General features: G+C 45.4%; 2 protein-coding genes and 1 long non-coding RNA gene across 4 annotated transcripts; 2 read left to right on the top strand and 1 right to left on the bottom strand.

Moving 5' to 3' along the window:
• The first annotated feature begins 1334 nt into the window (after positions 1 to 1334).
• On the top strand, positions 1335 to 21280 carry Tnfrsf13b (TNF receptor superfamily member 13B). 2 transcript variants are annotated; one of them, XM_087910541.1, is made up of 5 exons: positions 1335 to 1489; positions 10609 to 10735; positions 12817 to 13062; positions 18294 to 18473; positions 18850 to 21280. In XM_087910541.1, the coding sequence occupies exons 1-5, from the start codon at positions 1487 to 1489 to the stop codon at positions 19062 to 19064; spliced, it is 771 nt and encodes a 256-aa protein (XP_087766667.1). In that variant the 5' UTR covers positions 1335 to 1486; the 3' UTR covers positions 19065 to 21280. The 2 variants fall into 2 exon arrangements, with proteins under 2 accessions (XP_087766667.1, XP_087766668.1); XM_087910542.1 differs by having other exon boundaries at positions 1433 to 1489; positions 10614 to 10735.
• A 5095-nt stretch (positions 21281 to 26375) lies between these two features.
• On the bottom strand, positions 26376 to 52088 carry Usp22 (ubiquitin specific peptidase 22). Its single transcript, XM_048448144.3, has 13 exons — positions 51760 to 52088; positions 46325 to 46457; positions 44565 to 44678; positions 39832 to 39933; positions 38885 to 39054; positions 35415 to 35562; positions 34702 to 34807; positions 33304 to 33462; positions 32863 to 32989; positions 31756 to 31847; positions 30299 to 30361; positions 29734 to 29883; positions 26376 to 29049 (listed from the first exon to the last, which is right to left on the bottom strand). Exons 1-13 carry the CDS (start codon positions 51928 to 51930, stop codon positions 29007 to 29009), a joined length of 1578 nt encoding a protein of 525 aa, XP_048304101.2. The 5' UTR covers positions 51931 to 52088; the 3' UTR covers positions 26376 to 29006.
• A 4983-nt stretch (positions 52089 to 57071) lies between these two features.
• On the top strand, positions 57072 to 65451 carry LOC146892943 (uncharacterized). Its single transcript, XR_015738857.1, has 3 exons — positions 57072 to 60249; positions 61016 to 65192; positions 65229 to 65451. It is a non-coding gene; the product is annotated as an uncharacterized LOC146892943 (long non-coding RNA).
• Positions 65452 to 71421: the final 5970 nt, after the last annotated feature.

Here is a 71421-nt window from a genome sequence, read left to right as displayed (position 1 = left end):
CTTGACCGCTGAGCCATAATGTATGACTGTAGACTTTATTTAGCCTGCTAAACAACAGAACCACAGCACTACCCAGCTGAAATGGGGACCTTCTGACCAAGCTGTCCCTGTCCTCCTGCCCTTCACCCTCCACAGCCTCTGAGGACTTGATTTTCTCTCGAGCTGTAAGAATTCTGTGCTATATTCTATACAGGAGTGAGAACATATGACTTTGTCTCTCCAGGATTGACTTTTTTCTTTCTATTTAAATGCTTTCAAGTTTTAAAGTTTTCCATGTATAGCTGTCTTGTCTACATATGTATCTGTGCATCACGTGTATCTGGGGTCCATGGAGCCCAGAAGAGGGTATTAGATCCCCTATAACTGGAGTCACAGATATTTGTGAGCTACCGTGTGGGTGCTGGGAGTTGAACCTGGCTCTTCAAAGGAGCTCTTAACCACAGGGCCTTCACTCTAGGCCATGACTTCTTCCTTTTCTTCTATTTTCTTTCTTTTTTTTTCTTTCCTTTTTTTCTTTTTTTTATCGAGGTACTATTTGTCTGCATAACCCAGGCTGTCCTGGAACTCGCTCTGTAGACCAGGCTAGCCTTGATCTTGGAGATCTGTCTGCTTCTGCCTCTCAAGTGCTGGGGTTACAGGCGTGAGTCACCACATCCAGCCTGACTTCTAATTTCAAACACAAGGGTCTCCAATTCCATTCATGTTGGGTGACACAAATGGCAGGACTTCCTTCTCTTTTGAGGATGGATAGAATCCCGCTGTTTACACACACTCCGGTTCTTATCCACTCATCCACTGATGATGTGCAGATTGACTCCATATGTGGGCTCCTATGAACAGTACTGCCATGGACTTGGAAGAGCAATTGTTGGGCTATCTTTCCCTGCAGGGTCCTGAAGACCTGGGAATGCATAGAAATAAAGTCACCACACAGGATCATCAGGGCTGTAGCATTGATTTTTCCATGTAGCTTGTTGGTGGAGTCATTGTGTGCTGAGAACTTGCTGTAAGAATAGGCACCTAATGGCCTGGGCAGTCACAGATGGCTTTCTGGTCCAGGTGTGGTGGAACACACCGACAATCCCCACAATCTCGAACCTGAGACAGGAGAAATTTGAGTTCAAGCTAGTCCTGGGCAACAAGAGCTGTTTGGGCGGCCTAGCCTGGAGAGTGGGCAGTGAACAGGAAGCAGGCCCCTGAGAGGTGGGAAAGGGACGATCCAGAAGTGCCCAAGTTCTGTCGTCTCACGGCCAGGTCAAGCTAAGCCCCCGGTGCTGAGCCAACAGGGTCGGGTCACCCACCTGTACTCCCTGAACTGAGGCGCAGGCGCAAGTCAGCAGGGTGTCATATTTACATGCCCAGGTCGAGGGGAAAACCCAGGAAGTGTGGCCTAGGCCTAACAAAATCTCAGGCTAATAATAAACGGCCTGAGTAATGAGTAGCGTGGGCCAGGACAGGCAGGAGGCTGGAGCAGCGGCACAGGAGCATGGTGAGTAGCCAGCTGTAGTGGGTGAGGGCCAAGAAGGTGTTCTGGGGGCTGGGGATCCAGCAGTATCACCCCAGGTACAAACCAGGGCTACCCAACTTTGGGACAGCCCCGGTCCTGTACACGGGAGAGGTCTCCAGGTTCAGGTCTTGCGTGCCAGGGGTTACGGGTCAGCCAGACATGTAGGGGCCTTCTTTTTGTATCCACATGCTCCAGGTTTTCTCCTTGGGTCTCTGGATGATTTCTAATCTGGTAGATATGAGATGCCTCGGGACTCAGCGCTCACAACTCTGTCCCCACTTAGCTGTCGTGAATTTCTAAGAACTCTTAGAGTGCCCAAGAGCACAGGTGTTGAGCAAGAAGCACCTATGGTGTTCTTGGTGGCTAAGTTCAGCCCAGGTCCTTTGGGGACCCACGAGAGAGACTGGGTTCTGTGTTTCAACCTCTCCCTGTCCCCATTCTGCCTTTTCCTTTTATTTGACGATTGTTGAAAGAGCAGGTCTGTTGATATGTTGCGCTGCTGGGGTCTTAAGTGGGTTCCTCTAAGATTCCCCATCAGGAAGGACTGGCTGCGCTCGGCGACTCCACCTGCCCCACACCCAGACTCGGCTCAGGCAGGCCCTTGCTAGAATTTTCGTCTCTGTCCAGCATCCATGTCCACCAAAGACGCCAAGACATACGTTTCTCAGAGAATCCCATGGGGCAGTGACCAGGGCCACCTTGACCGCAGAGGAAATGCCATTAGACCTGGGACCAGGAGTTAGGGATCAGCTAGAATGTGCTGGAACCCACAGCAACTTCTTGGTGCTGCAGTGAAGGTGGAGAGTTCAAGTTACCGCTGGTCATACACTTGCCCTTGGCCTCGGATAAGCCGTTTCTCTTCAACTACAAAATGGTTCTCAAAACCACAAACCTGTTTTCCACCTTTCAGAGCCTCTTCACAAACAAAGGCTCTGGGAAGTTAAAAAATAAATAACAGCAACAACAACAACAAAATCCTCCAACTTAAAAATATTTTAATATTTCTTATATTTGTACCACCTTGAAATAGGTATATATTCTTTCTGCTCTTAGTTTCTCTATAGCAAAAGCTAAGACCGTTACACATGAAATTAAAAATAGAAAACCACTGGCCAGGTGTAGTGATGCACTCCTTTAATCCCAGCACTCAGGAGACAGAAGCAAGTGGATCTTTGTAAATATGAGGTCAGCCTGCTCTACATAGTGAGTTTTTAGGACAGCCGGAGTTACATACATAGTAAGACCCTAGCTTGAAAAAGCCAAAATAATGACAATGTTAATAATAATAATAATAGAAAGCCATTGAAATGAAAGTAACCACCTTAATATATTTCACACAACAAACAATTTTGTTTTGCTCAAATAGAAACATGTTTTGCATGAAAACGAAATAAACCACAAGTACTTGGTTTAATACAAAAAAACTGTAGCTTGACCCTCACCGTGTTCTTAAAACTGCCGAGGCGTGTCATCCTAATGGCCGCATGGGACTGCTTGCTCATGGTGGCCTCTGACTGGTATTGAAAGACTGGAGTCTTTCCTTCCTCTTTCAAGGTATTCACAATAGCAGCCAAACATGTGTGTCCAGTTTTCAAAAGGTGGGAACTGACGATGCGAGGGTTCAAAGTTGCTTTCCTTGACGCCTGGAGTGAGGGGTGAAGAATCCCATCGGTTTGGAGCATGGGACAGAAGCGCCTGTTGCTGCCACCCCGCTTTGACAATCTTAGCGAGTGACCTCACGTTCCTCCGTTCCTCCGTAAAGGCACCTGCAGCACCACACTGCAGATACGTGAGGTCTTTCTGTGTGATACAAGCTGCTGTCTTAGGTTTCTTTAGCAGGTTTCAAACTAATCCGTCACAGCGGTCTTCTGTGGAGCAGCACCAACCGTCATGTTGGGGAGCCTTTAGGAACTGGAAGTCCTGCTGATTCTTGGGCTTCAGGGTACAAGAGAGCTTCTGTGTTGATCTGAGCCCAGTGCACAGATCTGGTTTCTGAGAGCAATTCCTCCTTCCATGCTATTCACCAACAGAGCTGTCTTCTCCAACCTCCTTGCTGCCTGGACCACCGTCATCCTTAGGGGTCTTCTGCCCATCCTAGGGGCTGGGTCGTGCTTCTGGACTTTACATAGATCTGGGTGGTGGGTGAGAAAGAAGGGTGGACACAGCTCCTTCCTAACAGCCGGCATTTGCCCTCTGTCAACCTGCGCCTCCCTGTCTGACCCAGTGGCTGTGGTGGCTCCAGACATCTAGTGGGTCATGGAGTCTCTCAAGGTGGCCTGGGCATCTAACCCGCTCTATAGGGAGATCAGTAGCTCCACTTAAAGCAAATGATTTTGTGATTTTTGTGTCACAATTGTGTAGCCACCACAATACCCCCGAAAGAAACCCTGTCGATCTTCCCTTCTCCCACCTCCAGCCTCAGACGACAACTAATCCAATCCCCATCTCTGGAGCTTTGCTTATCTGGGTTATTTCGTATCAGCAGCTGATTCTCAGTGTATGCTGTGACTTCAATTCCCTTTAGTTCATGTGTCTTTACAGGCCACCCATGGAATATCGCATTTTAGGGATAGACTGTATTTCTTATCCACCCATCAGATGACCTCATCTGGGTGGCTGCAACTCTCTGCAGACAGAGGACAATGCTTTTGTGAAAGTGAGTTTAGATTTTGGGTGGATCGACTCTTTAGGATAGTCAGCTGTCTAGATGTGGAACCGCTGGCTGGCACTGTGACTCAGGTGAACGCTTTAGCTAGCCAAGGCACTTGACAAAGTGGCCGCAACACAGTAACACCGTCAAATCCCATTTAACGCACAGGGTCCTTGCTGACTGTCCTTGTCAAGGAGATAGAGTCTCTCACTGGTTCAGTTTGCCTTTCTCCAGTGCTGAGCTGGGCATCTTTCCGAGTTTGCTGTTCATCATGTATATTTTTGGGGAAATGTCTATTCAACTCTTTAGCTCATTTTTTTTTTAAGTTTTAAAAGCATATCCTTTGGTCTTTGATCAATTTTGAGGTTTTTTTTGTGGCATTGGTTAAGTACTTAACTTCATTCTTCTAAATGTGTCTATCCAGCGTTCTCTTCAAGACCGATTGCTAGAGTGATTACAAAACACCTTAAATGTATGACATTCTAATTTGAACGACAGCCACTGTTCAATGAAAGACTGGGTTTTGCCCCATTGAATGCTCACGATAGGCCTGTGAAGAAGCCGTCTGCTCGTACTGGCAAAGGTTTGTTTGTGCTCCCCATCCGGCTCCCCTGGCCAGACCTCTGTCGCCCCTGTCCACACCGGTACTACACGGTTGGCTGTGGCAGCTCTGCGCTGTTTATAGCCAGGGAGTATGAGTCCTCTAGCTTCTCCCTTCCTTTGAAGATTATTTTGACTGCTCAGTTTCTTGACATTCCATTTAAATTTGTAGGTTAACCTTTTCTGTTTTTTAAAAGTTGTTAGGATTCTGTTGTTGACTATATGATTAGTAAATTTGTTCTGGGCCATATTGCCATCTTAAGTCGTCCAGTCTACGGACACAGGTGTCTTTTGACTTATTTAGGTAATCTCTTTCCATGGTATTCTATAGATTTTGGCATATACTTCTTTCACTTCTTGGTTAAATTTACCAAGTATTTTATTTCTTTTTGTGTTATTATTAGTTATTGTTCCTTAATTTCCTTTAGGATTGTTCTTTGCGAGTCTATGAAAATTCAGTGGTTTTTGATTATTGATTTTTTAAAAAAATCTGCTAACTATGTTTTTATCAGTTCTAACAGTTTTGTGGTCCTTTTTATTATAAGATCACATCATCTGTGGACAGAAGTAGTCTTGCCTTTCTTCATTCCAATTTTGATACCTCTATTTATTTATTATTATTATTTTGCCTAAGTGCCAGAGTTAAGGCAGCCCGTTACTCTAATTTCATCTGTAACCAGCGACCAAGTCCACAGAGACTTGGATGAGGCTTTGGCCAGAGGCCACCTTGACCCAAAAGAAAATACCACAGGACTTGGGACTGGGAGTTGGGAATGAGGCCGAATGTGTGGTTGTCCCAGTGCCATGCTGATCAGAAGAGGGCAAGGGGTACAGTTTTGCCTCATTCCTAATCTTACCTAAAAACTTTTCAGTTTTTCCCCATTGGCATGTTATTGTCTGCAAATTTTTTATCTATGGCCTTTCTTGGGCAAAAGTTTTGTTTTTTAACCCTAGTTTATTACACCTGGTATTTTCTTGTTTTGGTTTTGTTTAATCAGAAAAGGTAGTGAAGTTTGTCAGAGGCCTTTTCTGCAACCTTTGGAATGACTGTGTGGTTTCCTTCTCAATTCTTTCAATGTTGCACATGGAACTGATGGCTTTTTGTAGAACTGAATCCCTGCAGCCGTCTAGGAACAATCCCCTTTGATGGTGGTAATTAAAGCGCGGCTGTTGGGTGTGCTGACATGTTGTTGAGGAACTTGCACCTGTAGGCATGGACCTATCTGTCTGGGCTTTTTCTTTCAATGTCTCTTTGGGGCTTGCCATACGACGTATTCTGTCTGATAATAATCGTGAGTTGGTGTCTGCTCTTGGAGAACTATGTGTATAAAGTGTCTTGCTCTGTGCTTTTACTTTAGATCTTCTATGTCCTTTGATCTGAGTGCTGGGATTGGGGCGTGGCTAAGGGGGAGACTGCCTAGTGCTCTAGTCCCCGGACTCATCGGAAACACCACCACAAACAAAAACAAACCCTCTATAAATAGCATGTAGATGAATCTTGTGGGTTTGTGCAAATCTGACTGCCCATTTCCGCCTTTAAATATGAGAGTTCAGATCATTTATGTGTAGTACTTTTTCTGATAAAGATTTATTTCTGCTGTTTATATATTGCTTCCACTTTATTTATTTTGTGCATGGATGTGGGGAGGGGACTTTGGTGCCACGAACAGTGGGTGGAGGTTGGAAGACATTTTGTGGGAGCTGATTGTCTTCTACTGTATGGGGTCAGGTGATTGGGCTCAGGTTGTCAGGATTGGTAGTAGGTGCCTCTACCCACTGAGTCATGGCACTGCCCCACCCTTCTTTATGTAGATTTTTAATTTATTTTCTTAGTGATTATCTTAAAGAGTAAAATTAACAAATTGATCTTGTGATACCTTAATTTGAATATCGACTTAGTTTCATTAATATGCAAAACTCTATTCCTAAAACTCTCTGCCCTTTTCCTTTTATGTTTCTATTGTTACATATTTTCTCTTTGAATACTGAATGACTATTAACATAGGTTTTTAATAATTGTTTTATGTAGTGTCTATTAAATTATGTAGGGAAACAGGAATTTCAACTCATAACAAGCATGCAATAATTCTTTCCTTTATAAAAGTTTATCTTGACTGACCTTGTGGTGCAAGCCCATGATCCCAGGTACCAAGAAACTGAGGCAGCAAGATTGCAAGTTTAAGGCCCTCTCTTGGCTAGAGACCAGATTCAAGGGCGACCTGGGCCAATTTAACAAGGCCTTGTCTCAAAGTAAAACAAAAGAGCTGGAGATGTCACTCACTGGAAGAGTGTGCTTGGCACCTAGGAAAGCCTCGGTTCAGTCCTTAGTACCACATGCACTTGCGTGCACACACAAGCACACACACATACGTAGACACAGAGACATACAGACAGACATACAGGCAGACATACACACACACACACACACACACACACACACACATTAATTGACAACCCAGGCATAGTGGCTGGTATATTCCTTTAATCCCAGCACACAGGAGGCAGAGACAGTGAGTTTTGAGATCAACCTGGCCTACATAGAGAGTTCCAGGCCAGCTAGGACTACATAAGGAGACCTTGTCTCAAACAATAAAACAGAGCTTGGAGTTAGCAGTTAAGAACATTAGTTACTCTGCAAGAAGACTGGGGTTCAGGGCCTACATGGCAACTCACAGCTTTTGGTAATTTCAGTTGCAGGGGCTCTGCAGGCATCAGGCATCCACATAGTACATAGACATACCTGCAGGCAAAATGCCCATATACATAAAAAGAAAGCAAAATAAAAACTAATGTTTTCCTGTGCAGGGACCTTTGGTAGTGTTCCTCATCCTTTCTCGGGCTCCATGACACTGTCCAGTCTCTTCCATTACAGTCAAGATCTCTGGTGGTGCTGGTGATGCACACCCTTCATCCCAGCCCTGGGTAGGCAGAGGCAGGTGGATGAAGGACTCTTAGTAGCCTTTGGTACCAGAAATGTGTTTCCTCAGAATTTGTTTTCCTGTTTGTCTTCATTTCTCCTTCATTATTGAAAGGCAGTTTTGCTCAGGACACAACTTGGGGCTGGCAGCTCTTTTCTTCCAGTTCTTTAGATCCTTTATTCCATTCTTTCTCATCTCCATCAGTTTTCCAGAAGGTCCCTTGTACATAGCAAGTTGCCTTTCTTTTTCTTCATAATGATGATGATGTTGAGTGTGTATGGGGGGTGGGGAGAGAATGTACATACGTGTGAGGGCCCAGGTGCCAGGGTAGGCATGTGGAGGTCAAAGGACGACTTGACAGGGTCAGTTACCTTCTTTAACCCCTACAGGGGTCCCAGAGGTCAGACTGAGGTTTCCAGGCTTGGGCAGCATAGGCATCTACCTGCTGTTCCGTCTCCTGGCACACAGCTTGTGTTTGTCTCATTACTTTCACAATTCTCTTTATCCCCAGGTCCTATAATTTTAGTGTAATGTTTCATGGCCCAGGTTTGAGGGTTTTTTCTTTCCTTCCTCCCTCCCTCCATTCCTCCTTCACTCCTTTCCTTCCCTCTCATCTCTTCCTCCTCTTTTCTTCTTCCTTTGCCTTCATGTATAATGGGCAGTGCTCAAGCACTGAGCTGTATTCCAGCCTTTAAATTTTTTATTTATTTTATTCACTACTTTTAGTTTTGAGGTAGTCTTGCTAAGTTGGGGAGCCTGCCCCAGCCTCCCCAATGGCTGAATCATAGGCCTGCAGTAAGCCTGACGAGCTATGAGGCTGAGTATCTTCTCTGGTGCCTGTGGGTGATTCTGTCTTCTTTGGAGAAGTGTCTGCTAGCATCTTTTGTAAACTTTTGATAAGACCGAGGGTTCTTTGTTGAATAGTGAGCCACCTGAGTTCACCGCAGTCTGGATGCTGGCTCTCATCGGTCCTTGTTGGGCTCCAGTTTTGTAGCCAGTAGTTGGGATGGCTGTCTGCACTGACTGTGGGCGGATTCTTGGTATTTTATTCAAGAATGAAACAAAAGCTCACACAGATTGCAAAGTAGCAAGAAAACTCCATGCAAAAGCAATCAAAATGATCAAAATACACTGCAAAGGAGCAGTGGCCAACAGAGGGAAGAAGGTACTCGAGAGCCCCAGTTCAAGAGAAGGAGGAGCTTGGTTTCTAAGGGTGTAATATGAATGCGTCTCTGTTTTGATGGATAGATTAGGTGATATGGGCATTTTTTCTATTGCATATGTCTCTTCCCATAATGCAACTGATTTTAATCATATGTGTGCCCAATTATGCATATGCATAAACTGGTAAATAAGGAGTTGCTCCCTAAAAGTTCCTGGCCTGAGGACACAGTTTTGTCTTACCAGATATGCACCCCAAACCAGTTCAAGTTGGATTGGTCTTGCTGTTCTTCCTATTGGTACATTAGGAATGTGTTTGAATAGAAACTGAATTTGATGATTGTTAGGGGCAGAGCAACTTAAGTCATTCAGAGAGAGGTGTAGCTCCACACAGGTGGGGGTCTGAGGTTGGAAGGTGCCTTGTTTGAAGAAGGGTGGGTGTGTAGTATTGCAGGGGAGGGAGTTGGGCAGCCAGGAGACAAACTTGCCTAACCAAAGCCAAGTACCCTAGGACTAAATTATCCCTGTGTTTGCCTGCCTCCGTGACACCAGCACTGTGACTAGGGCTATCTTGCTCCAGTATAGTCAGGCTCCAGTGTGACTTAGTGTCGCTCGGCCCACTGTGACCTGGCATTGCTCTGCCCCACTGCGGTTGGGCATGCCCATGGTGAACCTAAACAATGGCGGGAAGCAGCCACATCCATGAATGCCAAGGCCACAGTGGGGACCAAGAAGGGGGTGTGCATGCTAGTGGTAGACAGTAGGGTCCTTCTGAGGTCGTGCTCTGAGGCCAAGAAAGGAGGAGGGTCACACGAGGCAAGTAGATTGCAGGGATGAAGGGGCCTTGGGCGGACGAGGCATCCTGTACTAGGGCTCAGTGGTTAAGAGCACCTGCTGTTTTTGCAGAGGATCCAGGTTTGGTTTCAAGTACCAATGAAAAGCAGCCCATAATCACCTATATCACCAGTTATAGGAGATGCAATGCCCTCTCCTCACCTCCACAGACACCAGGCATACTGTGGTATATATACATACATATATACACACATATAAAATTAAAATAAATAAATCTATTTTTAAAAGATACTTACTCACTCTGCATGAAGGCCTCCATGTAGACCACTAGGCAGACAATGGTTGGTACCTAGGCACACACCTCCACACATGTAGAGCAGCACACAAGCCTACAGGCAGACACACACAGACAAGCTGACAAGGGTGAAGGCTAACACCTTTACCTCTGACCTCAAAGCATATTTATAAAGATATGGCATTCTGTCAAGGACAGTTAGAGGAGAGATGACATCATTGTTTGCTTCTGGGTTCCGCAGGCATCCAATGTCAGTCATTTCGGGCTGACTCATAGACCCCTGATGTCTAACATTAGCCACCTCAGCCCAGGCTGGGCATCTAGATCAGAGCCAGGTTGTCTACACATAACCTGGTCCTTAGAGCCCTCTGTTTAGGCAGATGCCACAGATGGTGGGGAAATAAGCAGAGATCCCGGGGAGGAGGCCTAGGACACATGAAGAACAATGTGTGAACAGACAGGGTGCAACTCTATTAGTGAGGGACCCCTGGAGAAACCATTTTACGAATGGGAAACGGGGAGAAAAAAGAACCCAGCCAAGATCACAGCTGAGGTGGAAGCCAGCTTTGTCTGCCCTCGGCCTGCTGAGACAGAGAACATCTCAGAGTGTGGCAGGGGAGGCCACCTGGGTTCTGTTTGGCCATCTGCTTTCTCTCCTAATGCTTCATCTCTCCTTCCACAGGACAGGTGGCCAGGGGCGACTATGGCAAACTGCCCCAAAGAGCAGTACTGGGACTCCTTGACCAAAACCTGTGTCTCCTGCATCTCCTGCAGCCAGAGGAGCCAGCGCAGCTGTACAGATTTCTGCAGTGAGTTCCGAAGTCTGAGCCATTTCCTCACCTGCCCCAGAACCCCTCTGGCCCACCTGCAGCCAGGTGGAGGACAGGGATGGAGGGATGAGATGTGTTGTGTGGTCTCTTTCCATTCAGCCTTTCAACTGTTTGTACACTACCCTGGGAAACTGCCTACTCCCCTACCTGAAAGCATTTCCTAATCTTCTCTTCGCTTCTTTTCCCTCAGCCTTCAGTGTCTCTTAGCGATTCCTAGAGGACTTCTCTGACCACAAAGGAGGAATTAGTCCTAATCACGTAATCCTTCATCTCTATCTCCTCCTTAATTTTTTTCTTCAAGTTTATTCTTTGGTAATTCAGTCAGTAAATACAATGTTTCTCCACCTTTTCTGACAACCTCCACCTTTTCTGACAGCTCTCCTGTGTGTCTCAGGCTAGTCTTTTTTTTTTTTTTTTTTTTAGTAAATTTTATTAGATTATAAAAGTTTCCATTTCCGCCCCCCCTCCCAACACCCTCCCACTCCCCTCTCAGGCTAGTCTTGAACTTGAGATCTTCCTGCATCAGCCACTGGGATTACAGGCATGTACCCCCTCCCCAGCTCTAATGTTGCTTTGAAACATTTTATTGTGGAAATTATCAAACACATAAATATGGGGATAGGCGAGCACAGCACACCCACCTGCACATCTTCAGAAATTGTTAAAACTCTGCCTTTTCATTTCCTATCTCGTTTTTTCCACTCAAGTATTTTTCAAATATTTACTGATTATCACTCGGTCTTAAAACTTAGTTTCTCTCTCTCTCTCTCTCTGTCCTCTCTCTCTCTCTCTCTCTCTCTCTCTCTCTCTCTCTCTCTCTCTCTGTGTGTGTGTGTGTGTGTGTGTGTGTGTGTGTGTGTGTCTGTGTCTGTGTGTGTGTGTGAAGATATTTTTGGTAGTTAGTTCTCTCCTTCCACCATGTGGGTCCTGGGGACCAAATTAGGTAATCAGTCTTATTGGCAAATACCTTTATCCACTGAGCAATCTTGTCCACACTGGTGGGCAAGATATTTAAATATTTAAAATATTTAAAGAAACCTAAAACTCCATTAGTCTTAAAGGGAGAAAGCTCGTGATTTGTGGGGAGGGTCTCAATCAATGTCACTTGGCTCTTTATTTCTGGGTATGTGGTGAAGGCAGTTTATTGAGAAGCGAGTGGGTAGTATCTCCTCTTCCCGAGTGAACCTCCTCCAAGTAGGCTATGTCCTTCCTTTCTGGCTGTGCAGCTGTGAATGGATCCCCTCACCCAGAGATTAGCTTCCCATCCTCTGTTCACCAGCTGGGACCCTTGGGGCATAACTTCTGCTCAGCATCATTACCAGTGCAGGCCGTTGTTCTTCCCACATGTTGCCAATATATCACCACGGACTTTCCCAGCTCCCCTCCCCAGCTCTTCAAGGAGGGTTCTGGCATTTTCTCTTCTATTCCTTCTACTAACTTGAAGTGTGTTTCCCCTTCAGGAGATTTGAAAATGCAAATGAACAATTTATATGACAATGTAATAATCTAGATATTAATTTTAAAAGATGTGTAGAGGGGACTAGAGAGATGGAACAACAGTTAAGAGCATTTGCTAGTTTGCAGAGGACCCAGTCCTGTTCCTAGCACCCACACAGTGGCTCACAACCATCCCTAGGAGTCTCACACCCTCTTCTGAACTTCACAGACACAAGGCACACATGTGATGCAATGCATACATGCAGGCAAATCACTCAGGCACATAGCATAAATAAGTCTAAAAAATTTTAAAAATATGTAGAAAACCACCACATTTGAAAACTAAGAAGTATGAAAACCTTATAGGTCATAGAAGAAACAACAACAATAAGAAACCAGATGCATCTTCAGCTATGTACAAGAAGATACATATAAATAGAGATATAAATATCCAAATGCAAACCATATGGCTAGAGAGCACCCAGAGGGCCCAACTGACCTGGAACTGCCGTGTTCACATTGAACCATATAGGGTCGGTTTGCTTTGTTCCTTCGCTGTGACATAGTTTTTCGTCAGACCCCGAGCTCTCACACCCAGTAGCATTGTTCTTTGCATCTCCCAGAGTTCCTCAGTTGCCGCAGAGAGCAAGGCAAGTACTATGACCATCTCCTGGGGGGCTGCGTGAGCTGCGACTCCACCTGCCCACAGCACCCTCTGCAATGCGCACACTTCTGTGAGAAAAAGGCCAGAAGCCGGATGAACCTTCAGCCTGAGCTCAGGAGACCACAGGCCGGGGAAGTGGAAGCCAGGCTAGGCAACTCAGGAAGGCACCAAGGAGCAGAACATGGAGGCTTGCAGATAGATTCAGGTGAGTGGCCAGAGGTCAGCGCCTACGGTATCCGAGGATCAGGATGGGGAGGAGGCCAAGCAGCAGGCTGCAATAACGAGTGTCTTAGCTTCAAGAGGCCCAGGCTGGCAAATAGCCAGAAGCCAGGGAGGTCACTCCAGGTAGAAAAATTGAGACAAAAATTTCAGAAGTCTCTGGGACATTTTGACACACATATATGATGTATACTGCTCAAATCTGATACCCCAGACACTGAACTAAGTCTTTGTAATGAAAATATTCCAAATCTGTTCAGATTTTCCCCTTGATTCTGTGCAGTGCTGGGGCTGGACCCTGAGCCTCATGGTGCTATGGTCAAGCTGCTGAGTCATGCACACATCTCTCTAGCTTCTGAGACACCCAATACACGTGTGGCCTAACCAGCCTCCCAGGGTTGTTCCTTTCTACCTAAGCCTCTCTGAGCTTCTCATTTCATGGGATCAAACAGGGCCCAGCCCAGAACAGAGTTGAAGAGAATGATTCCGTAGGACCTGGTGTAGGCGGCAAACTTTTTTTTTTTTTTTGGTAAATGAAAGAATTAATCAGAGGGAAATGATGAAAACTCAGATCAACCTTCATGACGAAAGTTGTTGACATTCATTGGTCAGGGAGGTGGTGCCCCAAGACCCAGAGGCACAGCTTCTGAACTTGCAGAGGAATGCAAATTACGTGGTTTGGGGGATGGCACAGCTAGGGTACAGAAGGAAGAGCGGAGGGTATTGTCAGGGGCAGAGCGAGGAAGTGAACTGCTTTTCTGCATGAACTGTTTCTTGGAATGGCTGGATGAAAGATAGGTCAGTTGCTTTTCTCTGACCCTCCAGGGGATTAGCTGCTTTCTGGGAATTCCATGGTGGCAGCTCTGGGACCTTGAGCTTCTTTTAGGGCGTCGGTTCTGCGTGAGGGCAAGGGGGGACATTTCCATTAATCCCAGACCCTTTACATATGAGGGATGTGGGTGCTGTTTTCTATCTGGTGGGGGGAGCATCAGCTGGGGGCTCTCAAGTCTGGAGTGACCCTAGAAGAGGCATTGTCTTTGTCTTTACTTCATCATGTGTGATGGAGCAGAGGAAGGCAATGATGCTGTCTAGGAGAAACTGGGGAAAAAGTTGAAAAGACAGGGTAAACTCTAAGTATGAGGATGTTAAGGAGGAAGGGGCGAGAGGGGAGGGGCCAGGATGAGCAGGAGCCCACTCAGAGGAGGCTTGTTCTTGAGTTTTCTGTGTGTGGTCTTGAAGCAGTTTTGATCTGTTGGTGAAGAAGCAGCATTGTCCCTGGAGGAGCTGAAGGGTGTGGAGAGGATCTGGGTGTAGGCTGTCCGCCAGCTGCCAAGACAGGGGGATTGACTGATGTAAAGAACCCCATTTCTGCTGTCCTCCTTATAGTCCCTGGAAGAATGCCCAGAGTGACAAGAGGGATGAGTTGGAAGGCCCTCTCTGCTCTTCTTGATGTAGGTGTTGAGACAGGATTAGAGTTTCATGGGTATAAGGGGAATGGTGAGGCGGAGGCTAAGAGGACAGGTACCCGTCCAGCTACTGGGTAAGCACACAGAGACATTTGTCCTGCAGCCCCCAGAGAGCCATATTTCGCAGGGAAAACAGGGAATGGAGTCAAGAATAGTTACTCGGTGTAGCATTCCCTCTGCCGGGCACTTTGGAAGAGCGTCCCAGGGACATGGCAGTGAACGGCTGCAAGCTGACTAGGAAAGACAGGTTTATTTAATGAATTGGTTCACTTTGAGCTAGGTTTTGGTGTTGAGAGGACACTGGTAAGGTGAGGTGGGTTCTAGGAACCTACAGGCCGTGGAGGGGTCAGGTTTGAATGGGAACAGATTGTTAAGGATTTGATAGGATTTTCCTAGAGTAGGGAAGACAGGTTGTCCTCCTGTCCCCAGCAGTATTAGGAACCAGAAGAGTATTCAGACAGCTGGATAGCGGTAAATGGTGCCAGGAGGGCCATCTGTGAGGAAGTGCTTCAGACAGCCTGTGGGGCAAAGGTGGGGAGGGTGTGCTGCGCTGGAGGTTGGAGTGGTCGCAGGGAGGCGGGGTCTGCCAGCACGTAAGGGGGCCTGTGATGTCAGCTTGTTTCTGACTGGTAAGATGCCTTGAGCAGATGTTGGGGAGGAGCGAGTTTTCGAACGTCTTGCTAGAAGATGAGAGGTACAAGCCCTTTAGGAAATCCCTCCCTACTGTTCCAAGGGTCCCCCAGTATCTTTCTGGGTGAAATGGAAGCCTGTGGGTAGGGCAGGGCAAGCTTAATTAGCAGTTAGAGACCAATGAAGACACACCCAAAAGAGGGACAGAGAAGAAAACCTCTACAAGATAGAGGGGAGACTTTGGAGCCCCCAAGCCCAGTCTCTCCTCAAGAGCTAGGTTTTGATTTTTAAGTTTTTGAAGGGTCTTTTTCTCCTAATTTAGGGTCAGTCAGTTTTGTTTCTTGTTTTTGTTTTGTTTTGTGTTTTTATTTTATTTTGTGTGTTTGTTTTATTTTAAGACTACTTCTATGTAGTCCTGGCTTCCTAGACCTTGCTGTGTAGCTAGACACACATCAGACTCGCAGAGATCCACCTGCCTCTGCTTCCCGACTGCTGGGATTGAAGGTATGTGCCACCATGATCAACAAGGATTGATTAGGACAGATTTGAACAAGGACAGGGTAGCTGATTGACTTATAACCGTGGTCTCTCAATCTAGCTTTGAATGCATGTCATAGGGCCAGTCCATCAGCAGGGGGCCCCACTGAGAAAAACCATCAGGCCTTTGTTTTAAGCTGCCAGGCTTTTGCCTCAGATAAGGAAGAAGCTGGGCATCTTGGAAGTTCAGCATCCTTATTACCTCTCTCTGTCTGCCTACCAGGGGGTCTGGCTAACTCTAGTCCCTCATCCCTCCACTCTCAGAGGACCCACTAACTGCTTAGGGACTTGGAGGCACAGACTGTTCTAACTGCTTATGGGCTGGCAAAGGGGTGATGTAGAATGGACAGCATTTAGAGCCCCTCAGAGGAGGGTCCATCCAAGGGACCACAGTGTTTAACATCTGGCAAAGCTCCAGAACATCAGAGTGGTGATAGTGTGTGTCCTTGGAGTGAGCTATGTGAACAAGAGAGCAGCAGCAACACACCAAAAGTGAGATTGCTAGTGTATCATAATTCTCACTGAGAGTCTAATTAAAATAGTTGGATAGTTTTGCCCTTGTTAGAGGAAGTGGACAGACCAAAGAACACATGACAGGCTCTGTCATAAGGATCAGTGAGATTGATGATTTCTTTGTTATCACCCACTGTACGGTGTACATACATGGAGGGGACCATATTTAAGTTCAGAGGTCGGCCATTGGGTCTATTACAACTACGTGAAGAATGTTAAGAGGCAAAGTTAATGAGGAAAATGTCTCAATGAGACAGTTTCATTACTAAATGAAACATATGCCGAAGGATACAGTATCTGTACAATAAGCTGCTTGTTACATCAGACTCCAGTTTGTATAAGGAGTGAACACCTAGAAACTAGGAGAACTTGGTTAAAGTCAGCATCTAACTGACAACTTAAAGGAGAAATAGAGTCCAGACTGTCCACAATGTCTCATGGGCACTACATGGGTATCCTGAGTCATTTCCACAAACCTGCCAGTGGGAGGTACAGAATGTCCAGCACAGACTGGTCAGTCCATCGAGATAGGGCACAGATGAATGTCCCTGGGGGCCGGGTGAGGGAAGATGGGGAGGGAACACAATGGGACAGGGACAGGAAGCTTTTCATTGGAGACAGAAACAGGTCTCAAATTAGGGGGTGGAGATGGCTGTGCAACTTCATGAACGTGGTTTAAAAAAGAAGCGTACACAATTCACTCAGCGGTGAATGTGATGACTTATAGATTACATCCCGGTTTTTAAAACAAAGGTACTGACCCCCCCCCTTTATCTTCTAGCCCCAAGTCAAGGAACAGGAGAATTAAGGAAAGTCCAGTTCAAAACGCACCTGACACCCAGAATGGGCTGAGTTTCGCAGTGTTGCTATACTATGTTGGAGAAAACACTCCAAGCACTTAAGAGATTAATAAAGGGAAAACTGAATAATAGTGTGTGACTGATTCTGGCTAAAGGACAAAAGGGAACCGGCCCTGAACAGAAATCCCCCTCAGCTTATCCGGACTCATGGCCCCAAGTCACACTTTGAGCAGTTATCTATTGTTCTACAGAGACAGAATTCCAAGGTTTGATTGTTTGTACAGATGGGAAGATTTACAGTGTAAAGTATTGTCATAGTTATCTGAGACAGACCAGCCCTGCTTTTCCTAGGCAGCTGGGGTCCTCCTGCCTGCAGGCAGAATTCTGCTGGGCCTGCTTAGAGGCACAGGGATGAATTAGCCTTGTCCCGTACACACACACACACACACACACACACACACACACACACCGCCTGCCCTCTAAACTGCCTGGCAGATGTTCTGTTGTTTAACTTTACTTTTGTGGACTTAATGTTTTCTGAGCAAGTTTATTGATAAACTCTTTATAAGTTTATTACTTCCACTTCCTCCTTCGAGGGAGTGCCCCCCCCACACACTCTTCACTAGCACAGAGTATGTATGCCCTAGCTGACTGCATTACAGGACCCAGGGGATAGTTTGGGAGGAGTAATGTCAGCAGCAGAGAGCTTTGGCCTGGGACAAAGTCTTAGTCCCTCATTCAAAGCCCGAGGTTCAAGTCTTGCACTGTAAAGTGTCCCACGCCCCCCACCCCCACCACACCTATGCCCGGACTCCTTAGTCATCTCCCTGGTCCTGATTTCAAGTCCAAGCTCACTGTGATGCTAGAACTCATCCTCCTTGGACTGCCATCGTCGCAAACAAGCATGTGCGCATCCATCCCTGGGTCTGTCTACCTCCAAAGCACGTGGAGAAAACAGAATGGGCCAGGTCCAGAGAGGTCCAGCTTTAAAGTCTTGGAAAATTGTGCTATCAGTTTGGGGTAGGAGGGGCCAATTCTCTCAATACTCAGCATAGCAGTGATATCTTGGGGCCAGGAAAGGAATCCTATGTCCTCACCAGCAATAAAGGCCTGGGGATGGCCATGTGGATTGTTGGGCCTAATGAGATTAAAAGAAAGCCCATGGTAGGAGAGCACTCAGTCCTGGAATGAGGGAGGGTATCCAGTAGCTATAGACCTAAGGGAAAACTGGGGAGTGGGCGCACCCCTTGAACTCATGCTCTCTCTTGAAGCATCCACAGGACTGAGGGTGAGCAGCGACCAGTTGGCCCTTGTCTACTGTACACTGGGGCTTTGCCTCTGTGCCATCTTCTGCTGTTTCTTGGTGGCATTGGCCTGCTTCCTCCGGCGTAGAGAGCCGCTTCCTAAGCAGTGTTCTGGGCCATGTGTGTCCCAGGCAAAGTCTCCCCACCGTAAGTACAGAAAGCCAGGCCTCCTTCCCGGGCAATCCCCAGCATAACTCTCCCCTTCCCTACCCACCACTACCCTCCCTTCCGGGTGGGCAGGTTCTGAGTCCACGGGAGAGGCCTGGGCATCCTGAAGCATCTCAGCAAAGTCAGGTTCAAGCCGCAGGGCCAGGAGAAAGGGTGGGTGTCAGGTTGCTAGCTTCTCCTTTGACAGGCGATCCAGAAAGGGGGGCATCCAGGGGAGGAGGCTAGATGGTTTCTGGGTTCAGGGAGAAGTGAGCCTAGCCTTGAAGTCCTGGGGTGGCTGTAGAAATGCTGGGCTGCTGGACCAGGCAGTGTGGCACAGCCCTCGGTGCCCACAACACCCTCTCTGTCCCCTCAGGCCCCGCAACAGAGGCTTGCAGTGAGGTGGTCTTGCCACCCCAGCCTGTCGAGACATGTAGCTTCTGCTTCCCGGAGCGCAGGCCGCCCACACAGGAGAGCACACGCACACTCGGGACTCTCGGCTTAGCGGGAACCGCTGCCCCGCAGCCCTGTGCACGTGCATCGTTTGACACCGTGCGTGTGCCCATCGGAGATACTGGTCCAGGAGCTTGACAGCCAGTGAAGAAGGAGACAATGAAGTGGATGGAGTGCAAGAGGAGGGAAGGGATGAAGAAGAGACAGGAGGAAGACACGAGAGAGAGCCTGCACCCACCCACAATGAAGCAACCACCCACAGTGCCCACATCCCAGCACCACCTGTGTCACGGTTTCCCAGACTTTAGGCAGAGCAGTCACCTGTGCGCTCCTCTTTAGTGGAGAACGATGGAGAACAGCAGGCACCTGGAACATCGCCCTCACAGTTCTTACGAAGAAGCGCCCTTCCCTAGGGCCTTAGGCAGATAACTGAGTGCAGTGTGTATGTTTGTGAATAAAATAATTTGTACGAGTGTGTGCAGATGCTGGGCCGTGTCATGTGCACGTGTATGTGAATTGTGTGTGTGTGTGTGTGTGTGTGTCATGTATATATGCATGCACATGCATGTGTGTGAATTTGGTGCATGCAGTATGTGTGTCCACATGTGCATGTGACCAATGTGATGTAGCCAGGAAGGCAAGAGACTCCAGGTGAAGGCCAAATGTCTAAAAGGATGATGGGTGTTTCCTGGACCTCACCATGAGTATGTTCAATTGCATCCATTCTGAATGAGCACCTATACACTTATCCTTCTAGTTGCATTTAAACCTCCAGGTGCATAAAGCGTTTTCCCAGCAAACTTAAGTGTGAAACCATACACAGTGAAATTTCACCCTCCCTACCCTGGTACTTGGCAGACCTACCCACAAGTGCACTCCTGCCCTCACCATCCACAGCTAGCAGGCTGTACAGGGAGAAGGGCGCCCTTCACAATATAACACTGATGCCAGCTCTGGTAACACAAGGTGGCTGCCGCAGAGTTTGGAAACCTGCAGTCAAGAGGTCTGCAGCATTGGCTCTTCCTGAGGCTGCACACACCTGAGGCTGTACATGCCCAAGGCTGCACATACCTGAGGCTGCACACACCTGAGGCTGCACACGTCTGAGGCTGTACATGCCCAAGGCTGCACATACCTGAGGCTGCACACGCCTGAGGCTGCACACGTCTGAGCTGCATATGCAAGGTTTGTCTTTGGTTTCTCCTTACCACTCTACACTCTGCCTTCTCTCTCTCTCTCTCTCTCTCTCTCTCTCTCTCTTTCTCTCTCTCTCTTATTCTCCATCTTTCTCTTATACTCTCTTCCTCTCTCTCTCTCTTTCTCTCTCTCTCTCTCTTATTCTCTCTCTCTTATTCTCCATCTCTCTCTTATACTCTCTTCCTCTCCCTCTCTCTCTCTTTCTCTCTCTCTCTCTCTCTCTCTCTCTCTCTCTCTCTCTCTCTCTCTCTCCTTTCTCTGTTCATTCTCCCTTTTAGATCTCATGTTATGATCCACCTAATGGCTTCATTTTGACTTCTCTGTCAAAACTCCAAATGAGGCCACATTCAAAGCACTAAGGGTTGGGATTTCAACATAATGAGTTTTTGGGGACAAATTCAACCCACGATGGAGGCCCTGTAAGACCACCACTGCTTTATTTTTGTTGACAAATTGGCATCTAACAAGTTTTTGTCTGAGGCGTGTCTCACCAAGTATTGAGCCAGTCTACATCAATACCACGCCCACCATGACCAGCTTCCTACAACAGGGTTGCTGGGAAGCCCCAGGCCCCTGCTACAGACATGTGCTGACTGTGGACTGAGGAACACATAGCACATGCTCAGAGACAGACTCCAGCGCTCAGCTTGTCTGGGAGATGAACCTATTTCTAGTCTTTAGGATCTGTGGTTTTAAAACTTTGCTCATCCAAACCCAAGGGGCTGTGAGTGCCAGATATTTCTGAGACTGAGGGTGAGAGGTGCCAGGACACAGGGTGCTGAGAGCCCAGCCTTGGTCTCGGTTGAAGACAATCTTGAGAGTGTTTGGCCTGCTTTTCAGTGGATCCTGTGTGTAATTTTTTCCTTCTCTTTGTAAAGAAAGGGCTCTTTTGCCAACTTTATCTGTTGTGTTGGCTCAGCCTGCAGAATATAGCCTGATTCCACTCACATGGTCCCCTTACAAACTTTTATTAGTATATATTAACTGAATAAAGCCAGTTTTGCTGCAGCTTTCACAAGTCTGTATACAATGTGCTTTTGTAGTCTTCCCCACCCCATAATCCTCTCATCTCCTTCCACTGGTCTTTCCTCTACATAAATCAGTACTCACCTCATTTCATGTCTTTAAAATGTCTAGATTCCATAAATGTGAGAAAACCTAGTGTTTGTCTTTCTTAATCGTATTCTCAACACGATTTCTCATTGCAGTCATTTTCTTGAAGATGATAAAGTTTTATGAACGATGATAAAATTTTATTCTTCATTTACAGCCTCTTCATTTCTCGATATTTTTGTTTTGCTTTGTTTTGTTTTTTGAGACAGGGTTTCTCTGTAGCTTTGGAACCTGTCCTGGAACTCACTTTGCAGACCATGCTGGCCTCGAACTCACAGAGATTTGCCTGCCTCTCCCTCCCAAGTGCTGGGATTAAAGGTGTGCACCACCACACCCGGCTTCATTTCTCTATTTTCTTACCTGGATTTCTGGACCAGCCTCACTCAGCCTCTTTGATGATACCTTTCTCCCCATCATGGATGAGGTTCCTGCATAGAACCAGGTGTGGCCAGACAGGGGCGTACCATGTGGTCTTCCTGTGGCTGCACTGTAGGGCAGAAAGGGCCAGAGAAAGAACATCCTGACCCTGAGAACAGAGCCAAGGAAACACACCCTGTCCCTAACCAACTCAGGACTTGGAATCCAACCAATCCCTGAGAATGAAATCCAACCAATCTCTGTACTTGTCCCAAGTTCAGGACTTGAGGTCCTACCAATCCCCACCCTATATAAGCCTTGTGCCTGTTCAGCTTGGGGCCGCCCTTTTTCACCCTGGCAGAAGCAGCCACTCTCCTGGATTCCTCCCTTTCAATAATTCTCGAGCGAGGTTTGTTATGCCCTGTGACTTGGTGGTATACCCTGGCTCCCAACTCCAGGGGAGTCCAACAGAGATGTTTCAACAACCTCACTGGGAAAACCCTCCCCTGCAGGAGCAGAGTCCTTACGGAAACCGTTCCTGGAGCAAGGGCCTGTGACACTCTGCTGGGGAGCAGTCCCTGCTGGAACAAAGCTGCGCCACTTGCGCTGGGCTACCTTTCCCTTCAGGGCTGTAGGTTTCCCTGGCTTCCTACAGACAGGGTACCTGCCTACCGGAGCTGTAACACTCAGCACGTGCAGCCCCTCCGGCTGCAGATTCCTGGCCTTGCTCCACTATAATACATTTCTTTCTTTGTCTTATTTTCCCCCCAGGAGTCTGAATGTGATGTTTAATGTTTCCTTGTATTGGTTAATTTGTTTATTCTGCTTTGGCCTCTTTTATGATTTTTTTGGGGTGGGAGGAGGGGTGACATTTTTCTTCTCTCCTACATCTTCAAGTGCTGAGGCCCTGTTGTCTTTGCGGTTTTCTTTGTATCATTCCCACCACACCTCAGGTTTTCTGTTGCCTTCGTCACCAGCTGAGTCTTCTCTTCAGGGCGTTTAGAGCAGACGCTTTTCTTACCATAGATGCTGCTGCTGCTGTTTCTTCCTGACTTTTCCTGATAGCCTTCATCTCCCTGCTGCAACCCCACCTCCTCACACATGCTGTCCACCCATCTGCTCTGTCCAGTAGTCTGTCTCTAGGCAGTGGGTCTGTCATTTGGTATTGTGCCACTTTTGACTGAATGCCAGACGCATGCAGAAGAGAAGACTGGAGAAGCAATTAGACCTTCATTTCTGCCCATCCACCAGTGAGAGGTGGAGCTAACCTAGTTGTGAATTAGGTGGGTTGGGGTTGCTGCCTTTTTTAACCTCAGGGTCCCACTGGCTTCATATTCCCTTAGCCATGCTGGGCTCTGGATGGCAACTGAGTTCAGTACGCTCCTGTTCTACCGCAGCTTTACGCTTTTCTCCTGGGTTCTGCCACATGGAGGGTCGTCTCCTGTTTCTGAACCTCCCTAGGTTTCAGGTAATGACGATTGTCATCGGAATGGGACAAGGAGTGTCTACGGTGAGTATCTACTGCATTGCCGTCCTCTCAGGCTGAGACAGTCCAGGTGCTCTCAGACCCTGGACAGAGAAATCTTCACTAACACCTTGACACCTCTCCCCCAACAGGGGTAGCCCTGTCATGCCTTGGGACAGCCTCTGCCACTCAGCCACAGCAGAGGACACTTCTTTCCTCTTCCTCCAACCCCAGTGGTTCTTGGCCTGTACCCCAAGGCCAGCTTTGCTGCCTTTTACCCAGCAGCTCCTGGAGTCTGGGGAGCTTTGTACATTTTCTACCACGGTGGCCGCTCTCCCTGACCTAAGGCCTGTTGCTGAGGGCCTCTGGTCTCTGTGCCCAACACGTGAAGGGTGCTATTTGGAGAACCTGTGCTGGGAGTGGGTTCCCTTTGTGTTGAGGTGCTTGGATGAGGTTGCCCCTCCCTACAAGACTTTAGTGACCAGAGGGGCACCACGAGGATGGAAATCTGGCTAGTGTACAGAAGGGCCTTTGGGAGGTGATGTCATTTAGGTATGCCAGGGTAGAGCTTAGTGACCGAATCCTGGTGGCTCCCCACTCCCCAAGAGGGTTTCTCTGTGTAACAACAGTCTTGGCTGTCTTGGAACTGACTCTGTAGACCAGGCTGGCCTTGAACTCAGAGTACTGTCTCCCGAGTACTGGAATTGAAGGTGTGTGCTACCAACGCCCGGCTCTGGCGGCTTTGTAAGAGGGACCAGGAGAGGTATGTGCTCCACCTCTGGTGACACACTGCTCCATTCTGCCTCGGCACTCTGGAACCTCTTTTCTCTATGGCAACCCTGTTAGCGGTACTATTGGCAGCTGGGAATGGATCAGTGCACCTTGTTCGTGGCCCCCACTCAGCTGACCCACATGCAACTATGCCCTTGGACTTTCTAGCCTCCAGAACCATGAGGCAGTAAGTTTCCTGCAGATGTGGAATTATAGCAACAGAAATGCATCAATACTTTGCTGGCTCCGGACATCTAATCTGCTCATGGCTACTGCACCTCCATTGGAAGTAGGCTTTAGAGCTGAGGAGGCTTTCCAGCCATCCCAGCACCTGCCTCTTCATTTTACAGATGAAGGACTAGAGGTCATAGGACACTGCCAAGGCTACTGCAGACTGGTCTCCTAATAAATGCTTTCTGTGGGAGACAAAAATGGGGAATGCATTACATGGGGCTTTAATCAACATTGGCCCTCACACTTAGTGCAGAGGACCACGGTGGAGCAGTGAGTTAACATTTCAGGTGGGTGGAAAAGGCTGCTTGTCATCCCCTTGCCCCCAACACCCTGCAGGGGAACATGTGAACTCAGGAGGGAGCAGGGTCCTTCCTGTAGACTGGTCTAGGCTGGTGCTTCAAGCTTAATATGGTTAAAATGGATCCCCACACCTTCCTGTTTCATGATCTTTTACGCGTGAACTAACTCAAGGACCTGGAATTAAAGGACTGAAGGCGTGTTCCCTTGCTGCAGGACTGCCTGTTTAAGCTCACAGTTGAGCCTCCCAGGAGCTGCCTTTAGGCCGAGCCTGCTTTCTGGGGACACCCTTCACCTAGGGCTGGGCCAGGTCAGGGAGTGCAGTCCCGGTTCTATGGATTATGCAGTATGAGCCTGCAGAGCATCCTGTTCCAGAGCCCAAGAAGCTGGGTACAGTCTGCCTACTACCTGGGACTCAGCGGGACTGGAGACCTAATGATGGGTGGGTGTCAGATGCCAGGTGAACCAGTCGGCAATTCCCGCAATCAAACAAGCATCCTGAGCACTCAGCCCTAAGGTTACCAAAACCTTTCACAGTCATCCACTATCTCAGACACAGCCTTAAGACATGCGCTCTGGTCCATCCAGAAGACGGGGGAAGCTGCTCAAGTAGGTGGTATCTGTTCCACATTAGCACTGCTCTCCTTGAGTGATCGGATGCCTTGAGACCAGATGGGTCTCCACGAGATGCTGCTGGGAATGAGTGGCATCAGCCCCACCATTCCCATCGTTTTGTCTGGTGGAATCTGTGACCGCAGTTTTCAAGACTAGGTATTGGGGCTCTAAAGTAAATCAAACAGCACTCTGCAATAGAAGCTGCACCCTCACATACCATTCTGCCAACTCTGCACCAGCCTGCCAGAGGACAGTGCAATCGCTTCTGCTCCCATCTCCTCACTGGCCAGCCTGACTCAGGGAGAACTGGTAAGAGGAAGTGATGGGATGTCTACGGCAGGCTTCAAGCTCTAACTAGAAACCATTACATAATGCTGGTGCCTCACAAGCCAGTGCATCAGGTCGAGAACTCAGGTGATTAAATGGGCTTTAAAAATGCATTTGCTCTTTGTGGTTTTTATATCATACATCTTGATCCCATGCACCTCCCCGTCCCTTTATATCTACCCTTTAAATGGGCTTTAAACAAATATATTTTTATGTTCATTGGTGTTTTGTTTGCATGTATGTCTGTGTGAGGGTGTCAGAAGTCCTGAAATTGGGAGTCAGGTGTGAGTCACCATATATATGCTGGGAACTGAACCTAGGTAATCTGGAATGGCAGCTAGTACTCTTAACTGCTGAGCCATCTCTCCAGCCCCCTTCCTTTTTGGGGGGTTAGGACTGGGGATTGAACCCACAATGTTATGCATACCAATGTACTTGCTCTACCACTTTGAGTGTTAATCTGAGTCTTAGCCCCTGAGGGTAGAGAAATTTTCCACCCGTGGTACCTAGCAGCTGTCCCATTTAATCTGTTGAAACTGTCACACAGTGAGGTCAAGGGCCAACTCTGGACTCTAAGGGGCATGTTTCTCTGGACCATTTTGGTAAAAGAGCATCCAAACGAGGAGGGCCAGAATTTCAGATCTCACTGGTTTCTGAGACAAGAGTCTGATCCAACCAGGTGAGCTCTGACCACTTGAGGCTGGGATGGGGAAGAGGCATCAGCACCCACCACACACCTCTGCTGGGGAGTGTTCCCGTCTCACTAATCCTCCTGCCCAGAGAAGACGGCAGGGTTTGTGTTTTGAGCTAGGGTCTCACTGTGTAACTCTGGCTAACCTGAACTCACTATGCAGATCAGGCAGAGATCTGTCTGCCTCTGCCTCTCAAGTGCAGGGATTAAAGTGTGGTCCTATGCCTGGCAGGTAGGAGGATTAAGCAGGTGATCCATTACAGAACAGGTGGAGTGCATGGTCTCTCTACCCACAGGCAACCCATGGCTAGCCCTCCCTACCATCTTGGCTGCTACTACCCACCTGTGGCTGCCTGTGTTAGTAACAGGGACAGCAGTCAAGTTTCAGAATAAAATGCAGCTTTATTATGATATAGGAAAGACTAAGTCACTAGGGAGGAGACAGTCAAACCCCTCAAAATGACGGGGAGAAAGTGACATGTCTTGGTAATAAAATTTCTAACGACAATACAATCATTGGATTTTTCCCCTCACATTTTATTTCAAAGCTATAATAAATGAAACAAGCCACTTGTCAAAAAGAACAATGATTTTTACACAAGGAAAAGCATACATACCAAGCCAAACACAAGAGCACTCAGGTTCACATGGTGTAGGTCGCTCAGGCCAGAGCCCAGCTTGAGGGGGACTCCTGGGACAAAGAGAGGAACTACAGATCCCACCCCATCTCCTGAATTGAAGACATCTGAAGAGTGCTAGTTTGGTCTCCTGTGAGGCTGGTACCAGCGGTCACTGAAGAGATCTGTTCACTGCTCTAGACTGGGGCTGTGGTGAGACACACTTCCTGACCATCTGGGCACCTATACTGGATGGTCCTTGGACGGGAAACCCTTTTCCTGCCCTGCTATCCAAAGGGGTAGCTGAAAGAACTTCCCAAGCCCACTGCTCCAATCTGCTCCTCAGTCGTCCACACATGCCAATCTGGCTGAGACAGCATGCTGAAGGTCCCAAGACACAGAGGTAGGGCCAGACAGACGTGTGGCAGTCAAGGAGTTGGTTGGCCTCCTTGCCGCAGGCACAAAGCAAAGTGCTTACAATGTTAAGCCCACGGTAAAGAAGGGGAATGCATTTGGATATAAAGGGTTAAAGTTACTCTGACAGAAAACAGGTTTTGTCCTCCTCAGTGCCCCAAATTCAGGTAGAGATGGGCTGTGTGCTGTGGGGACAGAGGAAGCAGGCCTGGCCAGCACACCTGCTCATTTCCTCTGTCTCTGGATGCCCCATCCACCAGAGGTCAAAGAGGCAGACCTTCAGGAAGAGGTTTGGGCTCTGGTTCCTCTAAGCCAACCACAGTGAAGTCTTTCCTATGGGGGTTCACAAACAGAATAAGAAGATTCCCCAAGGGTACCTCCATAGCTGAGTCCCACAAACACAGGTCCATGTCTGAGAATCTGGGTTCACCCATATTTCTCAAAAGGGGCTTCTTCTAAAACATGCTTCAAGTTTGTTCTTTGCTTTAAATGCAGAAATAGGAACACGGGTACACTGCACAGGAGGCTTTAGCTGCCCCTGACTTTTGGTGATCTTTACACTGACTGAACAGCAGCCACTTAGTTCTGCCACAGCTACCTCATCCCGTCACAACTAGCTAAGGAGCTGGGCTGGAACCTGCCCTGCTTTTTTGTAGCCTGTCGGTAAAGAAAAGTCTTATTGTCAAATAGTTAAAAAAAATTCTGTACACATGATAAGTATATGGAATTCAAATTTAAGGTGTGTAACTAAAGAACAATGAGAATACAGCTGTACTTGCTATGCACGAATGATGCATATGATACCTGCTGTAGACTACAGCTCAGAGCCTGGTGGGCCCTGAAACTCCTAGGGTGACACGCCACAGGCCCCGGGCAAGCACCACTGAAAAGGCGGTGCTATATAGAGAAAACACTAAGACCTTAGATTTTAACTTCTTAGAAATATTCAACCTAAGCCTTGTCCAAAGACACATGCAAAATATCTTACAAGAAATTTCATGATTGACTCTGTCAGCAGAACTGGTCACCAAGCCTTTTCATTCTGGCCGTTACTGAGAGTACAGCGAACACGGCAGACGTAAGCGGGCGACACAAAGCAATGCGGCCTCCACCTGGACCACTCCGCTTCAAATCTCACACCTCCACTAAACCACCTGACAGGCAAAAGGACCGAAGACCAAGATAACAGAGACCCTGTTCTCCATGCCTGGCTACCAGCTAACTGTGTGGGGAGGAAGGCGGGGTACAGGGTGAGAAAACAGCACTGATCAAAAAGAAAGACATTCTGCTCTCAGGAAAGGTCACCTAGCTTTCCATATAAGCTTGATAATCATTCACTTCACTGCTATCATGTTTATGAAATTCACTAGCGTGGAAGAAGAGCGAAGGGTAGAGGTAAGACGATGCCTATTTCTAGAAAACAAAGGGAACATCTGGGCTGATGTTTCCACATGCAGTTAGTTGGTACAAAGTTATCTGGAGACCAGATGCTTTTAGCCTGTGGGTGGCCTCAGCCTGGGCCCAGGGCTATTTTACAACTTTAGAAAGGACACACCCCCTGCCCTTAATGCCACCCAACACAGAAGGCTGCCACAAGCACTCTGCCCTCTGGCATCATCTCTGCTACTCTATCTATAGCTTTCATGGGCTCATTTTGAACAGCGCAGTGCTTTTTAAACCCGTGTGGGGTGACAGGGTGAAGCAGCAGGCAAAGGCTCATCTGCTCTGAGGACATCCGTCCTCAGCATACCACAAGGTTGAGAAGAAGTTGCCCCTCGGCTCCTGTCCACGAAGGGCACACTCCACTCAAGTCTTACAGCTCATGCCCACCCTAACATCTCCTGGTGCAGAGGGGCCATGTGTGAAGCACATCTGCACAGGAGGGATACCACGGTGTTCTGATAGGGGTAGACCAGGGATCATGTCGGGAAGCTTGTCAACTTTGTTCTTTTTCTTTTCTTCCTGGCCAGCAGGGCAGGAGGCTACTCATATTCCAGGAACTGCTTGTGGTAGAAGAGTAGGTACCTGAGGAGGCAAAGGGGAAAGTGGGCTTAGTCCTAACTTCCAAAGTAGCTACGCCAGTCAAGAACGGTTCACTACAGTCAGTTCAAGCCTGACTTCTGAACGGACACTACAGCATCTCAAGTCCTCAAGAAAGAGACACACTACCGGCCTCCCATCACCCAGCCTGACCTGGCGACCTCCTACAGTCACTACCTCTCCTGCTCACAGCGGGGCTACCCTCACACAGGGTCCACGTCTCCTTCAAACCCAACCCCTGCCCAGTAAGTAGCACACTTTCTCCATGAGATCTTTCTGGAGGCTACCAGAGCCCAGAGCCTCACACCCACCACCTCCATCTGTGGTAGGTGGTCTGTCTTGACCCCGGGGGCTGGGAATTCTAAGGACCCGAGGAGGCTCAGGGTGAATGACGACACACCATGGGCAACAAAAGCAGCAGAGAAGCTGATCAGAACCGCTGCACAGCATGGGCAGGACAAATGCTGACCACAATGTTCTCTGATCTGGGGCACGCACAGACAGTAACTCTGTTCTACAACACTCCCACCCTGCAAACATAACCTAAGTGACATCTGATCCAAGGAGCCACTGTCCACTGTGGCAGCGTCAGTCTAGCCTGTGGCTCTGGTCAGACACAAGGGATGGACAAGCAGCAGCACAGGTCCTCCAACCCCACCCCACACGTACCCTTCACTGTCTAGCACATCCTTGATGCTGGCCTTGGTGATGATGGCATCGTCACACTTGAACCACTGGTCTTTGTGCTGCCGTATGAAGCTGGTGTAGTGGCCACTCTCCAAGGTCCCTTGATGGTTAACAACAGCAAACAGGGAGTACCTGGCGTGGAAGGAGAGAGCATCTCAATCACGGTCTGTTGAACAGCCTACAGCAGAGCTTGCTGGCTGCACAGCTGGGAGAGCCAGGTCCGCACCGCCCAGCTCTGGCCCAGCAAAGAGAACTCCTAGAACTGCACTGAACAGAAGTGGCAGCAATGGCAGTAACTGCTTTCCTTGTGCCATCTGCCTGTGCTACCAACAGCAAGAGGAATGGTACCAGAAGGAGAAAGCTCATTATATGCTGCACTCCAAGGCAAACCCTCACACCAGAAGTCTCTTAAAAATAAGGGGGGGGGGGGAGAGATTGCCACAAGGAGGGAGACTGTCTAGAGGGGAGACTGTAAGAAGGGAAGGAAGGGTCAGCTATCTGAGAAATGCCCTCTCACCCAGCCCCCAGGCCCTGCAACCCCACATACTTGTTGTCATTGTTGAGACTGTCCAGGGGCTGCTGGTACTGCCCATTCATCCGGCTCTCTTTGCTGTAAGGCAGCAATAAGACTTAATTACTAACCCACGAGAGGGACAGGCTCCAGCGACAACATTAACCGACGCCAAGACGTATACTTCATACACACGAGTTTTCCTAGCCACAGGAGTGAGAAATCCAGCCTGGACTGGAGCTCACAGACCTCCGACTGCTTCTGTGCAGCCACCCTCACATCCCGGGGACCCTGAGGCCACTTCCTCCTTCAGGAGCTCTGATCCTGGCTGTGTGACGTTTGCTTGTAATACACCAAATAAAGAAAGAATTCCTTCCAAGGGCTGTAAGTTCGCCCCACACTACATTCTTGAAGAGCACAAGGGCCATCAAGAAGTGTCTCACTAGCAGCTGGCTGGACAGAATGGAAGGGAGGAGCTGTGCACGAAGTCCTAGGTTTCAAACTAATTTATTTACTTAATGCCAAAGTAAGCAGAAGGCAGCAAGACCCGTGAGACCTTGGTATTGGCAACAATGTCACCCTATCCCTGGACATGTTAGTACCTCATTTTCCAAAGAAAATTCTCATGGTCTCTGACATCACTTCAGTCAGTGACCTGTGAACCCAGGAACACAGCCCACAAGGAAGGGCATCAATGACTAATAACAGGAAGCCTGCTGAAGACAGTACAGCGGGCTGAGGTGTGGCTTCTGAAAATGCCCGCACCCTGACCCCCGAAACTGTGAGTGTAACCTATTTCTAAAACCTGTGCAGATGTGAGGACAGATGTTGAAACGAGGCTTTCTAGTCAAGCTCTATCCCTAACCACCAGTACCCAGGCCAACAGATGAGACAGTCTGACTCTGCAAGGGCCTTGGGCCCAGGACAGTAACAGCCAGAGAAGGACCCAGAAGCTCCAGGAGCAGGTGACATGAGGGAACCCTGTCAGGACCCTTCTCACCAAGTTTCCTATTTCTGGCTTCTATTACATTGAGAATAAATTTCTACTGTTTTAAGCTACCACAGTTATAGATGCCAGTCACAGACAGCAAACACATTAGCAAGCTCTGCAGTTTTTTGAGGGTTAAATTTTATGTGGTCTATGATACACAGGATTTGATCTCAAAAAAGAGAATCCACTGGTCCAATTGAATCCTGTTTATCTGTATTTCAAAATCTGTCTCTATCAACCAAAACATGTCATGTGGTCTGCCTGTGACTTTAACTTGATGAGCTGTCAATTCTGAAAGTTGATAAATGATCATTGAAGGAGTCACAGTAGGAGTCACAGAAGGAGGCAACCAAGGTAAAAGCAGGACAAGGACTGAGGCCGGGGGGGGGGGGGGTGAGGCCTACACAGCTGTAACACAGCTGGTCTAAGCCCTGGCACTGATCACCCATCAGACAACTCGCCTCCCCACCGGGACGCACACAGCGGCACCAGACATTTCTACCTGGAGGCCATAAAGGGAGTCATGTCCAGTTCCAGGGGAAAAGACACGTATGTGGTAATCTTCCGCCGAAGTTTGGCTGAGTGTTCAAATCGCTGCAGAGATGAAGGGAGAAGGGAACAAATGAGCAGACAGAGCAACAGCTGGGCTGCCCAGACTGGAGGCTCCAGCAAAGGCCCTTGACCAGCTTCTACTTTACTCACTCATTTCCTGAAATAGTCCTGCTCGGGTTGACACAGAATCAGGGCCCTCCTGACTCAGCCTCCCGAATGCTGGGATTATAGCTGCATACTACCAACATCAGACTGATCTTTTTCAGTTTGAGTCTCAGCACCCACATAGCAGCTCATAGCAGCCCATAACTCCAGTTCTAGAGGATCCAACACCCTCTTCTGGTTTCTGTGGGCACCAGGAATGCACATGGTGCACAGATATACATGCTGGCAAAACAGCCATACATGTAACAACAACAAAAAGACTCAAATTCCTACTATTTGGCTTTTCTCACAGAGTCTGCTGGCCTAGACCATAATGCTCAGGTCCTTGTTTTCTGGATCTTTTCTTCCCACAGTTCTGGGTGGAACTTAGAACCTTGTTCATTTTAGGTAAGAGTTCTACCACTGACTCACACCCCTAGCTTGGGTCTTTGTTTTTTAGTGAAATAAAGTTAAAAGAGGAGCTGAAGATGGCTCAGCAGTTACGAGAGCTTGAGGACCTGAGTTCAAATCCCTAAACCCACCTAAAATGCCAGCAGTTGGACATACGCACCTGTTAACTCCAAGTAGGACCACTGGGCTTGCCAACCTCAAGCCTAAGTCCAGGTTCAGTGAGAGACCCTGTCTCCACGCAGTAAGGTGGACTATGACAGAGCAGGACATCTGACACCCCCTTTGGCCTACACTCAGAGACGGAAGTAGTAAAATCTAATCCCACTTCCTACAGCAGTTCCTTCCTGTCTTCACAGGACACAGAAAGGTGCAGGAGGCAGTCTTACTTCCTGGTTCTTGGGCCTAGCACACACCGAGGGGCTCTAACCTGAGCTGGTGAGTTTGAGGCTGTGCTGCAGGCTAATGCTGGGCTGCCCTGTGGCTAGTTTTCTGGGAAACTCACTTTGAGATGGAAGCAGGCCACAATGGGCAGCTTCTTCATGGTGAGCTGCTTTGTAGACTCTTGGTAGCTATGGCAACCGCTACACTTGATCTTGGCACTGCTTCCTAAGTGCTCTGGTCTGGTAAATCTATAAGGCATTTAGAAAAAAGGAGAAAGGTAGAAGACAGGGATAAAGGGGGAACAGGTTATTTTACCACCCGAGGTGCACAGCAACCGTTACAGGTGTTGTATTTCACAACACAAAGAACTTGTCTTTATCTTTTCCTGCTTATTCTTTCTATCTACCCACCTATCTCCTACCTATATTCACACATATTCTCTCTCTCTCTCTCTCTCTAATTTTTTGGTCATTTTTTTCTGTTACTTTTTAAAGATTGAATCAAGCAATAAAATGGAAGGAAGAAGCAGCATTCTGAAGCAACACTGCAGAATGTGTCTCACCTTCGCAGGCAGTCTGTGAGAGTGGTGGTGCCCGATGCATGGCTCTCCCCGTTAACCACACTGCCCTCACTCCCTGGGCTCAAGGGCCAGAATGGGGTGGAAGAGCCGGGCAGGTCTAAACTGATGTCCCAGAAGGGGTCTATGGTGGTGGAGACCCCGCTGCAAGAAAAGATGGAAACACATGAGGGCACGTGAGGACTGGTGACAACTGTGGCCCGAGGCAGTCCCTAGAGACAGGCTAAACACGCTGCCTTCTCTGCCCACCTGTCCATCAGACGCCTCAGGAAATAGGAATGTCCACAGTAATGACTTTATTTGGGAAGCCTGGCAGAGTATAAAGTCCTGAGCTACAGGCAGAGCCCTGGTTGCTGGGATCCAGCTTACAACACTTAGGAAGTGCAGCCAACACTGTTCAGAAACCAGGTGCTCCGCACAGACAAATACACCGAGAAACCCCCACCCAGAGTGCACAGGCCACACTTGGCAGTTCTGCAAACAATACTGCATTTAACAAGGCTGGCTCCTGTTAGAAGACTTACATTACAATATTAAAAAGGGGAAACTCAGAATAAGAAATTGGGTTCAGCTATGGACCAAAATTCGAGGCTATCTCTTGCTAACAGCATGTAGTCATTATAGGTCAGGGATAGAGGAATTTTACATTGATTAAAGACAAGGCTCAAAGGAGCTCTGCTCCTAGAAAATCATAGGAGCACCCCCAGATCCTGCACCCTGGTCTTGAACCCTGATAAGAGTACAGGTGGGCACCGGGGGATGGTGACCAGGGTTTTCAAACCCAGGTGTGGAGTATGCCGGGGTACTTCTCTAGTCACCGTCAAAGGAACCTTTCTGCTTCTGGAGGTGAAAGCGCTCAGCAACTGCTACACCTGGAAACAACCTTGGCTTTATGTGAGCTAATGCAAAGGAGCCAACTCACATTAGGAGCAAGGACATCAATGATCTCCCATTTGAAGGGGTTATTTGCTTTGGATCTTAGTTTTGAAGACTTTAAGAAAAGCAGAGAAATATGTATGAAGTTGCCAAGGATGTCCTGCTAACTGCTAGTACAGCAAAACTCTACAGGCTCCCAAGGAAGAGCTCTCAGCCTGCAGATTCAGGCAATCTGTTGATTCCTCGTATCTTCTCTACTGGAGGCATTTTACGTCAAATGGCCAAGCATTGCTGTTTAAGTAAAACTATCCCTCACCTGACACTAGTGCAGGTGCTCCACTATGAACACCACAGAGCTCAGGGAGCCTTCTCTAAGGTGGTGCTGAGCTTTAGGGCTGAAGTTCACAGAAGACTTTCCCTTGCAGACTGGGAAATGCAACAGGATATGGTACAGCTATGGCAGATTAAAACACTCGTGGTGACTGTCCAGCTGATGGGAGCACTTACTGGCAGACTTGACATGTGACATCAGACTGGAGCCCACCCGTAAAGATTTGGTCGATGATGCAATTGCAGTGGTTAGGGTTGTTGGCTTTCTTCCCATTGTCATCACCTGAGGACAGAGATGTGTGACTACCATTAGCAATGTCACCAAGACAGCACAAAGCAGCCAGTAAGTCCACATCCACCCAGCAGGCAGGAGGATACCAGGAAGACCAACACTCTATGAAGTATGTGAAGGCATTTATTTCAACAAGAGATCTATCTGATGGCAGGGGTGGGGTGGGGTGTGTCATCCTTCCTTCCTTTCCTGAGTCAGGGTAAGGTAGCTCTGGCTGGCCTTGAACTTGTGTCAGAATTATAGGTGTGCCAGCATGCTCACCCTGGGACCACTATTATTGTACAGAGGTTCATACCTGTAATCCCAGCACTCAGGAGGCTGAGACAAGGGGACCTGTGCTTTAGGCCAGTTTGAGCTACAGTGAGATGCTGCCTCCAAAAATACCCAAATTCAACTGACATTAACAAAACAACTGTGAAGATCTCCTTAGAAGCAACCATGCGATTTTTCTTAGTGGAAACAGAACCTAACTACATTGTCTATAAGACAAATCAAGCATTATCTACAGTTGCTGGGGGAGCACCAGCCTTGCTCTGCTCCATTTTTAAGGAAAGTCCCCACCTGCCCCAGCCCAGCAGGGAGATGGTGGCAGGCCCACCTTTGCAGTGCCGATGGAGGACATCCAGGGCTGCAATGAGGAATTCATGTGCGTCCTGCTGCTCATAACCTGCCAGGTGCCGGGCGTGTGTCCACACCAGGTGCAGCAGCTTGTACGGAATGTGTGGGGAGCGGTGCCCCGAGTAGAACTGTTTAGAGAAGGAAAAAGGACAACTAGAACACCTGCCAGTCTTCATCATGCAGCCTGGGTAGGTGGTCTGCTCAAACAGACTTGTTTTTCTTTCTTTCATCCAAGACAGGGTTTCTTTGTATAATAGCCTGGCTGTCCTGGAACTTGCTCTGTAGACCAGGCTGGCCCTGAACTCACAGAGACCTTCCTGCCTCTGCCTCTCAAGTGTTGGGATTAAAAGTGTGTGCTACCACCACCCGGCAATTGCTTGTTTTTCTTTTCACAAATTGTATTTAAAAAAAAAGATTTAAAATTATTTATTTATGTATAAAGGTGTTTTACCTGTATGTATATTTGTACACCAGAAGTGGGCATCTGATCCCATGGGACTACAGTTACAGATGGCTGTGAGCCACCGTATGGGTGCTGGGAATTGAATTCAGGACCTCTGGAAGAGCAGCCAGCGTTCTTACTGATGAACCATTCCTCCACCCCACCAATTGTAATTTTATTTGGACTCACTATATTCGAATCTCACTTTTCTCCACTTTACTTCTGCTGGTAGCCTACACAATGAAGAGCAAAATCAAGTGATTCATTCTATACAATGTTTGCTTCACAAAGCACCTACCACCCCTTCTTCCAGAGTGCACTTCCCAAACTCATCCCAGGGCTTCTAACACTTTTTCATTTGTCACCTCTTTGCCTGAGAAGTCACTTTGTGGAAATTCAAGTACACAATGACACTAAGTATATTTAAGGCCATTTCAGAAACTGGGAAATTGTTTTAATTCCAAGCCTTTTTATAACAACAAAAATGAAACTTGAGCCAGCAAACAGTAATTTTTAAAATCAGACATTCAACACCACAATCTAAAGCTATATGAAGATATAATTTTCCATGCTGAGAAATGACGGTAGGAAATACTCAATGTCTTTGTTTTCTATAATAACACCATTACATTTCTGTAAGAGCAGAAGACTTTGCAGATACATTAGAATCACACAACAGTCTTGGGGCAGCACTTACTGGCTCTGGCACAGATGGAACAGTGTGTTGTGTGTTCAAAACCAAGGCTGTGAAGTCACACAACACAACCCTGGCAAGCCCTGCCAAAAATACCTCAGAATCGGTATCTACTTGAAGTTCTGACTGTTGTGCTTTCAGATTTGTGTGTGTGTGTGTGTGTGACCTCCAGCTCTGTCGTGACCCATAAGGCTGTGTATTAAACTAATTCAGAGCTGCAAACTATCTGCTTTCATGTTTTAGCTATAAAACAACAGTGTGTAGTAAAAATCCAACAAAAGCTGATGTCAATCTTTTACCCAGTTCTGTATGCATGTGGTAAGTGAAGAAGAAAGAAGCCTCAGCCTATTCCGTGGAGCGGGTGGGACCAGAGTGTCTAGGGTTGTAGAGTGTTTGCAAATGAGGCATCCTGCAGATGGCCCAATTCTAGACGCAAAACTCAACATAAAGAAAGAAGGTATTTATGAAGGGTGTGCGCTAAACTATCCTGGGACAGGTGTGAAATTCATCACACGAGTGACCAAAAAGTCTTGGAATTTGGAACATTATGAGTTTTGCTGATCAGATGAGTAATGCTAAACTTCTATTAGCAATGACCAGCTAGAGACAACTGAGAACTAGATTTACATAGCATCAAAGCCATGAAGTACTTAGAGCAGTAAACTGTTTAAGACTGTGTACTAAAAACCAAGGGCAGCAATGAAAGTAACAACTTAAACCAAAAAAGGTGCTGGAAAACACTTCACATGAAACCCTGTACATACTAGCACACTTACATTCTCTAACTGTAAAAACTGGAAACCACTCAAAAGTGTCTGAACCAGGCAGCCTCCAACTGCACTGTGGCCACTGCACAACAGAGCCTTCTTTGGCAGGAGAGCGCTGATGAAAGTGTCACACATGGACCTTGATGCTCCACACCAGTAAGACACAGACAAACCTAGCAAGGATGGTAGAGCATTGCACATACACAACACCTGCACCTGCCACACATCCATCCATATCATGTACACAGGGGATAGAAACCTGTGTCACCAGGAACCGGGGGCTTGGCTTCAGAAAGATATGATGTTGGAGGTGTTAAGCATCTGTCAACTATATACTAGAAGTTTTACTGAATATGCCTTACTAAGCCTGAGTTTGAAAATGATCCAAGAGAGATACATTAGTTATAAAGTAATAGTTAAAACCAGTGACCCCCAGTACTCACTTCTCACCATGTTTTCTCTTTCCTCGTGACCTTCAACAATTTTCCCTGTCTGTCACATAGTCTCAGTCACCAGTAACTGCAGGTGTTAGTAATGGCTGGACTAGGACAGGAATTGGCAAACTTGTTCTGGAAAGGTCAGCTGAATCATTTCAGTTACAAAGTCACTGCTTAACTCTGTACACTCCTCAATCCTGGGCTGTGGCCTAAGGCAGCCCCGACAACACATGAGGAAAGAAGCCTGGATGCACACTGGGAAAAGATCACTGAAAGAAATGAGACCAGCTTGCTGGCTTCTGTGCAGGGCAGAGCAACCCATTTCTAAGATGGACAAAGAATTATTTCAGCTCTGATACCTGGTCTGAGGCCACTAAGTCAGTAAGTGCCGAGACCAAGCCTGAACAAGGGGACATCACTTTGCTTAGGGATAAACACTGATAGGCACAACACAAGTTTAGCTGTCAGGAGGTCAAGGGCAGCCTAGTAAGCACTGGCTCTCTGCTGCCAGTCTGCGGAGCAGAGGACTTTGACAAAGCATACTTGAGAAGGGTTATCCACTGCCACTGAGAATGAAGCAGAAAAAGGGGCCAGCACACATCTGCAGGAATTTCCTGAATGCAGGGATCAGACAATAGCTTCCAAAAATTAATTAATTAATTTATATATTATGTGCATTAGTGTTTTGCCTGTATGTACATGTATGAAGGCATCAGATTCCCTGGAACCAGAGTTACAGTCAGTTGTTAGCTGCAATATGGGTGCTGGGAATTGAACTGGGTCCTCTGGAAGAGCAGCCAGTGCTCTTAATCAATGAGCTAACTCTCCAGCGCCCAGACAACAGCATTTACATATGAAACTTCCAGGATTCCTGGAGATGAATGCCATCCTTAAGTTGTTGACTGCCTACTTTGAGGGCTCTTCTCTTTGGTGAACAATGTGTCTCCAAAAAACCAAACCAACAACCTATCTCTAGCAAACCCTTTGTAAAAAGCTATGTCTTCCATCGTACAGTCACATATTGAAAATATTTAGGTAAGGTTATCATCAACTGCTTCACTTCTTTAGAAGCAGGGACAGAGGCAGCTGTACAGCTGTTCTTGCACTCACCTCCTGGAAGAGAGAGGACATCTCACAGACCAGGCAGGAGCTAGGGCTCTGCATCTCACAGCGATGCCTGTCTGACAGGAAGAAATCTCTCAGAAGTGGTGTGTGGGTCAGCGCCTGCACGATGCAATTCATGAAGCATGTGTTCCCCAGGTTGATCAGTCCACGCAGACCTGGATGGGGAGCCATCGAGAGCAGCGTCACCCGTGCACTGAGTGCACACCCCGGACGCCAGATCCCAGCCGATGCTTCCTCTACACCCCATGACCAGACACTTTCTTCAACTCATTCAAGCAGCGTGAGAAGAATAGGAAAGTGCAGTGTTCTCTAATTTTCGTATGGACAGCAGAACCGCCCCCTCCACTTTGTTCTTTATGTTTCCACAGTATTACCCAAATGTATTTACTATGAAAACAGGCACATCAGTCAGAAAAGAGCCTTTGTAACCAGTCAAAACACTTTTCAAATAAGCTCTAGAATATACTTCCTCCCTTTTAGAAGAAGTGGTTATCAGCTGGGGTGGTGATGCACATCTTTAATCCCAGCACTAGGGAGCCAGAAACAGTTGGATCTCTGAGTTGGAGGTTAACCTGGTCTATAGGCTGAGTTCTAGAATTGCCAGGGCTACACAGAGAAACCATTTCTCAAAAAACAAAAACAAAAACAAAAAAGAACACCCTCACTCACTGACATTATTAACTCTCCATGAAGAGCAGCTCTGACCAGAACACATGCGCGTCCCTTCAAACAAGCAAATGCCAAGGAACTGGGAGGGATCATCTCCACTCATTCCTCTGCATCCCACATCTACAAGACCCCTGAAGACTAGGCGCTTAAGAGCTGGGTGCTGAACAAATCCAGGAAGGCCACTACGGCATGGCCCAGAAAGAATGCTGTACTAACAGAAAGGCAAGGCTTTCTACCTGACACCCTGCACGCCCCTCACCCACCTATGGTACAGTTGGAGGTGATCTTCCGCCTCTTTGGGTTGTGCTTCAGCAGTTCCAGTTCCCGCTTGGTTGGTTCCCAAGTTGAAAACTTCTCTCCAACACCTAAGCAGATGGAAAACAGTCGCAGGCACTGTTATTTAAGTTCTCTTGTAAATAACAGTTGTAAGGCCTTGACACACATGGGGCTGCATTTCAGAGAAGTGACCCTTCTTCTAACACCCCACTGTGTTGAGAGGTGCCAGATCACCACACAAGTCTCCCTCAGCGAGTGTCTATGAATACAGCATGTCATTGAGTCAAGGAAAGAAACACAATCCATCAAACCGCCAGACACTAATGTTTCTCAAATGCCTTGGATCCAGAGATGGTACATCAGCTATAATGGGGCAACTAGTAACTCACGAAGGATCTTTCTGAAAATGAGACTAACAGAGAATACGTATTTTGAGTCTGGGGTGCAGCTTAGTGGAAGAGCATTTACCTACCAATGTGTGGCCCATATTTGATCCCCAGAATTGCCTAAGAAAAATAAAGTGCATTTTCTTTTTTTTGTTTTGTCGGCTGAGTTATGTAGCCTTGGTTGGCCTGGAACCTGCTATGTAGACTGGGCTGGTCTCAAACTCAGATCAGTCTGCTCATCTCACAAGTGCCAGAAATCATACACCACAGCCTGCTGAAAATGCACTCTGATCTACTTGCTGATAATGATAGTACAGAGACTGCAACCCACGACAACGGTACCCGAAAGGTAATGCAGAGCACACTTGGCTCACATCCCACTAGAGGGACTTGTCCTACACTACTTTCAATTTCTAACTCAGTAACCACAGATTGCCCAGACGGCCGGGGCATATGAATATCAACTAACAGTTCAAGTGTCCTGCACAAAGAAATAATATATCCCCACATAATGGTGATATGTACTGTTTTGAGGGGACAGAAACAACTAGCTAAAAACCACAAAACCCTGGACTCCTGAGAGCACCTGTTTCTACCTTCTGGAAACTTTATCAACTTGACAGAGCTAAGATCATCTGGGAGGAAAGGGCCTCAACTGAAGAGCTGCTTCCATCAAACTGGCCTGCAGGGAGCGCCACCCCTGGGCAGGTGGTCCTGGGGTACATAAGGAAGATAGCTGTGTGAACCATGGGGACCACGGCAGTACACAGCTTTCCTGCCCGGACTTCCCTCAGTGAAGGACTGTGACCTGACAGGGTAAAATGTCCTGGGTCAGTGTCTTTATTGACAGCAATAGAAGGCAAACGGGGAAGTCTTCAAGAAAAAACAGTCATGTCAGAGTTGTGGTCTACTTCCCCAGCACACAGCAATGATGCTGACATACAAGACACGTTGTTTACTGGTCAAGAGGGACGCAGACCCAGCAATGTTAATGTAGACAACTGTGAGTTTCTCTGGGACCTGGGGGAAATCAGGTGTGCCGAGAGTCTTATGTCAACTGGACACACAAACTAGAGTTACCTGAGAGGAGGGGGCCTTCTATTCAGAAAAGGCCTCCATGAGATTTGGCTGTCAGGTATTTTCTTAATTAGTGATTGGTGCCATTCCTGGGCTGGTGGCCCAGGGTTCTGTAAGAAAGGCTAAGCAAACCATGTGGAGCAAGCCAGTAAGAAGCACTCCTCCATGGCCTGCACAGCTCCTGCCTCCAGGATCCTCCCATGAGTTCCTGTCCTGACTTCCTTTGCAGATGAACAACAACTCTGAAGTATAAGTCAAACAAACCCTTTTCTCTCCAGTGCTTTTTGGTCATGGTGTTTTGTCACAGAAAAAGAAACTCTAAGACAACAGGTAAACCCAGAAATACTAAAGAGCAAAACTGCATAGCACTGCTGCACCCGTGACAAAGTGTGTGACACAGAACACATGGAAGGACACACAGAAACATGAAACTGGTGCCACCAGAGCCACCGCTCCACTCTCCACCCACAATCAGGGAAACGGTGCCTCTCCTACAAGGAATTGTTATGTTACTTCTGATATTATTTCAGACAGAACATCTTTCAGAATACTTTAGGGCTGAGAGTAAATCATTGATCAGGGATCTTCGCAGGCAGAATCATTCGGTCTGGATGAGGTAGGCGAAGATACTGATTTGGTAAAGGCTGGACTAATCAGGTTCCCAAATGTGCCCTCAGAGTGAGTTTTGCCTTCTTTCTGACCAGGCAGCGTCCCTTAGGAGTCACAACCACAGGGGCATTGGGGTACATGGCTAGACTGACGCCAGCGAGGAAGGAGCTGCTGGAGACCAGATGTCTACTGGACAAACGCAGCACTGCCGGGCTCTCCTTTGCTCCTCGTGTCTCACTGTCTCACCAACTTCTACTCACTGTGACTGACCTCCTGGGTTATAGAGAAAAAATGTACAAGGCCTCTAATCGTATTATTAAAAGCCATTTCACTGGGCTGGGGAGACGACTTAGTGGCTAAAGTGCTTGTTATGTAAGCATGACATCCCAAATTAGGATTCCCAGCACCCATGTGAAAGCCAGAAGAACAGCATGCACCTGTAACGCCAGCGCTGGGGGAGAGGGGCAGAGTCAGTCCAATCCTAGGGGCTTACTGATTAAATGGTCTCTTTGAAATGATGAGTTCCCGGTTCAGTAAGAGATCCTGTCTCTAAACATAAGCTGGAGATCAGCAGACACCTGATGGTGACATGAGGGCACGCACACCACTACACACTGGCACCAGCACAAACACGATTTAAACTCCTTTCCTTACATATTTTCACTAGGGGTTTCTTTTACAGGAGTACTGTGTATACAGTTGTTAACTATAAGATTTTATTAAGGCTGCAGTGCATATAAAAATCATGGAGGTAGCCGGACGGTGGTGGCACACACCTTTAATCCCAGCACTCGGGAGACAGACGCAGGTGAATCTTTCTGAGATTGAGGCCCACCTCGTCTACAAATCAAGTTCTGGGAAAGCCAGGGCTCCTATACAAAAAAAACTTGTCTCAAAAAACCAAGGGGGGGGCGGTGATGGAGATAGTATCTGCTAAAGATCTTTGTGTAATACTTATACTTATTATAATGTAAGACTTCTTTTTCATGAAGGGCTAATAGAAGACGCCAACCTCTGCAAATAGAAATATTTAGGAACTGGGCAGCTTCTCTATAGGTAACAAACCCAAGGATTATCTTACTATACTAAACTTTACCAAGAAGAGACATAATATCTTACATTTAAGGAGTAATTATTACCATATGTTTTTGTTGAGCACTTAAAAGTTTCAATGCTAAAATGTAAACTTAGGAAATAAATGCTACAAGATTGACACCACGTGTTAGGGGGACTTTTACATGGTTTCTGGGCTTTGCTTACCTAGAATACACACATTTTGTGAATGCTCAGACAGGCTGCTTTTGATGTGTGTATGTGTGTGTGTAAATCTTAAATAGAGAACAAAATTTCTAACGGTATTGTCTCTAAGATGCATCTAACTCCACTGTAAAAGAGGCTCTTATCATTGTACCACTTAGGCACAGGCACTGTAGTGTTTTGAAAGAAAATGGCCCCCAAAGGGAATGGTACTATCAGAAGGTGTGGCCTTGTTAGAGTAGGCGTGGTCTTGTTGGAGGAAGCCTGGAGGTGGGTTTTGAGGGCCCATATATACTCAAGCAACGCCCAGACAGACAGACCACTTCCTGTTGCCCACGCAAAATGTAGTATTCTCCTCAGTTACCTCTCCAGTACATCTGCCTGACACAGCCACGTCCTGCCATGATGATAATGGACTACAATTAAATGTTTTCCTCCTTTTCACAGCAATAGAAATCCTAACTAAGAAAGACAAATTTCAACAGTTTTAGCTCCCCCCCCTTTTTTTTTGTAATGCTGGGGTTAAAACCCTAGGCCTTGCATATGCCGGGAAATGGCTCTACCACTGAGCCAGACACCGGGCCCAATAGTTAAGGAATTCCCACACCAGTCCAGCAAGAGGCAATGCAACATCCCAATCTGCCAGGGTTGAGAATAGAGTAAGAAAAGGGAGGGATTATAATGTCTAACACACCTGTGGGGAGGATGGACACAGGCTGGGCTACTGTGGTGGAAGACTCATCTATCCTCTCCTAAGGCCCAATAACCCATCTCAGCTCATCCATCCTCTCCTAAGGCCCAATAACCCACCTCAGCTCATCCATCCTCTCCTAAGGCCCAATAACCCATCTCAGCTCATCCATCCTCTCCTAAGGCCCAATAACCCATCTCAGCTCATCCATCCTCTCCTAAGGCCCAATAACCCATCTCAGCTCATCCATCCTCTCCTAAGGCCCAATAACCCATCTCAGCTCATTCATCTTATCCCTAGGACCAATAACCCATCTCAGCTCATCCATCCTATCCCTAGGACCAATAACCCATCTCAGCTCATCCATCCTATCCCTAGGACCAATAACCCATCTCAGCTCATCCATCCTCTCCTAAGGCCCAATAACCCATCTCAGCTCATCCATCCTCTCCTAAGGCCCAATAACCCATCTCAGCTCATCCATCCTATCCCTAGGACCAATAATCCATCTCAGCTCATCCATCCTCTCCTAAGGACCAACAACCCATCTCATGGTTCCTGCATTAGTTTCATCACTTCTGTGAGCTTAGTGGCTGCCACAGGAAAAGTAAGACTTGTTTTTTTCTCTCCTACCTAGCCCAAGCCAGCTTCCTTGACCATTTTTTGGTCACCTAACATTCTCTAAGCACCATGAACGCACCTTGCATCTTCCAAGCCTTGCGCTGCTCCTCTTTGGCAATGATTTCTATGTCCTTGTCATAGATGTAGTCCTGACACAAGAAGCAGTATATACCTCCATACATCAGGTCAATAGCTGCAGAAAGAAAGGAGGGAAGAGAACAAAATTAAATCTAGTTCGGCAAGGTAGTGCTGCAGGCAGCTGAACACTAGCTGCCCAGAGCATCTTTCTTTGTGAGCTGCAGGAGTTCCAACTGGAAGGATTTATCCAGGGTGAATGAAGTATGTCTGCTATCCAGAGGGCCGAGCGGGAATGGGAGGCACATACCCGTGCCCTGTAAAGTACTGATTCAAGGATCAGGATATTTTGCTTCAGCTGTGCAAGCACAAAATTCAAAACAAGGGCAAAAGTTCAGTATGTGTATTTTAGGTCCACAAGGGTTCTCAGCGACCTGTCTGGGGGATGAGACTTTGCTACATTCTCACCTCAATGCTGGCTGGCAATCTTGTTGTTTGCTTTTTTTGTTTTTTCGAGACAAGGTTTCTCTGTAGCTTTGGTGCCTGTTCTGAAACTGTCTTGTAGAACAGACTGGCCTTGAACTCACAGAGATCCACCTGCCTCTGCCTCCTGAGTGCTCGGATTAAAAGCATGCGCCACCACCGCCTGGCTGGCTGGTTGGCTGGCAATCTTGTAAGGGTGACTAAGAGCTATTTGCTGTTGTCCCCTATCTATGAGCCGTTTTTCTCCAGGGACAGGTGAAACAGGTTCCACTCAAAAAACCTTGACTTCATAGCACAGATACCAAACTTAATAAGGTATCTGTCCCAACTGCTACTTTAAACTAGAAACCATCTTTTTTTTCATTTTTATTTTATGTGCATTGGTGTTTTGCTATGACTGTCGGGTCCTCTGGAAGAGCAGTCAGTGCTCTTAACCCCTGAGCCATCTCTCCAGTTCTAGAATCTATTTCAAGAGAAATGAAAATAAAAGCCCATAGAGTGTGGTGGTGTACACCCTTAGTCCCAGCACTCAGGAGATAAAGGTGGGTGGATCATTTTGAGTTCAAGGCCAGCCTGGTCTAAAAGCAAGTTCCGGCTTGAGACAGAGAAACCCTATCTCAAGAAGAAAAAAAGAAAGAAAAGAAAGACCTATCACACCAAAACTTAGGGACTTGGGGAAGGGGGAGGACACAGGGCTAAGATGGAAACTGAAGGCTGTATGTGCTTACGTCACCCACCACCAAGCCTAGAACCCTAGTACACTGAAGACTAACAAAAGAGGGTCCCACGTCTGAGGCCATCTTGGACTATGTAATAAGACTGTTTAAAAGAACAAAGCAAATGCTGGGCATGGTAGACATAACCTGCAGTGCCAGCACTGGGGAGGTGGAAGCAGGAGAATCAGAAGTGCAATTCAAGGTTATCTTTGGCCGCACGGCAATTTCACAGCATGAGACTGCCAACAGTAACACACACACACACACACATACACACACACACACACACACGCACGCACAACTACTTCACATACACAAGCATAATTACTTCATATACTTGATGTCATATAATGCTCAGCTAGCCTTTCATGAACCTGCATTACTGGAAACCAAGAAAACCCATTGTTAAACTATAACACCAGTTTAAAAGGTCTCAAATAAATGCCAATGTCCACTTGAAAGCTCAGTTTCACAAGGACTCTTCATCACAGTGGGCTTTTTGGAAAGATAACATGCTACCAGAGCCAATGCCTGCTCCAGCTCCCGCTGCAGGAGAGCGCCTTACCCAGGTTGTGCCGCTTGGACTTTGCATGGTCATGAATGTGTTTCTTGGTGAAACAGCCAAAGAAGACACAGTAGAGGCAAGAGTGCAGCCGGTTCAGGTGGATGCCGCAGACATGGCAGACGCAGGACTTTGCCTGAAATTCAGAGAAGGAGTTATGAGCAGTATGAATGCAATAGGAGTTCAAGGGGAAACGTGGAGTCCAAGTCAGAGGATCACGATTTGAACACTGGTGGGAGGAAGTACAGGAGCTTTCTACTGAGTCTTTACACTTTAACACAGCATTCCATTCTTTGTTTTCCCAAAGCACTTAGTTTAGCTCAAAAACAAATCAACAAGAGAACAGCTATGGTGAGGACATCATTTTCTCATACCCAGCACTGAACAGTGCCCCAGGCAAGTTCACCTGCACTCCAGCCAGAAGCTCATACCCAGCCATCCTTAGCCCAGGTTATCATTTTGAGGCTTAAGAATCAAGGTTCTAAAAACGATGTACAATTTAAAAGAAAAAACTATAAAACAACCCAAGAACTACAGAAAAGAGACACAAATCAAAGCGATACACACAGGAAAAGAAGAAAAATTCACTAAGAATCAGGCCACAGAAACCCAGCAATGCAATCACAGCAAGTATGAATGCAGCAGTAGACAAGTCTACATACTCACACCACCAAGAATGTGCCAGTCTGCAGCACTGCAGGCTGGGTATGGAGGAGGAAGGGCCAGAGTTAATATGCTCACTGGGCAATCAAGGCACGATCTGACATATATATCAACAATAAGAATGAACTACTTAAACCTGATAAAGAACAGAAGGCATCCAAATCCATACTAAAATTACTACTATACAAGCACACATACTAGCTCTCCCTAAGTCTTCTTCCTAGTAGAGTTCCATATAACTCGTGGGAAAGAAGAAACAAAGCCCATTTTCTATAACCATCGCAGTAACAACTGACTTAAACAGAATCATTCATGGACACTAGAATCACCAGAAAAACTATCAATAGTATTCAAAAATTGCAAAATAGGCTAAATACCTACCAAGTCAATGAACAGATAAAGAGTGCTACCACCCTGTACCAAAGACATATCGATATGGGCATGACCATATGCTATGGGCTATAACACACACAGTACAAGTCAACTGTGCAGACTGGGGAGACAGGGAGCAGATACAATACACCAATATAATACTCCACCTCTGGTGGAGGTGGGCAGACTGCATAGTACTGAATACTCCAACTCATACTCTGCTGTTCCTTCAATGACGGAAACTGGCATACTCTGGGTGGTGTGGCTGTACAGAGTTGTTCAACTGCTCTGAATGTGCTGGGTTTGGACTACTGAGTTTCTGGTTTTGCTAAACTTGTGCTTAGGTTTGGATCCAGAGTGCACAGCACATCTACCTGTTGAACATCTGGTCCCAGTCACTTCTCACTGTAGGTTAGCTCAGGGAGTTGTGGTAACTGAAGGCAATGCAAGTCAGTACTTAAATATAGACTATGCATGAGATGAGATAGTTATAGTCTCATGTTATTCATGAACAGTTCACTATTATGTCATAAGACTACATTCTCATTCTTATGGAGGTCGATGGCAATACTACCCAGAAGCCATCAACTGATTTCCTGACAATTTGAAGAAAACATGCAAAAATGGAGCTAAAAATAGCTTGATAGTTAAAAGTACTGGTTGCTCTTGCAGAGGACCAAGTTCAATTCCCAATACCCATGTAGCAACTCACACCTTTCTAGAACTCCATTTCTAGAGGACCTGATGCCCTCTTATGGCCCGTCTTGAAAAACCAAATAAATAAATAATCACCATCGAAATGTAGACATCTTCTACAAATGGTTTGAAAAGCAGAATACAAAATAAATAACACAAAAAGGACCTACATAGGCAAATTAATAGGTGAGATGTCGCAATAATTTAAAGGGTCGCCAAAGCTCACTGGAAAAGCATGGGGGAAGGGGGTCAGAAAAGAGTAAACAGAGTTTAAACTGTAGAATACACATGTGTCTCATAGGGATAGGATTCCAGCACATGAAATAAGCAGTGTCTCTGGGTGAGTATGAGAGCAAGAGAAAGTTCTCAGGAAGACCTGCCTCTTCTCTTCACCTGGTGCCTTCACACAGAGGAGCACAGTAAAATTAAGGCAGAACTACAGGTTTGCCACTTGCTGTGGAAGACACTAGATTAAAAAAAACAAAAAACAAAAAACAAAAACAGGGCAGATTCATGAACACAGAAAACAGCAAGTGGTCTTTGACACAGTCACAAATCCCTCACTTTTAACAAAACACAGTGGCACATGCCTGTAGTCCCAGCACTTTGAAAGCTGAGGCAGAATGATTGCTGAGTTTAAGGACAGTATGAACTACATAGGGAAATGCTTCCTTAAAAAAATAAACAAACAAATATTAATAATAACCTTCCCTGACATATTTTATATGTTCATTGTGGTAGATCACAGCAACATGCTGAGCTCAGGCTACTGGTATATGTAGCAAAACCAGATTTTTAATCTTTATTTAAAATGGCATGTATGGTCAGTGGCCACTGGATGGTGCGGCAGCTTAGGACCCTAAAGTGGGTGCTATTTACCCATACAGCTTATTTGTGGTATGTGTTCTGGCTTCATTTATCCTACAAGTGAAGGGTTTTAATTTAGATAAGGCTTTAATTCGTAGAGCTGAAAAAACCCTCAAAACCCCAGAGTAGTTCATTAAACACATTCAGTTTAAAATCATGATGCTTAAACAAAGGCAGGTATTTACCCCACAAACTGTGAGGCTATCTTATTTAGAAAAGGCGTTATAGTCTGGGTTAGCACTAAATGCTGGCACAAGCATCCTCCCTCCTAAGTGAAGACCAGAAGCTAAGCCCATGTGAATGACAAGATGGACACGGGAGACCGTGGCGTGGGTCTTGGAAGAGGGAGGCCAGGATGAATTCTTCTGACATTTCACTCCCTATGGTGGGAAGCTTTACAAGTGTCATTTGTCTCAGCGGCCCTAGAACGGTGACACAGGATTCCTATCAGCTATTACCCTAGCTATTACCCTACGAATACCACTAAGTGTGAAGATGAATTTCCAGTCATTCTCAAGGTTGATTTTAAAAACCCAATTTATGCACCAGCAATGAAGTGGCCAGGGAGAGACACAGCGGGGTGCACAGGGTGCTGAGGGGGGACCTGAGGGGGGACCTGAGGAACAGCACAGCTGTGTCTTCTAGAACCACTGCTAGCGGGGTTGCTTCCCACCTACAAAGAGCGGCTATTGTGGTGACCTCTTAGAGGAATGTGGCTCTGAGCCGGCAGCAGCCTGCCTCGGGTCAGCCTGCCCATCAGCCAGTACCCAAAGCTAGCTCTGTGGATGGTGGAAACTGGAATGGGCTTTGCAGGGAGCCTTTTCCACAACATTTACATAAAGGTACTCTCTCCTAAGTCATAACCCACAGGCTGCAAACAAACCTGACAAGACACCTAACAATGCTTCTTCCTTTATTTTTTAATTATCATATAGTAGTTTCATTATGACATCCTAGTACATATTTATCACTGTACCTTGTCCAAACTCACCACCAACACTATCCCTCTTCCCCCCCCCCAACTTTTGGGATTCCCCCCCCCCAAGAAGTCCGCCTACATCACTGTCCTGTGTTTAGAGTCCTCTGGGTCTATACTAAGGACTGGAGTGGTTCAGAGACATGGTAGTCTAGCGCCAGTTCTTTGCAGGGTCTCCACTGGTTTACTTAAAGCTGTAGACGATTACAACCCCACCAGCAGTGTATATAAGGGCTCCCCTTTCTCCCATATCCTGTTTGCTGTCATTTTTCTTGGGGATAGTCACTGCTCTGATGGCTGAAGAGCAATACTTTTCCGCACCATTATGCATGGTCAAATCTTTTTAAAAAAAGAGTAACTGGCTTGTGAAATGAGAACATTCTGAGGCCGAGGGAACTTCAGAAGTGGAGTTCCGCACACAAGCTAAAGTTTCAGGCACCTTCAAGAGCACAACTAGCTGCCTTCATTTCCTACTTCACTGCAGTTCAACAAAACATGGTTTGTGAGTGTTGCACAGGTGTCCGAATTCTGGGCTGTGAACATCACTTAATAAAGAACTTCTAGCATGGTGGAAATTTAAATATTGAGCTGAGCAGTTCTAATTAAAAAGGAAATTTTTCATTTCCTTGTGTGATGCTACACGAAACTAGAGCCAGGGAAGATGGAGGGGAAGCAAAAAATAGAAAGAGAAAGGGGAGGATTCCTCTATCACTCCCATGTAAAAATGAGTTTACAACACATCTCAATCCAGGAGGCAACGGAATGGATCGGTGACAAAATTATGACCATGGAACACTGGTGTCAATCTGGCATTTCTGTGCCATGATGGTTCACCTGTGCAATCTCAGTCCTAACAAAGCTTTGAAAGGAGGTTAGGTGTTTAAGACCAGCCTTTCTTCATAGGAAGCCTCCTGTCTCAAAATACAATAAATTTCTGACCCTCACAGGCTGTTACAGAATATAAACTTTTAGTCACACTAAAAGATGTTATTGCGGTGTCTTCCACCATGATTGATAAAAAAGAAAATTAGGTTGGGTGTGGTGGTGCTCTCCTTTAATCCCAGCAAGCATTCAGGAGGCAGAAGCAGGTGGGTCTCTGTGAATTCAAGGGCAGCCTGGTCTACAAACAGAGTTCCAGGACAGCCAGGGCTACACAGAGAAACCCTGTCTCAAAAACTAAAGAGAGAATTTCATACTTAACATGACTTAGAACCCGTTTTGTTAGTTTTCCCATTAAGAAACGCTACTCAAAACAGAAACAAACAATAAAATTCCCAATTCCAGTTTTCACCTCAAAATCAAATTTAATAATGAAGTCTAAGATTAAAGAACGTTTTCCGACTTTCAAATCACTAACAATATACTCATAGCTGCTGGGATTACAGGACCAGTAAACAACAAAACAGCCACTACCTCGATGGCTGCGGACGTCAATCACCTCCTATAATCTAAAACCTCGCTTCCCAGCTCGAGTGTGCAGAGGCCCTGCCAGCCTCATCTGTGTGCTGCGGGTCTCAGCCCCGGACGCCATCCGCAGAACCACCTCGCAGACCCCGACCGTGATTCACGGAAGAGGGCTACTCGGGCCCCGACGGTCTAGGCCGATCGCCAAGGCGGGGTCTTCCTCTTCAGACACTCCCCTCCCCGCACCTAGAGGCTTCCTTTCGCCAAACCCCTTACCTCCTCCCAGCACCGCGAGGCTTTGCCTCGTCCCTTCTTCTGCCTCGCCCCTTCCTCTGCCCCTCCCCTCTTCCTCCCTGCACCGCGAGGCTTCCCCTCACCCCCTCCCCTCACTGCCAGGCTTCTCTCCTACCCTCCCCTCCCCGTGTCCCAGGCAGGAGAGCGGGGCAGGCCTCGGACGCACCTTGCGCTTGCGGGCCTCGGCCGTCCCGCTCCACACGAAGCACTGGTAGATGGCCCGCAGGTTTTGCTTCCAGTTGTCCACCTTGAAGCTGCCCAGATGCGAGCAGCCCGGCGGCGCCACGGCCAGCTCAGCATCCATGGCCTCGACCTCAGGCTCGGGCCGGGTGACCATGGCGGGCAGGGCCCGAGCGCGCGGGGCGGGCGGAGACGGGGGCGAGGACGACGCCAGCGCGGCGAGAACAAAGCGGCGGACAAAGACCGCGCGGAGAACCGAGGCACGGGACTGCAGCCCCGACGGCTCACGCAGCACTCTCGGGCTTCGAGGAGGGCGGGGCGGGGCGGGGCGGGGCTCTTCTCGGGAGAGGATAACGTCACCCAGGCCGGCGGCCGCAGTGCGCAGGCTCCGCCACTCTAGACCCCGCACCACAGCCCACTCGAGTCCGCTAGCTCCCGCGAGACACCGGACCCGAGGAGGTGGGGCCAACGGAATCCCGCCCTCGCGTCACGCCATTGGTTGTCTGCCTGTCTGCGGCACGGCCGGCGGTTATCATAGGCTGGAGGGCTGGTCCGGTTTGCTTTGGAGCCGCCTTCCGAGACGCGGGCGACACGACGCTTCGAGTCTCCACTTGGAAGGCGGGGCTTGCTAAGGATTGGGTAAAACGCGTGTCCGTCAGCCCACTGAACCGGTTTGCACCGGCCTGAGCTCTACCGCAAAGAGGCGGGGCGCCGGACGGGGTGGGGCGGGGCCGGCGTCTGCGCTTTCTCCAGGGTGTATTTTCCAGGTTCTGGTTGTTGGTCGCTGGAGTTTTCTTGTGTGGGCGTTTCTGCAGACTGCCATCTTGGCAACTGTATTGGGTACCGCAGTGCCACAGCAGGAGCTGGGCGCGGCAAGAACACAGATTGAGATTCCTTCCCTAGGGTCTAATCCTTTCCTGTTGAACTGGAACGCCATACGAGTATTTTTTAGTGGCTACAAAGCAACAAGAAGCAGGTAAAAGTAATCCAGTAAAGACAATATCATGTCGACGTGTGATACTGTAAAATTGTTAGTGAAGTATTCTAAAAATTTTGCATTGGCTTTGGAATCTCATATTTTACACATTCGGTACAGCATATTCAATTTGTACTAATCACATTACACACTCTAGGTCCTATTATGTGGGGACAGTACAGACCTATAATGCATTCAGCTCTCCTATCTGGGGGTTGCACAAATGAGCCAACTCGGTCTTCCTTCCCTACAAATTGATATCTTCTGAATAATTAGCCCCTCCCCCACCTTTATTCCTTAAACAGTACAGCAGCTAGGTGTCAAACTCTGGTGACAGGTACCTATGATGTGGAGCAATGGAATAATTCACCAAGACAGAAAATGGCGAAGTAGAGAATTCACCAAATGCACTGCGGTGAAAGCAGCTAGCAGGCTAGAGAAATGCCAAATGCCAATAGGCATTCTGAAAACTGCTCTTACGGGCGGGGGCGGGGGGCGGGGAGCGTCCTATGGGAATAGACAGCCTTTCGATGTCACAAGTTCCAGGAGCAACTGCAGTTAAGGCTTGTTAGCTAGCAGCAGCCTGGCCTTGAAGCAATGATGGTCTTACCCAAACTTAGACAGAGAAACCCTGTCTCAAAAAAACAAAAACAAAACTTCCGTGTTGCGGACAAATTAGCGGACACCCAGAGCCTCTGCCTAAAATGCCCACGGTATATATTCCCTAAGCTCCCAGGCTTCCTCAGAAACTTCCTTTACAGTTTGATCTTCCACTGCCACACTGTTGCAAATGACAGTCACCTTCCCACCCCACCCCCTCTTCCTGCTTTATTTTACTTGAAAGAATGTATCACTTTTATCTGACAGTGTACAGTTACTTGTTTAGTTGACTTTCTCTTTGGTGTGTATGTGTTGTAGAATACTTTGGTTTATTCTGTGGAACATTTATTTAATGATGTAAAGATGTGTTGTTTTGTTTATATTGCATTTATTTAACTCTTTGAAACTGTGTTAGTTTGCCTGTCTAAAATACCTGATGGTCTAATAAAGAACGGAACAGCCAGTCACTAGGCAGGAGAAAGTTAGGTGGGACTGGCAGGCAGAGAGTATAAATAGAAGGGGAAATCTGGATGAGGAAAGAAGCAACAAAGGAGCAAGGAGAGAAGGACATGGAGGGAGGCAGTCACCCAGCCAGCCACGGAATAACTGTGAAAGTAAGATAAGCAGAAGAAAAAGAAAAAGCCGAGGGGCAAAAGGTAATTGGGATAATTTAAGAAAAGCTGCAAAGAAACAAGCCAAGCTAAGACTGGGAATTCATACGAAAAATAATAAGCTTCCATGTATATTTATTTGGGAGCTGGGTGGCAAGCCCCCGAAAGAGCTAAGAGTAAAAAGAGTTTTAAAAAGCGGGCTAGAGTTAAAAAAAAAAAAAATTTAACTCTGTGTGTGTGTGTGTGTGTGTGTGTGTGTGTGTGTACAGCTTAGGCATGGTCTCATATTGCCATGTTGACCTCAAACTCATTATGTAGCTGAGGATGCTCCAACTCCTGTACCCACCCTCTGAGTACTGAGATTATAGTTAAACACTATCCTGCCCAGTGTCTAAGGTTCTAAGGACCAAACCAGGGTTTCATGCATGCTAGACAAATACTCTAACACCCGAGCCACATTCCCAGCCCCTAGTTTTTGTTTTTGTTTTTTTTTTACTCCCAATGAAAAATTGATGAGGATGTAATTTTTGTGTTTTATTTCCTACTCTCCAATGCTTACAAAGATATTTGAGTATTCAAAATTTATAACTTGTATCTTAGTTATGATTACTATTGCCGTGATGAAACACTAAGACCAAAGGCAACTTGGGGAGGAAAGGGTTATTTCACTCATAGTTCCATATAACAGTTCATCATCAGAAGCAGTGAGGGTAGGAACTCAAGGCAGGAACCTAGAGGCAAGAGCTGGTGCAGAGGCCATGGTGGGGTGCTTTTTACTGGCTTACTCTCTATGACTTGCTCAGCCTGCTTCTTTATAGAACCTAGAACCACCAATCCAGAATTGTATTGTCCACAGTGAGTTGGACCTTCCCCTATCAATCACAAATAAGAAAATGACTTACAGGCTTGCCTAAAGTCCTATCTTATGAAGACATTTTCTCAGTTGAGGTTCCCTCCTCTCTGATGACTCTAGCTTGTGTCAAGCTGACATAAAACTAGCAACTAACATAAAACCAAGCATGTTCATAGGAGAACCACAAAACACACACATACGACTTCACAGAATAAAAACACTTCACAGGTGAAAGAAGAGGTATGCTTGAGAAAAGAATATCGGCCTACAAAAAAGTCAACCATGAACTTTAAATTCTAAGCAGACAATGGCTTACCTAGCATGTTTCAGGCCTTGAGTTTGACCCCCAGGACTTCAGAGAAGTTGTATGTGATTAAGTCCCATAAATATTGTAAGTCTGGGCATGGTGCTTCATGTCTATTTTTCCAGCACCTAGGAGGCTAAGGCAAGAGGATCACAAGTTCAAGGTCAGCCTAGTGTAACATACATTGTGATGGCTAAGGGAAATTCTGTTTTGTACTAGGCACCCATTTTAAATTCCTAAAGATAATCTCCTAGCAACTCTGACTCTTTGCCCCCTTCCTCCCCAAACTGGTAAAATTGTTATGAAATGATTAACCACTTGCTCTGGTTTCTTTTTTTAATTTTTATTGAGCTATATATTTTTCTCTGCTCCCCTCTCCCCTTCTATCCTTTGCCATGAACCCTATGCTCCCAATTTACTTAAGAGATCTTGTCTTTTTCTGCTTCCCATGTAGATTAGATCCATGTATTTCTCTCTCTTAGGGTCCTCTTTGTTGTCTAGGTTCCCTGGGAATTGTAAGCTGATTTTTCTTTGTTTTATGTTTAAAAGCCACTTATGGGTGAGTACATATTATACTTCTCTTTCTGGGTCTGGGTTACCTCAGACCATCCTTTTGGGTTTACCTGGATTCATCCATTTGCCTGCAAATTTCAAGATGTCATTTTCTTCTGCTGTGTAGTACTCTATTGTGTAAATGCACCACATTTTCCTTATCCATCCTTAGGTCGAGGGGCATTTAGGTTGTTTTCAGGCTCTGGCTGTGACAAACAATGCTGTTATGAACATAGCTGAGCACATGTCCTTGGTATGTATAGTATGATTGTTGCTCTGATTTCTTAAACTCTGCTTCTGAGTGTGCCGGTTCCTCTCTTCGCTATAAATTTCAGAGGGATGAAGTAATTGTGACCTGCCTTTAAAAGCACCCCTCACCCCAAGCTGGGCCTTAAGTCCAAATCCAAACCAAAGAAACTTAGGACACCTGCAGCTTAAAATAAAAATTTGACTAACTATAATTTAAATTAAGTCTGTGCTGTCTCTGTGTTTGTCATGTGTTGTTTAAGTTTGCTGCAAATTGACTCCGAGATAAAGAAGGTCCTCCCTTGCCTCAGACTTAAACATGTTTATGTTAAGTGTCCTCTAAACCCTATTCTGATCAAGTTGTCTCCCTGACTGTGTAACGGGAAGAGGAAAAAACAGCAAGAAGATAATAGTATTGAGAACATTGTGTCCTCAGGTTGAAGTAATCTATTCTTTTAATCCCAGTACTCAACAAGCAGAGGCAGGCAGATCTGTGTGAGCTTGAGGGCAGCCTGGTCTACATAGAGTGTTCCAGGATAGCCAGGGCTACATCCTGAGACCCTATCTCAAAAATACAAACAAATAAGCAAACAAATAAAAAACTAAAACAAAACCAAACCTACCTGTATTCTTGAGAAGAGCTAAAAGGATAACCATCTCAAACAGTACTATTGTTTTTCCCATGGGATAAAAAATGTCTGCAGAGGGACTAGAAAGCCAAAAAACTCAATGATACTCTTAACTAGGAATGACAGCGTCACTACTTCTCTCCCAGTGGATTTCTGCTGAGTGTCAGAAACTCCAATTTCATGATGCCATCTTCACTTTCTCAATTTGCCCATCCGATTGGTTGTCTCTGCTAGATGTTACAGGCACCTGCTTTGATGATGTTCAACTGCCTGCTTCATTAATCAACTTGCTATTTCCAATTTGTGCTAACTTTTGCTACATACACAAACTAACTCATTAGAACTGAAAGTGAAGCTATCATGGTTCATTCTCCAAATGGTACAGAATACCTAGGAAGGAAAACTATTGTGTCTGAGGAATGTGTGGATTCTTTTGTTTGATGAGTATGATTTTAATTCGAGCATGTTTACAGGGCATTCAAACCCTAATTTTGAATACTGAAAAATACACATCAGTACCTGTTTTTTAATCATTACTGTCATGTAGTTACAGAATTTCTGTGCTCTCTTCTTACATTAATAAATAATGATTTAAAATTCTGGGCAGGTAGGATGGCTTAGCTCTTGCTCTGTGTGCTGACTTATCTTATGTCATCTTGACACAAACTAGTTATCTGAAGGACCTTCAGTTGAGAAAATGCCTCCATAAAATCCAGCTATAAGGCATTTTTGTTTTGTTTTGTTTTGGCTTTGGGGTTCATTTCCAAACATATTTTTATTGATTACTTGGGAATTCCCCATCATGTGCTCAGATAACACTCACTTCTCAGTCTTCCCAGGTCCGCTCCCCCTCCAAAAAGAAAAAAGAGGAAGAAGAGGAGGAGGAAGAAGAGGAGGAGAAGGAGAAAGAGAAGGAGGAGGAGGAGGCAGAGGAGGAAGAGGAGCATGGTCAAGCTTCCAGTGACAAATGAGTCCCTCCCAACGTGCACCCCTACCAGACACCATCCGTTGTGGAGAGATATACTTCAGCATCTTTATCACAATTTTTAAGAGTTTTCTTTGATGGCCTCCTGTCTAGGCTGTTACTTTTTGAGGGGTGGTGGCAGGCTAGGAGTTGTCACATAAGCCTTCCATGTCCCTCTTTCACAACCATGAAATCACACCATCATCAATATCATTGCAAAAGTAGCTTCCTTGCTCTTTACAGATAGTGGGAGAAACACAAAAACTTCTTGGGAGATGCGAGAAGGCGAGCTGGTATAGGAGGCTCTTCTGTCCATGTGTTGCTTTCATTGGTTAATGAATAAAGAAACTGCTTTGGGCCTGATAGGGCAGAACTTAGGTAGGTGGCGAAGACAGAACTGAATGCTGGGAAGAAGGACAGAGTGAGAGACGCCATGGGATCCGCAGCCAGAGGTAGATGTGCTGAAACTTTTCTGGTAGGCCACTACCTTGTGGTGATACACAGATTGATAGAAATAGGTTAAACTAATATGTAAGAGGTAGCCAATAAGAAGTTAGAGCTAATGGCCAAGCAGTGTTTTAATGAATACAGTTTCTGTGTGGTTATTGCGGGTGTAAGCTAGCCAGGTGGCCGGGACAAAAGGTCCGCTCTCCATGCAACAGCCAGCTAGGTGAGCTGCTTGCTATTCAGCCTCTCTGGGGAGCAGGAGTTCTACTCAACCTTTAAAAATTGAGTTCTTTCAAGGGCCAGAAATTTAGATTGTAGCTTTGAAATAGTTGGTGCTTGAAGGAACAGAATTTCCTCAGGCTGTGGCTCTTGCAGCCTAACTGCTGCTGGTAGAGGTGGAGTTGCAATTGCTGACTAGCTTAAAAGACATAAAAGACATAGCTTAAAAAGCAGCAACAATTAAAAAAAGAGGACAGTAATTGATGCTCAACATGGGGCTGTATTTCCATGTGAGGCACCTCAAAACGTCAAAATAGTAAAAATCCAACAACATATGGCATGCCAACGTGGGCCTGTATTTCCACATAGAGCCAGAGAAAGCTGAAAAAAAAAAGTATATGGCTCCTGTAAGAGGTGCTGCTGTTCAATCAGCAGTGCTAAATAGAAAGTAGAGACTCACAAGCTAAGTGAAAATCGCTTGAGGCAGTACAAGTGCTGGTGTCCATAACTAGAAAGGTTTAAAGCAGTTACTGGTAAAGCACCTCTGACTTTGCCAGCCAACAGGCTTTGGGCTTGGCTTTCAGGACCTGACCTAAGAGTGGGCAGAGTCGCCTGCTAGAGTATACAGAGGACCCAGGTGTAGCTTAATAGTTTAAAGTTGTCTCATGCTGTCAAAAATGACTAAAAGATGCAGTAAAAGAAGTCCAAATGGAAAAAGAAATCTTTAAACAAGTTCCAATGTGTTTTACTATGTGTATAGGCTTAGGAAAGAAAGAAAATGGGCATAGGCAGTTATAGAAAGTTAAAAAAAATAAAAACATCTTTAAAGGGACAGTAAAAGTAATAGAAAAAAGCCATGTAAAGATGGAAAATACTCAGGGGGTCTGGATCCTATATGCTATTGTGTTGATGTTGAATTTTTTGATTTCTGAAAAGCAAGGGACAACTACTAAGAGACCTGAAATTGAAAGAGGGATTGTTGAAATAAGCCAGCCTAGATATTTTAAGACTGTCTTAACTTTAAAAAAAAAGCCAAAATGTGTATTTGTCAAATCAAAATCAAAAAAATGCTTTGGAGAAGTGGTTTTGCTTTTGTTTCCACAGGAAACAAGAGGCTGTGAATTTGTTCCAGGTTTATATGGATCTGGGTTGATCAAGGTAGACCTCCTGAACCTTGACAGGTGATATCTATCAACAAAGGATATACCAATGGTAAGTACCTAAAAGTTTTCTCAGTGACCCTAAAAATGCCTTTGCCCACATTCAGCAGAGAGCAATCTAGAGAACCCAACATCCACATTCCCAAGAGTTGGGTAGTGGGAGGCTTTTGGTTATATTGTGGGTCATGGATGTTTGTCATATTTAGGAGAATATAGGAATATACTAATATAAGATAAAAAGATATTTTGCATTGGCTTTTGATTTTGGTATATTGATACAAATTAAAAGTCAATTTTGTTACTCTGTACATAAGTTTTTATTCTTATTTAAAGGATCTGTGTATATGGATAAAATTTAAAGTAATTTTTCTTATAACACACTCTGTATATGTTTCTACTCTAAAGGATTTTTGTATATTGATACCAATTTAAGGGTATTTTTGTTACAACATATTGTATGTATGTTTCTGCTCTAGTTTAAGGTATTGTACACAGGTGTTTCATTTAAAAATGTAATGTAAATTCTAGTTTTTAAAAGCTCTTATTATGAACTATTTAGGGTAATCAAGAAGCACAGATCAGTAGTTAGTCATCTCTAACAGTCAAATCTGTAGATGTGCTAGGTATGCTTTCCAGATCATATAGAGATATATTTTAGATAGACAGATGCTCTTCAAACTTTTCAAAGACCTACATAATATGGCATTTAAAATGTTTTGTTAATCTAATGTTTTTCATGACAATGAGACACATCTGCTCCTAGAAGCACCAATTTACTTTAGAGATAATGGTCATCAAAGAAACTCCTTATGGAATTGCTTTCAGTGTGGCAAGGCTAGCCATTTGGGCAAGAAACTTCTATTGCCTGGACTGCTTGACAGTATGTCGTATAAACTGGACATGCAGGATCCATAGGTAAGTAACCACTGAACTTTACCAAAACAAGGCAGGATGGTCTTTCAGGGTTCCTACTTCACAGAAAAAACTGCCAGACATTTTGCAAGACATAGGAAAATGACTGACAAACTGATAATATAGGCAGAATAGTCTTTCAAATTTCATGCTTCATTGAAAAGTCTGCCAGATACTCTAGGCCTGTAGGCTGAAGATGGATACCCCAATGATGCAGAGGAACTTTGGGTGACTGTGTCCAAGCAGTCAGATGTCTCTTTCTAAAGTTTTTGAAAGTCGTTTGCAATGTACTTTTTGTTTACTTAAATAATATTATATCCTTCTGGTGCCTTGGATGGAGTTGAAGACTAGATAGTTATAGTTGCAGATTTCTTTAGATATGGTAGAAAGTAAGATTGGACGGTGGTGGTGCATGCCTTTAATCCCAGCGCTTGGGAGGCAGAGGCAGATGGTTTCTGTGAGTTGAAAGCCAACCTGGTCTACAAAGTGAGATCTAAGACAGCCTGGACTATTACTCAGAAAAACCCTGTCTCAAAAAAAAAACAAAACAACAAACAAACAAACAAACAAAAAACCCAAAACAGAATAAAAGAACATAAGTTAGGTATAAAACTTTGGATTCACTAACATAGGACAGATAATGCATTATTTTCTCTGAATATGCTAATTACAAATGGACAGAATATTATAAATGTAATTATTGCTTGATAACTATTTTTGTTGGGTATAGTTTTACTATGTTAAAGTTAAAACCTTTCTTTTTATTTAGACAAAAGGGGAAAATATAAGCAGAAATGAAGATGGAAAAAGTCAATATTACAACTAGAAAATTCAGGGAAAGTCTTTCACGTGGAATGAATCAAACAGAGGTTAAAAATAATCATTACTCAAAGATAAAGTAAAGGATCCAGACAAAATGTGGGGAAAGTTTAAAGCTTAGGAAAGGAACATGTAGGAAATCTGGGACACCATCAAAAGACCAAATCTTTGAATTATAGGCATGGATGAGGGAGAAGATGCACAGACCAGATATTTAATAGGATTATAGAAACAAACTTTTCCAGACTAAAGGAGAAGGCTCGTTCGTTTCCCCCATCGCCTGGCTGCCCAGACTTTTGAAATAACCACACAGAAACTGTATTAATTAAATCACTGCTTGGCCCATTAGCTCTAGCTTAACAACCACCATGACCAAGTAGGCTTCATCCAGAGAGGCAGGGATGGTTCAACATACAAAAATCTGTCAATGTAATCCATCATATAAATAAACTGAAAGGAAAAAAAAATCACATGATCATTTCATTAGATCCTGAAAGAGCCTTCAACAAAAGTCAACACCCCTTCATGATTCATGATTCAGGTCTTGGAGAGAGCAGGGATACAAGGAACATTCCTAAACATAATAAAGGCAATATGCAGTAAGCCAACAGCCAACATCAAACTACGAGAAACTCAAAGCAATCCCAATGAAATCAAGAACAAGGCAAGGCTGTTCACTCTCTCCATATCTATTCAACATAGTACTTGAAGTTCTAACAAGAGCAATAAGAAAACAAAAGGTGAAAAAGGTGACACAAATTGGAAAGGAAGAAGTCAAACTTTCATTATTTGCTGATGATACAATAGTATTTATAAGTGACCCCAAAAACTTTACCAGAAAACTCCTACAGCTGATAAACACCTAATAAATGGGACCTCCTAAAACAGAGAAGCTTCTGTAAAACAAAGAACATGGTCAACAAGACAGAAAGGCAGCCTACAGAATGAGGAAAGATCTTCACCAACCCCACATCTGACAGAGGACTGATCTCTAAAATATACAAAGAGCTCAAGAAACTAGAATTTGAAAGAGCAAATGACCCAATAAAAAATGGGGGTACCGACCTAAACAAAGAACTTTCAACAGAAGAATAGCAAGTGGTCAAAAGACACTTAAAGAAATGTTCAGCTTCCTTAGCTATCGGAGAAATGCAAATCAAAACAACTCTGAGATTCCATCTTATACCTGCCAGAATAGCCAAGATCAAAAACATGGATGACAACTTGTGCTGGAGAGAATATGGAATAAGGAGAACACTTCTTCATTGCTGGTGGGAGCGAAAGCTTGTACAGCTGCTGTGGAAATCAGTATGGCGGTTTCTCAGAAAATTAAGAATCAGTCTACCTCAAGACCCAGCAATACTACTTTTGGGCATAAACCCAAAGGATGCTCAATCATACCACAAAGACATTTGCCCAACTATGTTCATAGCAGCATTATTAGTAATAGCCAGAACCTGGAATCAACCTAGATGCCCCTCAGCCAAAGAATGGATAAAGAAAATGTGGAACATCTACACAATGGAGTACTACTCAGTGGTAAAAAAAAAATGACATTTTGAAATTTGCATGCAAATGAATAGAACTAGGAAAAAACCCAGACCCAGAAAGACAAATACTACCGTATGTATTCACTCATAAGTGGATATTAGACTTAAAACAAAGGATAACCAGCCTACAGCCCATGACTCCAGAGAACCTAGACAACAAAGAGGACCCTAAGAGTGACATACATTGATCCACCTAGGAAGGAGAAAAAGACAAAATCTCCTGAGTATATTGGAAGTATGGGGGGGGCAGGAGGGAAGGTGGAGGGAGTAAGGAAGGGGAGTGAGAAAAATGTATAGCTCAACAAAAACAATAAAAAGACAAACATCAAATAAATAAACAAACAAAATACAAATAAATGACTTAATGATACAACTCAAGAATTTGGAAAAACAAGAATAAACCAATTTGAATTCACTAGATTGCAAGAAATAATGAAAATCAAAGTAGAAATTAATGAAATAGAAACAAAGTAATATGAAGGATCAATAGATCTAAGATCTGGCTCTTTGGGAAGATAAACAAGATTGACTGACCCTTGCCCAACTAACCAAGAGGAAGAAAGAAACGGATGGCTCAAACTAACAGAATCAGAAATGAACAGGGAAGATTACAACACAAGCATTACAATAGACATCAAAGAAATACAGAATATTATAAGGAAATGCCCTAAAAATCTGTACTCTATAAAGCTTGTGAAATCTAAAAGAAATGGATTAATTCCTTGATTCATCTAAACTACCAAAGTTAAACCAAGGTGAGATCAACAACAAATAATGAGATTGAAACAGTAATAAAAAGCTAAAGTAGTGTAATCACCTTAAAAAACAAAAACCCAACATGATCATCTCAATAAATGAAGACAAAAATGATCAATTGCTCAGCCCCTGCAACCTACAAGTCCTATTCTGCCCCCAAACCTACCCGTCCCCCGCGACCTCAGAGGATCTCTGATGTACAGACTGCAACTGTACAGAGTGGACCAAGAGGTGAGTGACAAGCTCCCCAGCGGGACAGACCAGTCTCTAGGGTTTGGGGCAAAAGCCCTCCCCCTCCCCCACCTGCCTCAGCTTCACTAGTAGGCCAGTAGACAAGCCTCCTGCAGGTAGGTTGCTCCAACCCTCCCCCACACATGGATCAGACCCTGTAATCAACAAGTCCCACTCCGCCCCCAAATTCATTGATTTCCCCCCAACCCCCCAGCCCCCATCCTCCCTCACCCCACTCCCGGTACCTCAGAGGATCTCTGACGCACAGACTGACTGCACAGAGTGGACCAAGAGGTAAATGGCCAGCTCCCCAGCTAGACAACCTAGTCTTCAGGCCCTAGGCCCTGGGGCAAAACCCCTCCCCATCACTTCAGCTTCACTAGCTGCTAGCAGGCAAGCCTCTGACAGGAAGGCTGCTCCAAGACTCCCCACCCCCACCCCCGCCACCCCTCATCTTTCAGACCCTGTAATTGACAAGTTCCACTCGGCCCCCAAACACACCCCTCCCCATGACCTCAGAGGATCTCTGATGCACAGATTGTGACTGCACAGAGCCAACCAAGAGGTGAGTGGCCAGCACCCCAGATGGATAGTCCAGTCTCTAGGCCCTCAACCCTGGGTCAAAGCCCCGGGTCCCTTCCCCACCTGCCTTAGCTTCATTAGCCAGCAGGCAAGTCACCTACAGGCTGTTCCAACACCCCCCTCCCATCCATCCAACAGACCTGTAATCCACAAGTCTCACTCCATACCAAACTCACCCATCCCTGGAGACCACAGCAGCTTTCTGAAAACAGACAGTGACTGCACAGAGTACCAAGAGTTGCTCCATAAGACACAGACAACAACTGCAACATCAGTCCAAGACACAGACACTGACTGCAAGGATTGTACCAAGTGGCAAAGATATAGTCTGCACCAATTGGAGGAAGAGATGAGTAGACACCAATGTAAGAATACATTCAACAACATAAAGAGAAACATGGCAACATCAGAACCCAGTAGTCATACAACAGGAAAACCTGAACATTCTAACCCAGAAGAAGCAGAAGAAAAAACCTTAAATAGAACTTTATGAAGATGATAGAGACTCTTAAAGAGGAAATGAAAAATTCCTTTAAAGAGATGGAGGAAAAGACAAAAAATTAGAAGAAATCAATAAATCTCTTAAACCCATGAAAACCAAGGGAGGGGGACAATCAAACAGGTGAAGCAAACAGTTCAAACAGTTCAAGACTTGAAAACTGAAATAGAGGCAATAATGAAAACACAAACAGAGGAAATTCTGGAAATGGAAAATCTGGGCAAATGAACAGGAACTACAGGTGCAAGCATAGCCAACAGAATACAAGAGATGGAAGAAAGACTCTCAGATGTTGAAGATGGGGTAGAAGAAATAGATTTATCAGTCAAAGAAAATGCTAAATCCAATAAATTTTTAACACAAAACATCTAGGAAATCTTGAAAAGGGAAAATACCACCCTGGACAACCCCCTCCTCGGTGGTGGTATTCAGATGGGTCTCCAGCTAGGAAGGCAGGAAGAGATAAGGAAAACAGGAAGCTCCTGGACAACCCCCTCCTTGGTATTTAGGTGAAGCTCCTGGACAACCCCCTCCTTGGTATTTAGGTAAAAGGTCAAGAATTTGCCACTGAGCGCGCACTCGTAGCCTTATTTGAATTGACCAATGGAATGAATCCCCATAACCACGCTTTTCGCTTCTGTTCCCGCGCTTTTGCTCTCCTATAAAAACCCCTCACCCCAGCCTGACGGGCGCGCAAGTCTTCCGAGAGACCTTGTCGCCCCAGGTACCTGTGTATTCGAATAAACCTCTTGCTGTTTGCATCCGTAAGTGTGGTTTCGTTTGATTCGTGGGTACGGGGGCCTCTCTCGAAAGGAAGACATCCCTCGGGGGTCTTTCAATCTGGGATACCAAGAAAAGAGCAAACCTAAGAACAATAGGGATAGAATAATTCCAGTTCAAACGCACAGAAAATTTTGTTAAAAATATAATGCTGGCATGCCCCGGCAGACTCGCAGAGCAGCCGCTAGTCCGACAAGAACAGCTGTGGGTCCCTGCAAGATCCCCAGGGTGGCAGGCTGGTCCTGCCATGCGGCCCGGAGAGCAGGTGGGTGGGTGCAGTGGATAAAAGACTTACAGGACATAGTAAATAGGCGTAAGGCTAAACATAAAGGTAAACATTTATTACTTAAAGAAGAGGGAGACAGAGAGACATGGAGACAGACATAGAGGTGACACAGAGAAGACACTTGCACATGCTGAGAGAGGGGGAGAGAAGAGAAAGGTTAAGATGGCGACCAGGGGGTCAGAAGTTGCTGGGAGTGGGCGTGGCTTGCCCTTAAAGGGACCAAACCAAAAGAATAACAGAAATATATTCAACAAAATCGTAGAAAAAAACTTTTCCAACCTAAAGAAGGATATGACTATGAAGGTACAAGAAGCTTACAAAACACCAGATTGACTGAACTAAAAAAAAAAGTCCCCTCACCACATAATCAAAACACTAATCATACAGAATAAAAAAAGAATACTAAGAGTTGCAAAGAAAAAAGGCCAAGTAACATAGAAAGGCAGGCCTAGCAGAATTACATCTGACTTCCCAATGGAAACTTTGAAAGTCAGCCCTGGACAGATATGCTGTAGACACTAAGAGGCCATGTAAGCAAGCCTAGACTACTATACCCAGCAAAGCTTTTATTCACCATAGACAGAGAAAACAAGATATTCCATGACAAAACCAAAAGTACTAGACAGAAAGTACTAGAAGGAAAGCTCCAACCCAAGGAAGTTAGCTGCACCCATGAAAATACAGGCAACAGATAACCTCATACCAGCAAACTCCAAAGAAGGGAAAACCACAAACACTACCAATGAAAAATAACAGGAATTAACAATCACTGGTCATTAATTTCTCTTAATAACAATGGACTCAATTCACCTATAAAAAGACTCAGGCTAACAGAACGGATATGAAAACAGGATCCACAAGAAATATACCTCAAATACATCCCAACCTCAAAAACAAGACATTATGATAAAGTAGAGAGTTGGGGAAAGATTTACCAATCAAATGGACCTAAGAAACAAGCGGATGTAGCTATTCTAATATCTAAAAAAATAGACTTCAACCTAAAAATAAAAAGAGATGGAGAAGGACATTTCATACTTCATCAGGATGAAGTCTCAATCCTGAACATCTATGCCCCAAATACAAAAGCACCCATATATGTACAAGAAACGTTACTAAAACTTAAGTCATACATCAAGTCCCACAGTAAGAGACTTTCAACACCCCACTCTCACCAATGGACAGATCAGCCAGACAGAAACTTAACAGAAACTAACAGATGTCATGATTCAAATGGACTCAACAGACGTCGTCTATAGACCATTTTATCCAAACACAAAAAAATACACCTTCTCAACACCTCATGGAACTGTCTCTAAAACTGACCACATACTCGGTAACAAAGCAAACCTCAACAGATACAAAAATAACCCCCTGTATCTTACCATGGTTTAAAGTTAGAATTCAATAATACAAATTGCAAAAAAACCCACAAACTCATGGAAATTGAACAGTGCTCAGATGAATCACCTCTGGGTCAAGGAAGAAATAAAGACTTCCTAGAATTCAATGAAAATGAATGCACAACATATCCAAACCTATGAGACACCATGAAAACAGAGCTAAGAGAAAAGTTCATAGCACTAAGTGCCTACATAAAGACAGTAGAGAAATCTCACAGTAGTGACTTAACAGCACACTGCAGACTCACTCAGTAGGAGTAAACGACAAGAAATAATCAAATTGAAGACTGAAATCAACAAAATAGAAACAAAACAATACAAAGAATCAATGAAGCAAAGAGCTGGTTCTTTGAGAAAATCAACAAGATAGACAAACCCTTATCTAATCAAAAGTCAGAAGACTTCCAAATTAACAAAATCAGAAATGAAAAGGGGGATATAACAGACCTTGAGGAAATCCAGAGAATCATTAGGTCATACTTTGAAAACTTATACCACAAAATTGGAAAATCTAAATGAAATTAACAATTTTTGGATAGGTCCCACATACCAAAATTAAACCAAGACTAGATGAACAATTTAAATAGACCTATTACCCCTAAGAAAATAGAAGCAGTCATCAAAAGTCTCCCAATTAAAAAAAGAAGAAGAAGAAGAAGCCAGGGCCCAATGGGTTCAGCACAGAATTCTTCCAGAACTTAAAAGAAGAGCTAATACCTATGCTCATCAAATTGTTCCACACAATAGAAATAAAAGTAATATTGCCAAATTCTTCTGAATATGAGGCCATGGTTACCCTGATACCCAAACCACACAAAGACACAACTAAGAAAGGGAATTACAGACCAATCTTCTTCATGAACATTGATGTAAAAATACTCAATAAAATTGATTTGGCAAACTGAATCCAAGAACACATCAAAAATATCATCTGCCATAATAAAGTTGGCTTCATCCCAGAGATACAGCGACATTTTCACATATGAAAATCTATCAATGTAATCCACCATATAAATAGACTGAAAGAAAAAGACAATATGACCATCTCATTAGATGCTGAAAATGCATTCAACAAAAACTAATACCCTTCATGATAAAGGTCTTGGAGAGATCAGGGATACAAGGAATATATCTAAACATAATAAAAAAAATATATACAGCAAGCTAACAGCCAACATCAAATTAAATGGAGATAAGCTCAAAGTGATCCCACCGAAATCAGAAACAAGACAATGCTATTCACTCTATATTTATTCAACATAGTTCTTGAAGTTCTAGCTAGAGCAATAAGTCAACAAAAGGAGACCAAGGGGATACAAATTAGAATTGAAGAAGTCAAACTTTTGCTATTTGCAGATGGTATGATAATATATATATGAGACCCACCCCAAAAGTTCTATGAGGGAACTCCTACAGCTGATAAACACCTTCAGTAATGTGGCAGGATCAAGATAAACTAAAAAAAAAAATTAGTAGCCCTCCTATATACAAATGATAAAGGGATTAAGAAAGAAATCATAGAAACATCACCATTTACAATAGACACAAGTAACTTAAAATATCTTGGGTAACTAATCAAAGAAGTGAAAGACTTGTATGACAAGAACTTTATGTCTTTGAAGAAAGAAACTGAAGAGGCTATCAGAAAATAGAAAGATCTCCCATGCTCTTGGATAGGTAGGATCAACATAATAAAAATGGCAGTCCTGCCAAAAGCAATTACAGATTCAGTGCAATTCCCATCAAAATCCCAATACAATTCTTCACAGACTTCAAAAGAATAATATTCAACTTCATATGGAAAATCAAAAAACCCAGGATAGCCAAAACAATCCTGTACAATAAAGGAACTCTTGGAAGCATCACAATCCCTGACTTCAAACTCTACTATAGAACTACAGTAATGAAAACAGTTTGTTTTTGTCATATAAACAGACAGGAGGACCAATGGAATTGAATCAAAGACCCAGATATCAATCCACACACCTATGAACACCGGAGTTTTGACAAAGAAGCTAAAATTACACAATGGAAAAAAAGAAAGCATCTTCAACAAATGATGCTGGCATAACTGAATGTCAACTTGTAGAAGAATGCAAATAGATCCATATCTATCACCATGCACACAACTCAAGTCCAAATGGATCAAAGATCTCAATATAAATACAGCCACAATAAACCTCATAGAAGAGAAAGTGGGAAGTAGCCTTGAATGCATGGGAACAGAAGACTACTTCCTAAATATAACCCCAGTAGCACAGACACTGAGTGCAACAATAAATAAATGGGACCTTCTGAAACTGAGAAACTAATTGAAGGCAAAGGACACAGTCAATAAGACAAAATGGCAGTCTACTGAATGGGAAAAAATTTTCACCAACTCCATATCAGACAGAGGACTGATCTCCAAAATACATAAAGAACTCCAACTAGACATCAAAATACTAAATAATCCAATTAAAAGTGGGGTACAGATCTAAACAGAATTCTCAACAGAAGAATCTCAAATGGCTGAAAGGCACTTAAGGAAGGAACTGCTCAACTGTCAAGGTCTAGCCCCAACATAAATCATCTCCCAGACCAGTGTAGAGGCGTGAGAATAATTGAGATACAGTTCATACAGCAATATCAGGAGGGAGTCTCAAGATTCATTCACATACTGAAGATCACCCATGTTTATTATACAAACAGCTTTTATATCAAAAGGTAAACTGAGGTGGAAGTTCGTTAGCATTCTGTTTCCTGAGTAGCAGGACTAAGGTCACATCTGCAACTATGGCTCCTCTGTCAAGTAGCCTGAATTAGCACCTCTTCCCAGGCGATCTCCATATAGAAGATCCTTCTTAAAAAGAAGGGCAAAGCAACATTAGCATACCTTGACCCTTTGTTAGGATGGCCACAGTTTGTCTGGAAAGAGTAGGTGACCGCCTTTTGTGAGGTCAGGTGCAACCTATATGGTCTGAGAGTCTGGCCGCCATACAATGTAGAAATATGGGCCTGTATATGGCCCTACACTCAACATTTTTAGACATCATGGAAATGCAAATCAAAATAACTCGGAAAAAACCATCTTACACCAATCAGAATAACTAAGATCAGAAACACAGATGATAGCTAATGCTGGAGAAGATGCAGAGTAAGGGGAACACTCCTTCATTGCTGGTGGGAGTGAAAATTTATATGGCCACTTTGGAAATTGATATGGAAGTTTCTCAGAAAATTGGAAATTAACCTACCTTAAGACCCAGCAATACCACTCTTGGGCATATACCCAAAGGATGCTGAATCATACCACAACAAGGACATTTGTTCAACTATGTTCATAGCACCATTATTTGTAATAAACAGACCCTAGGGTCAACCTAGATGCCCCTCAACTTAAGAATGGTTAAAAAAAAAAAAAGTGATAATCTATCCGATGGGGTAGTACTCAGTGGTAAAAAAAAAAAAAAAATCCGAATCTTGAAATTTGCATGCAAATGAATGGAACGAGGAAAAAAAAACCATCCTGAGTGAGGTAACTTAGACCCAGAAAGACAAACATGGTATGTACTTATAAGTGGGTATTAGATTTAAAGCAAAGGATAACCAGCCTATAGTCCACGACCCCAGAGAATCTAGGCTCCCAAAGTCCAGTCAAAGAGAGGGTGGAGTAATAATATGAACAAAGAGTCAAGACCATGATGGAGATACCCACTGAAACAGCTGACCTGAACTAACGGGAGCTCAGTTGACTCTGGACTGACAGCAGGGGAACCAGCATAGGACCACACTAAGCCCTCTGAATGTGGAGACAGTTATATGACTGGGTCAGTTTGTGGGGCCACTGGCAGTGGGGCCAGGGTTTATCCCTACTCCTTGAACTGGCTTTTTGGAGCCCATTCTCTTTGAAGGAATACCTTGCTCAGCCTAGATATAGTATGGAGGGCCTTGGTCCTACCTCAAAGTGATGTGTCAGACTTTGTTGACTCCCCATGGGACGGCTTACCCTCTCTGAGTAGTGGGTGGGGAGTTGTGTGTGTGGGGGAAGGTGGGGAAGAGGAGGGTAGGGAGTGGGAACTGGGATTGTTATGTAAATTTTCAATTAAATAATAAGGGGCTGGAGAAATGGCTCAGCGGTTAAGAGCACTGACTCTTCTTCCAGAGTACCCGGGTTCAATTCCCAGCACCCACATAGCAGCTCACAACTGTCTGAAAATCCAGTTCCAGGGGATCTGACACCTTCACACCAATGCACATAAAATAAAAGATAAATAAATCATAAAAATT

This window comes from Myodes glareolus, chromosome 9 (genome assembly GCF_982192425.1).
Source record: "Myodes glareolus chromosome 9, mMyoGla1.1, whole genome shotgun sequence".
Taxonomy (NCBI): Eukaryota; Metazoa; Chordata; class Mammalia; order Rodentia; family Cricetidae; genus Myodes; species Myodes glareolus.
The sequence above is the reverse complement of the archived record's forward strand: the minus strand, read 5'-3'. Positions and strand labels throughout refer to the sequence as shown.

What these genes read in the sequence shown, in the direction of transcription:
- Tnfrsf13b (XM_087910541.1), top strand. An exon ending in CAGCTGTACAGATTTCTGCA is followed by an intron (nt 10,736 to 12,816) that starts GTGAGTTCCGAA and finishes TGCATCTCCCAG; the next exon opens with AGTTCCTCAGTTGCCGCAGA. An exon ending in AGGCTTGCAGATAGATTCAG is followed by an intron (nt 13,063 to 18,293) that starts GTGAGTGGCCAG and finishes TCTCTCTTGAAG; the next exon opens with CATCCACAGGACTGAGGGTG.
- Usp22 (XM_048448144.3), bottom strand. Translation starts at nt 51,930, where the DNA reads ATGGTCACCCGGCCCGAGCCTGAGGTCGAGGCCATGGATGCTGAGCTG. An exon ending in GTCACATGTCAAGTCTGCCA is followed by an intron (nt 33,463 to 34,701) that starts GTAAGTGCTCCC and finishes CTTTTCTTGCAG; the next exon opens with CGGGGTCTCCACCACCATAG. An exon ending in TGGCCTGCTTCCATCTCAAA is followed by an intron (nt 31,848 to 32,862) that starts GTGAGTTTCCCA and finishes TCATCTCTGCAG; the next exon opens with CGATTTGAACACTCAGCCAA.